Source organism: Salvia splendens, chromosome 20 (assembly GCF_004379255.2).
Source record: "Salvia splendens isolate huo1 chromosome 20, SspV2, whole genome shotgun sequence".
Taxonomy (NCBI): Eukaryota; Viridiplantae; Streptophyta; class Magnoliopsida; order Lamiales; family Lamiaceae; genus Salvia; species Salvia splendens.
Window position 1 is genome coordinate 5,822,472 of NC_056051.1, and position 71,555 is coordinate 5,894,026.

General features: G+C 39.4%; 6 protein-coding genes and 2 non-coding genes across 10 annotated transcripts; 7 read left to right on the forward strand and 1 right to left on the reverse strand.

Annotated features, from left to right (window-relative positions):
* Positions 1-213: 213 nt before the first annotated feature.
* Positions 214-286, reverse strand: TRNAR-UCU. Its single transcript has one exon. It is a non-coding gene; the product is annotated as a tRNA-Arg (tRNA).
* A 12,185-nt stretch (positions 287-12,471) lies between these two features.
* On the forward strand, positions 12,472-21,301 carry LOC121780620 (putative 1-phosphatidylinositol-3-phosphate 5-kinase FAB1D). Of its 2 annotated transcripts, XM_042178230.1 has the most exons (13): positions 12,472-12,608; positions 13,624-13,812; positions 14,011-14,044; positions 14,171-14,875; positions 15,493-15,637; positions 15,727-16,068; positions 16,296-17,099; positions 17,240-17,574; positions 17,784-17,910; positions 18,029-18,184; positions 18,711-20,141; positions 20,230-20,493; positions 20,582-21,301. In XM_042178230.1, exons 2-13 carry the CDS (start codon positions 13,698-13,700, stop codon positions 21,014-21,016), a joined length of 4,893 nt encoding a protein of 1,630 aa, XP_042034164.1. In that variant the 5' UTR covers positions 12,472-12,608; positions 13,624-13,697; the 3' UTR covers positions 21,017-21,301. The 2 variants fall into 2 exon arrangements, with proteins under 2 accessions (XP_042034164.1, XP_042034165.1); XM_042178231.1 differs by lacking the exon at positions 12,472-12,608 and having other exon boundaries at positions 13,681-13,904.
* Positions 21,302-23,302: 2,001 nt separating this feature from the next.
* LOC121781824 (protein DMP2-like) lies at positions 23,303-24,743 on the forward strand. Its single transcript, XM_042179525.1, has 2 exons — positions 23,303-24,121; positions 24,569-24,743. Exon 1 carries the CDS (start codon positions 23,311-23,313, stop codon positions 24,094-24,096), a length of 786 nt encoding a protein of 261 aa, XP_042035459.1. The 5' UTR covers positions 23,303-23,310; the 3' UTR covers positions 24,097-24,121; positions 24,569-24,743.
* Positions 24,744-31,298: 6,555 nt separating this feature from the next.
* Positions 31,299-34,125, forward strand: LOC121781298 (GDSL esterase/lipase At1g29670-like). The gene is made up of 4 exons (XM_042179040.1): positions 31,299-31,709; positions 32,801-33,037; positions 33,342-33,594; positions 33,796-34,125. Exons 1-4 carry the CDS (start codon positions 31,317-31,319, stop codon positions 34,026-34,028), a joined length of 1,116 nt encoding a protein of 371 aa, XP_042034974.1. The 5' UTR covers positions 31,299-31,316; the 3' UTR covers positions 34,029-34,125.
* A 339-nt stretch (positions 34,126-34,464) lies between these two features.
* On the forward strand, positions 34,465-34,537 carry TRNAK-CUU. The gene has a single exon. It is a non-coding gene; the product is annotated as a tRNA-Lys (tRNA).
* A 1,529-nt stretch (positions 34,538-36,066) lies between these two features.
* LOC121781111 (G-type lectin S-receptor-like serine/threonine-protein kinase At1g34300) lies at positions 36,067-37,684 on the forward strand. Of its 2 annotated transcripts, XM_042178810.1 has the most exons (3): positions 36,067-36,151; positions 36,243-36,513; positions 36,754-37,684. In XM_042178810.1, the coding sequence occupies exon 3, from the start codon at positions 36,879-36,881 to the stop codon at positions 37,569-37,571; it is 693 nt and encodes a 230-aa protein (XP_042034744.1). In that variant the 5' UTR covers positions 36,067-36,151; positions 36,243-36,513; positions 36,754-36,878; the 3' UTR covers positions 37,572-37,684. The 2 variants fall into 2 exon arrangements, with proteins under 2 accessions (XP_042034744.1, XP_042034743.1); XM_042178809.1 differs by having other exon boundaries at positions 36,243-37,684.
* Positions 37,685-46,859: 9,175 nt separating this feature from the next.
* On the forward strand, positions 46,860-49,834 carry LOC121782924 (G-type lectin S-receptor-like serine/threonine-protein kinase At1g34300). Its single transcript, XM_042180927.1, has one exon. It carries the CDS (start codon positions 47,048-47,050, stop codon positions 49,571-49,573), a length of 2,526 nt encoding a protein of 841 aa, XP_042036861.1. The 5' UTR covers positions 46,860-47,047; the 3' UTR covers positions 49,574-49,834.
* A 20,306-nt stretch (positions 49,835-70,140) lies between these two features.
* Positions 70,141-70,839, forward strand: LOC121781359 (F-box protein CPR1-like). The gene has a single exon (XM_042179103.1). It carries the CDS (start codon positions 70,141-70,143, stop codon positions 70,837-70,839), a length of 699 nt encoding a protein of 232 aa, XP_042035037.1.
* The last annotated feature ends 716 nt before the right edge of the window (positions 70,840-71,555 follow it).

Below are 71,555 nucleotides of genomic sequence, written 5' to 3' on the forward strand. Positions count from 1 at the left end.
AATTAAAGAAAGAAGCAGCGGTTCCACCAAAAAATCCCTTAACCCCTATCGTATTTCATCGTTTCCACTGCGTGCCCGCATGTAAAACGAGATGTATAAATTGAATTAGTGAATTACCATACTATTACTAATAAGTACTATAAGATAAAGCAAAATATTTTAATAATTCAATTTTATATTTATTGCCCATAGAATTAAAATTAATAAAAACAATACGCCCAGTGGGACTCGAACCCACAATCGCCTGATTAGAAGTCAGACGCCTTATCCATTAGGCCATGGGCGCCTTTTTTTTCATCGTATTTATAGTATCTATCATTTTGATAAATTCATTTATTGTATAAAAAATATATACGCTTAATACGAAGCATAAATTTAAAATAAGAATTAGATGAGATATGTAAATTTCAAACAAAAACACATCTAAAAAAAAATAAATAGACAAGTCATAAGAAGAGTAAAACGTGAAACAATTTAAGCACAAGAAGATTATGAAATGTGGACTATTAGTGAGGCGTAGAGGTGCACGTGTTTCTGAATTTTTAATCATCAACTAGAAAGAAATAAAGATCTAAAAAATTATAACGCATCTCTTTTTTAATATTTTTGAAAGATTTCATCAACCTTTTTTTGGTTTGAGACGGAACTTCTATCCACGAAAATGTAGACTTTTGAAACTTTACATAATACTAGTACAAAAGATTAAAAGAGAAAAGAAAAATCATCAATTATCCAATAACAATAAGTAGAGCTAATGACCATGCAAGCCCAAAACAAAAGCATGAGCTCATGCATTACTTCACTTACACTTTTCATTTAATCTTTAATTGATTTACTTACACTTGTAATATGCCCAATTTTGTCTTAAAAGTTTATTGGCCCAATAATAGACTTGCATATAAACCCAGGCCCAAAATTCAATTAGAATATCAGAGATATTACTAAGATGAAACACATTTTAATATTAGGCTATTAATATCTTTGAAAAGGTTAAAGACTAATTACAATTGTAATATCAGTAAAAATATACAAAAATTGCTAATGTTTCTGAAATATGTTAAAATATTTGAAGCAAGAGTATGATGGAAGGGCAATTTATATTACTAGTAATTAAAGAGGGTGTTCAGTTTGCAAAATTGTATTCGTGATTAAATATCTCACAACTTAATCCTAGATGGATAATTATGGGATAATTAGTCATAGCTAACCTCCTATGACTAAATTAATAGTACAATTCGATTCTAAATTATATCTTAGTATTATTTTATCTTGTAAACCGAACACTACTAAAAGAGACAAGAGGTGAAGACTATATCAGTGTGTATATATAGGGATGTATTCATTTCCTTTTTGTATCTTTTGTTCTATTATTCTTTTTAATCTCAGCCCCACGATTTTATCATCCGACGGTTAGATTGATGCCACGTGTCATTTAATAATGCAGATTTTTAGTTGAATAATGCACATCGACTAATAATGCACCATTATAGTGTAATAATGCAGATTTTCAGTTGAATAATGCACATCGACTAATAATGCATCATTATAGTGTAATAATGCAGATCATCACAACCATCCAATTCAAGGATCCAAGGGCTGTGATTAAAAATAAGCTTGGACTGAAAGCTGCGAAGGGCTGCTTGCTCGTCTGTTTGGTCTGAGCCTTTTCTTTGAATAAGAAATGGACTTATTATTTATGTGAATAAAAAAGGCAAAACATAAATAAGCACATTAAAAAGGGGTATGGAGAATCATGAAAGTGACAAGAAAGTAAATTATCCTTAATCTGGTTTAGATAATTTAGCTCAGTTAGCGATTGGACAAATTATGGGCAGTTTATGTTTTGTTTATATGCAAGTTGCAGTGCTGATGAACATATCAAGATTAGGCAGTTGGAACATAATATAAATAAATTAAATAAACGAATATTAATTGACCTTTGGCCTAATTAAATCTTTGAATACATCAACATGAAATGAAATATGTTTGAGATGGTCCATTTGTCAAATCCTATATTGGGGTTTGTTATGATTTATAAATTCTTTTTATCTTACTTTATTATACATATTTACATTTTTCTTTCACCTACTTTACTTTTTCACCACTTTAACTATTTATTTATCATTTTTCTAAAACGAGTGTAGAAAATAAAATGACTCAACTACCGCAGAATGAAGGGAATTTAAAATATTATGGCTAGGTGGTTGTGGTCATGGATAAATCTCTCAAAATATAGTTATGATTGTCATTGAGTTGGGATGATTAATATTGGTGATTTGGAAGAATTTTTTTTTTTTGACAAAATCAGATAGTTGTTGTTAAACATAGCCTAATTGAATGTAGTATCGAGTAAATGATACAAAGTACACACGTTTAAATATATAATTCAGATATACAAGAAACAAAATTATATTGTTTTCAATTTTATTTTCTAAAGCTACCCATCTAATTCACATTTTTACAATTCATATTTTAGATATAAAAGAGATAAAATTATTTTCAATATATTTTGTAAAGTTACATATCTAATCCAATTACTCAGATTCGTGAAAAGTGTGAAGTCTTGAAAACCCATTTATTGAAAGATTTTGATGTTTAATGGTTTAACATGACTTGTGGCATATGCATCATTAAGGTTGAATTTTGGGTTTACATCCTTGAATTAATATCTTCGTTGACAAAATGCTAAAAGAGTAACTAGTTTTCAATTTTTGTATCATTTTGTCGTAAATTTCATTTAATAAACATCAGACCATATTACTTGCCGGGTAGAACGGCCTGTCATGCCAATATTCAGCAATAAAATACTATAAATTATTAGGTATTTTCACTTTAATGAAATTTGTGTAGTCAGACACAGTGAAAAAGGTTGTTGTTGCATAGAAGGCGGAGGCAGTGATAGCCGTTACGGATGAAGAACCAAAGTAAATGATCGACAATGAGTCGAAAAACTGAATTTAATAGGACTTTTTGATCTATATGGACCGACGATAAGGTCAATCGACCCCGACCCCGACCCCGACCCCGACCCCGACCCCACTAGTATTCTCTTGACTAAATTCATAATATATTCTTATTATTCAGTGATTTAGTGTGTAACAGTTGACTTAGTTTTTTTATAATTACGTGATTTTCTAGATGATAACCAAATCCTTAATTGCCCTTCAAATAATTTATAAGATTAATATAATTAATTGAATAGTTTAATCTATAAAAAAAGAATATAGCATTTGATTATCCAAGATTCCAATATTACAAATTAATTTTTTCACGTTCCTTATCCCAAGACCACAAGATTAGATAATAACATGACAATGAGCCTGCAGGGGCGTAGCGCAGTTGGCAACGGAGGGGCAGATCTTGCTGCAATGAGCCTGGGTTCGAATCCCACTGCTGTCGTGTAGTTGCTTCCATCTCTCAGGCACAAGTGTGAGGCCTTGGGAGATGGGCTTCTGGCAGCCAGTGGGTTAGGGCCTCCCCCTTAACGGGCTACTGCGTACCCTGATTAAACCTCCTCACATGATGTCGGGCCGGAGTGTGGGGGCCGCCAAGGCGACGGAATCGCCTTTTGCTGCAACATGACAATGATCAATTTGTTTGAAAAATGATTACTTCAGTGTATAAACGATGATTTTATTACTCATTGAATAACTTAATAAAGTGGCCACTAGATCTTCCTAATGTGTGGGCTGATAATTGCTCCATCACACTAGCTAGTAAGTAATCTCATTTAAGAGGTTACAAATCAATACTAATGTGTATAGTGTTTATGTATTTTAGAATAAAAAACTATAATACAAATTAAATATTCACTATCAAATATTAATTCACTCTGAAATAACTCTAAATACAAGAGAACGGAACTCGAAGTAGCATGACGAAGTTTCTAAACTATTTAGAAAAATTTAGATGAGATTAAATTAAATTAAATAAAGTAAGGAAGAAAAGGAAAACAAATGCAATAATAAATAACAAAAGCAACAAGAATTACTCCCAACATATTTTGGATTTTCTTCAACATATATGACCAAATTAAATTCCAACTATATTTACTCAAATTAAAATTGTTCTACACTTATAATCACTACTCATAAATTGATGCCTAAATTAAATACTATGGAAAAATCGAAAAAAAATAATCAAAATCATAAATTTTATAGCCGATCTTTAAGTTACGGTCAATTGTACTGATTTTTTTTTGTATTTTATAAGTAATTTTTTTCAGAATTAGATTGTTGAGACAGAAAATGCCGTTCCTATCCAATAGTAAATTGGTGACAATAGGCTTCAAAATATATAGGGTCACATCCATTTAAAAATAGAAAAATGTTTTGGAGACATAATGTCTAAGACATAATGAGGTTAAAGTAGTCATTTTAGATTGTTTTATATTTTTATTTAAATAAATGTTTTGTACATATACCATACTACCCTTGTGCATATAAAACCATTTTTTTTATATTTAAGAATTACTTGTTTAGAAAAGTTGTGTGCATTTATATGGATGACATGATTTAAGCAAATATATACTCTAATCATCTCACCATAATTTTAATTAACTTAAAATGACTATAATATTCATAAAAATTTCAAGGCCACCGCATAGCTCCGCCACTGTGTGTGGTGAATGTTTCTTTGTTATGGACTATCCCAATTTCAAATATCAAATGCAATGGAATCTTCATACTATTAGTTAAATACTTAAATTAGTGGCATATAATTATATGCAATGATTTCATGCATTTAATTTTTTGTGATATTTTTACCTTCAGCTAGTTTTTGACTTAAAACATGAACTCAGGTTTTAAAACATTTATTCAAATTAAAACCATGAAATAAAATATCTGCAGACATACTTAATTCGCGTTCATTACTTGATTTTCATAAGTTCTAAATTTCTGAAATATTATAATTAAATCTCGATAAAAATTTGATATATGATAGTACTTCGTATATTATTATTAAGTTTAGAGCTTTTATTTAAGAATTTTATAATTTTAATCTTTATTTTCAAAATATTTAATTTCTTTTAAAATCTTAATTTTTGAAAGATTACATCAAATTTTAATAAAAAAATAATCACATATTCTTAACACATCTATTTAATTTTCTAAAAATATATAGTTAACATTTTCTTTTTTTCTTTATAAATTATTGGAGTTATAGGATCTTTACTATATTATGCAATAAATTAAAATTTGATACAAAGTATATAATAATCATACTGATTGAGTTTCTGGATATGATTTTAATTCTTACATTCAAAAATTTAATTTATTTAATTCTTAATATTTGAAACGCTACAATCGAACATCTAAAAAAATAATCACATGTTCTTAACTCGTTATATACGGAATATTTTGAGTTATGTTCTATCTTTTTTAGTACAAAATATTATAGTTCTTAGCTCGGTTCACTATATCATGCAACAAATTTGATATTTAATACTAATTTGATATATGATAGTATATTAATACTAGTTGAGTTCGCAATTTTGATTTAAAAGTTTCATAATTTAAATTTTAATATTTTTGCATTCCAAAGTTTTACATTCTTTAAATTCTTAATTTTTTGAATGTCACAGCTAGATCAATCAATCACATGTTCTTAAAATTTTTAAAACATGAGATTGTTTATATTCTTAATTTTTAATATCAATTAGTAGTTGATATACAATACACTAAAATGAATTAAAATGTGAATAGAAGTTTCATCAATTATTTTCATATTAAACAATTCCTAAAATTATGGAATCTAATAGTAATATATCCTGATATATACATGTGGCCATTTTCACAACTTAAAAATTTAATAAACCTTTAATAAATATATTACTTCGTTGAACGATAACACTAAGAAATTGAGTGCAAATACATGTAGTTGTTTCCATAACTTATCATTTAAATGATTATTTAAATCTAATAAAATAATTTTATGTGAATGACTATTTAACACTTAATATATATAATCGTTTATATGACTTAAAATTTAAATGTTGCTATTAAATGGAGTATCATTTTAATTTATTTTATATTAGACATCAAGTATTATAACTTGCAAATTTTATAAATATTTGATAATAAAATAATTAGAAGACAATGACTATTATAATTATAATTTACTTCTAATTTTTGTAAAATTAAATTTAGTTTTTTTATTTAGAATTTTAAGAATTATTTAATAATAAAATAATTGAATATAAATATTATTTTGTTGGATATCAATAAGAAACCAAGTAGTGAAAATAGTTGAAATTTTGTTAAAATTTTGCTAAAAACGTGAATCTTAATTGATACTACTATGTATTAATTAGTTATAGATAGTTAATTTGATTAGATTTGACTTTCCTTTCCTAATAATCAGTTATACATAACTACTAATTTTCCTTTTATCTAAAATAAGGGTATATTAGTACATATTTAAATTAAGGTTATGGCAAAGTGACATAGGGGCATTATGGCATAGAGACATTATGTCTCTAAATCACTACTCTTAAAAATATGTATCTAACTTTCGGTAATTTAGGTCCTATCATAATAAATTTGAAAACTTTGTACAAAAACGCGCACACACATACAAACGTGTCCCACTAATCACGATATTTTCTGTATTTAGACATACAACAATCCTTAATTTCAATGAATCTGACAGTTCAATTAATCTTTATTAAAAGCTTAATGTATTTTGGTAACGAATTGTATTGGATCATGCGTTAAAGTTTAGAATTACCGTTTAAAATAAATCTCTAGTTTTTCTCAAGCTTCACAATTTATTCTATGATTACACTTATGTTTCATACTATTAGTTTAGTGAACTCATTAAATTTAATTTCTCTTAAGATTCTTCAGTGTGGATATAAAAATGATTGTTATTATTATCAAGTGACAAATTGTATAAATCATATTTATGGAAAATGTATTGTTATAAATAAAGGTGATTCTTATATATGATAAATTAAAGCGACAACATGTTTCAAATTAAAAGGGACGCTTCATGTAATTAAAAATTACGAACTAGATTCTTCAAAATCTCTTTATACTAGTTTGTTTTGTCTCATTATTTTAACATTTTGAGTTTTTAACACAAAAATATCTTACCCTAAAAATAATTACGAAAAAACATCAAACGTAGTGTGCTATTTTAGAGTAAAAAAAATCATGACAATTTTTCCGAAAGAAATTGCCCCTGAATTTTGTAGGAGACATTGCAAACAGGCGTAGCTCAGTTGTAAAACAATTCTGCACCATTTAAGAAATCTACTATGAATACAAAGTGAATTTAATCGATCTAATTAAAGATTGTAGGAGACGTAGAAATACATCATGAGCAATTTTGTGCAATTTTTTTGTCAATGTCATTATTTAATCCAAAATTAAAATATCGAATACTTTTTTGCAATTGGTTGTAGGGTGAGACATTTTTCATAATATGCTAAGATAATCGAACAAAATTGAATAAGTAGTATTTAATTATTGGCTCTATGAGCATCTCCAATGGCGGCGAGCGGGACGGCTAGCCGATTTTCGACGCTCGCCGGTCCGCTAGCCGATTTCCGACGCTCGCCGGTCCGCTCGCCGAACCATTGCAAGCGGCGAGCGCCAAATCGGCGAAAAAATCAGCGTGCCCACGCCGATTCTCGGGCGCTGGCCGATGCGCTCGCCGATCGGCTGGCCGCCATTGTAGGCTCCCGATCGGCGAGCAATCGGCCAGCCGATTTTAATTTTTTTTATTTAATGTTTTTTTTTGTGGGATAAACTCATTCTTGGTTGTTTCTCTTTTATAGAGACATCCTTGAATGTTTTATGTTCCACTTTCGATGTGGGACAAACTCATTCTTGGTTGTTTCTCTTTTATAGAGACATCCTTGAAGGTTTTATGTTCCACTTTCGATGTGGGACAAACTCATTCTTGGTTGTTTCTCTTTTATAGAGACATCCTTGAAGGTTTTAAGTTCCACTTTCGATGTGGGACAAACTCATTCTTGGTTGTTTCTCTTTTATAGAGACATCCTTGAAGGTTTTATGTTCCACTTTCGATGTGGGACAAACTCATTCTTGGTTGTTTCTCTTTTATAGAGACATCCTTGAAGGTTTTAAGTTCTACTTTCGATGTGAGACAAACTCATTCTTAGTTGTTTCTCTTTTATAGAGACATTCTTGAAGGTTTTATGTTCCACTTTCGATGTTGGACAAACTCATTATTGGTTGTTTTAAGTTCCACTTTCGATGTGAGACAAACTCATTCTTGGTTGTTTCTCTTTTATAGAGACATCCTTGAATGTTTTATGTTCCACTTTCGATGTGGGACAAACTCATTCTTGGTTGTTTCTCTTTTATAGAGACATCATTGAATGTTTTATATTCCACTTTCAATGTGGGACAAACTCATTCTTGATTGTTTCTCTTTTATAGAGACATTCTTGAATGTTTTATGTTTCACTTTCGATGTGGGACAAACTCATTCTTAGTTGTGTTTTTTAATTAATGTACTTTTTTAAATTTTAATATTATTATTGAGTTTTCCCGTATCTGTGTCGTAAATTTAATTCCGTATTTTGTGTGATTGTCAATTATTATTTATTTCATATAATTAGGAGTGATGTGGCTAGGCTATTGCTGGTCTATTTGCTTGTTCTGATGATGTGGCATGATGATTTTTAGTGCTGATGATATGACATGATGAGTTTGTGGCTAGACTATGACCGGGCGAAAGCCATTGTGGATGCCCTAATATTACGTAATCTTTGAGCCGCACAAATAACGATAAAGATTCTAAAAGCAACGAAAATTGGGAAAGATATCTATATCCACTAATGACAAATAGTCAAAATTGAATAGAAGTATAGTAAATTTATATAAAATAAATTTAATTTTTAATTATCTCATTAATTTAAATTTAGAGGAAAATTGTTCATGAAATGATTGGATATGGAGTACGTGGAGTACAGTTTTAGTCAATAGCCAATCATACACAATTTGACTCAAAATGTGAAGTTATGAGATAATTGAAAAAGTTGTTAAAATTATGATATGAAAGTAATTAATATTTCTAAAAATATGCAATAGAATATAAATTGACTAAATTTCATAATTTTATAATCTTCGATAATTTACCCTTATTTGATATATGCATCGAAATACAACCAGAGGGCTATATGCAATAGTAACAGTAATATATACCCCTTTCGTCTCATTAGAATATTAATTTAAGATTTGAATTCGCTTATAATAAAACTTCTATTGATGACAAAAAATTGATTCATCTAAGGCCACCCGCAACGCGGGTGGCACGAGTCCAGTCCCTCCGTGACGAGACGGGCACGGAACGCGTTGCAACGTCCCGTCCCGTCACCATCCTGCCGGATCCCCCGTCACGCCGAGACACCGCGCAAGACGTCTCGCCAAGCGCTCCCGCGACGTGGCGCGCTCTGGGGCCATGTGTGACGCCCACTCGCCGGCCCGCGAGTGGGTTTCGTCACGCTGATACAATAATTCATTTTTTTAAAATTCGAATTTAATAAAAAATTAAAAATTTGAAAACGGTAATATTGCAGCCGCAAGGTTAGTCCGCGACTACTTCTGCGATAACCCGGTGTGGGGAGATACCTACTTCCGTCGCCGTTTCCGCATGCAGCGACCGCTATTTCTCCACATCTCAAATACATTGGCAGCCAGGGAAGAGTTCTTCCTAGAAAGGTTCGACGCCGTCGGCCGTCCCAGCCACACGACGCTGCAGAAATGTACTGCAGCAATCCGCCAGCTTGCGACTGGACAAACGGCGGATGTGTTCGACGAATACCTCCACATCGGAGAAAGCACTGGGAGAATGTGCTTGATCCAATTTTGCAAAGGCGTCCGGGCAGCCTTCACCGATGAATTTCTCCGAAGCTAAGCACGACAGATTGCCAGTTCCTGCTCCGCCTTCACGAAGAAGTGCACGGATTCCCCGGGATGCTTGGCAGCGTCGATTGCATGCACTGGCAATGGAATAATTGCCCGGTGGCGTGGAGGGGTCGTACACGAGCGGCCACAAAGGCACCCACCCTACCTTTATACTCGAGGTCGTCGCCGACTACCGGCTATGGATCTGACATGCGTACTTCGGGGTCCCCGGCTCGAACAACGATGACATAAACGTGCTCCACCAATCCGACCTCTTCGCCGAAGTTTTGGATAGTAAAGCGCCGACCATCAACTCTACCGCTAACAACCGGAGCTGTAAAATGGGGTACTATCTTGCCGACGGCGTGAAGACGTGCATCTGGCCTGTGAACGCAAAGCAGGCTCTTTTTGCGCAGAAGCAAGAGGCTGCTCGGAAGGATGCGGAACGGGCGTTCGGGGTTCTCCAAGCGCGCTTCAACATTATCAAAGCCCCGGCTCGTACGTGGTTCATGGAGAGCATGGTCGACATCATGTATACGTGCATAATCTTGCACAACATGATTGTCCAAGACGAAGGACCCGAGGCAGGAAATTGGTTCGACCCTGAAGCCCCCGGAAGCTCAACCGCAAGTAGTCCGCCTCGAAGTGGAGTGCATCCGTCTATACAAGAACGGTTGTCTATTCGGGCAAGGACACGTGACTCTACCGCCCACACCCAACTCCAAGATGATCTAATGGAGCACATTTGGGCAAAATTTGGCGGAAGAAATTAAATTATGTATTTTAATTTTTTTTAGGATTTTTAATTATGTTTTGTTTTATTGTTTTAAGAATGTAATGTTGTAATTTTATTTTATTTCATGAAATGTGTTTTTATTAATTGAATTTGTTGGAAGTAAAAATAAAAATGAAAATGAATTTAGAGCATCAAATTATACAGATTTGAATGATCTGACGTGAATTTAGAGAATCAAATTATACAGAGTTAAATTATGTCTTTTTTAATTTATTTTGCCACGAATTTAATTATATATTGTTTTTAAGTTGTAATTTTATTTAATTTAATGAAGTGTGTTTTTATTAATTGAATTTGTTGGAAATAAAAATAAAAAATGAAATTGAATGAATAGTAATTTAAGATACGGTTAAGGGACGGATAAGAGATGGAGGGTTGCAGGTTCCGTCCCTTAGTTAAGAGATGGAGTAAAAAGGTAAAGTGGAGCCCATGAATACTAATTTAAGGGACGGTTAAGGGACGAATAAGTGACAGCGTTGCGGATGGCCTAATCAGTAAACATTACGCTAACGACAGATTCTGTTCTGTAAGTAAGCTGCCGTTTAAAAATAGACGTGAAGACAACTTCAACGTTGAATTTTCGATAGCACATTTTTTCGCATGATAACATTTTTTGGTGGCAAAATAGCACATTTTCCCCTTCTAATCTTGGATACTATAGTCACCTTATATGTAAGATTTTTTTTTTCTTTTCAAGTTTGTATCTAAATTACAAACTAAACTACCCATAAATGGTGTAAAACTATTGTGCATCAACCATTTTTTCCCAAACTTCATCTACAACGAAAATATATAGAAATGTATCAAAACAACCGATTTAATAAACTAAACATATTATTGATGTCAATTATATGTAATCCTCCATCCTTGGTAATAAGTATTTCATATGAGCATATAAAATTAAATACAAATACACAATATGTTTATTTCTCTGTGTATATACATACACTATGCACAACTAATTATAATGAACGAAAATAATTTTCACCAAATCCAAGTATTTTTATACGTTTGATTTTTTCACTATAATATTAATACATCAAACATCAGATTTCTTGTTACGAGACGAAGCAACGCATCTCTTAACTGTCTCTTATCTCGTCTCTCCGAGACGAGACGGTTAAAAGACGCGTTGCAGCGTCCCGTCTCGCCGAGACGGCTGGCGCGCTAGCTCGCCACACGCCAGCGCCACGTGGCGCGCGCTGGCGCTAGGCGTGACGCCCACTAACCGGCCCGCGAGTGTGCGTCGTCACGCTGACGCAATAAATCATTTTTTTAAAAGTATATTTTAATAAAATTTTTTTTAAAATATGTCTTTTTTAAATTATGTCTTTTTTAAAATTATGTCTTATTTATTTATTTTTTTAAGTTGTAATTTTATTTTATTTAATGAAGTGTATTTTTATTAATTGAATTTGTTGGAAATAAAAATAAAAAATGAAATTGAATGAATAGTTAATGGATGAGATGGTTAAGAGATGTAAGAAATAGAGGGCTGCAAGTGCTGTCTCTTGGTTAAGAGATGAGGTGAAAAGTACAATGAGACCCATGAATAATTAAGAGATGAGACCGTAAAAGACAGTGTTGCGGATGAACTAAGTCCACCAACTAGATTGCTCTTTTCTCATTGGCTCTGTTAAGTCAAATAAGAAAAATATTTTTGAAAACAATTTAAATTATTTTTTTAGAGCATTAAGCACAAGGCAGCGTGGGCCCCAGTGTGAGAGAAATTTCTTGCTTGCTTTTTTATTATCTTTCTCTTCCTCCAAACTTCTTTGAATTCACTGCAAAATTCTTTGCTCTCTTCCCTCTCTCCCCCCTTTTTCTCTCTGAATGTCCTAGATTTCCAAATCTCGGTACCTGGAAGCGAGAGTTATCGTCTCTGCTCTGAAGATTTGCTGCGCAGATCAATTGATTTTTCTTCTTTGCTGGTGAGTATTGTTCAACAATTTCTGGAACCATCCTTTTTTTAAGAAAAAGTTAATTTGTTTGAGTTGTCTATTAATTTTTGCTCGAGCAGTAGTTTGGATTTCATGAAGGTAGAATGAGCTGCTATATGGATTTGTTCTGTAAATCAATCTCTGGATTAGGATAGATGATTAAGTAGGTATTTTGTTGACTTAAGTCAACAAATCAGCTCGCCGCGAATTATTGGAGGTTTTGGTGATTTATTCCGAGATTCAGAGTGATTTGGCTCATATGTAGAATTTTGCAGCCAGTTTAGTTTTTGGCGATTTCAAATGATCTTTGTGTTTCAATGCAATTTCCGATCAGAACTGTGCAATTGAGCTCCTAATTTGTTGATTTGTATTGCAATCAGTAATCAATTTGCTGATTTGCTAATCGGAATTTTTTCTCTCTGAAATCGCATTAGTTGTGCACAGGTGGTTGTTGAACAATAAATTTCTGTGGGCTGTGTCGTGTCACTTATTGAAATGGACACTGTTGCTCCGTACGAGGAGTCTGCATATTGTTATTAAATACTCGATTTCGTCCGTCCCATGTTACTTGAGTCGTTTCCTTGGGCACGAGTTTTAAGAAAGTTGTGTTTAATAGGTTAATCCGAGAAGAATTAAGTAGGAGATCTAAAGAGATTAAATTAGGAAAGAGAATAAATAAGAGAGAAGAGACATTAAACAATAAAGTGTTTGTTTTTTGCATAAAGGGAAATGGTCAATTAACGGAACGGCCTGAAATGTAATACGTATGACTCAATTAACATAGGACGGAGATAATATATTTTTATTAATCAATTTTTAAACACTGGAACAATTTCTGTTGAATTCCACTATCAAATGTTTGATTTGAAAGCAAAGCTCTACAGTCTGTTGCCTGGTGAATTTTGTACTATATAAATGGCAATTTGTAATGACTGCTATTCCTGATCCAATTTGTGTAGTTTTTCCACTCTTAGATGGTTGTTGATGTCCTTCCTTTCCATTTCAGAAGATCGTTTGTGGCACTTTCTACTTGAACTAGTATAATATGAATGTGCAGGCTGAAGTTGAATTGAATGTAATATGTGCCATTACTGTGGTGCAAAGCTTGCAAAATCAAGTGACTGCACAGAGCAGGAAAATGGGCATTCTCCAGAACTAGATAGTGGGCATTTGATCAAGTCCTGCAAGTTGTGTGGTAAGAAGATCACAAAGAAAGTCAAAATCGAGAAAATTTCAGTTCTTCCGTAATGCGATCAATCAGTGTGACTCCTCTAAAAAGCATCGAAAGTACCACAGCAAACTGCAGCACAGTCCCTCTTTATTTTTTTCCCTATCCAATTCTATTCTCCACTGCTTTATTTTTGTTCGTTCACTTATACCGTTGAATTTTCAGGTGATATTTCTGTTGATGCAAACTTATGTGAGAGGTAATATCCATTTTCTTCTGTTAATTGGTGTTAGAAAGAGCGTGATATGGGAAAATTGCTTCCCTTGTATCTTGAATATTTTCCCTGATTCCAACTTTAAAGCTTATTTTTAAAATCCACCATCAGGAGATACATAGAGGATAACGGCACTGCTAGTAGTCAAGAAGATTCTATATCCTTATTAAAGGGAAGCATGGATGACTCTGTTTCAGCAATTACTTTAAAAGGTTTTCGCCAAGCAGATGACACGGTGAAGCCTGAAAGTAGGAAAGCTAGTGATGTTGTAAGTTTGATGCCTAGCGAAAATATAGGAGATACAGAAAGTGCAGAAGTTCAGGCAGGGTCAGATAACAATGTGGAAATATCAAGTTCTTGTGTCGATGAGTCATCCGACATGTCTTCTTTGAACGATGAAATAAATGCTGAGTTTTGGCTTCCTCCAGAATCAGAAGACCAAGAAGACGATGTGTTAGGAAGCATATCAAACTATGATGATGATGATGATGAGTGTGGTTATGGTGCAGCATGGGCTCAACCTAGTTCTTTGAGCAGCTTTGAAGAAGGCAGTGGAAGTCAAAGGTTCAAAGAGGAAAAACTTAAAGCCATGCATGACGTTAAGCATGGTAAATTTAGGTCTCTTGTTAGTCAACTTGTGAAATCAGTGGGTGTCTGTTCTTCTGGAAACGATGGCGAGGATTGGGTTGATATAGTGACTTCTCTATCATGGGAGGCTGCTAATTTTGTGAGACCGGATGCACTCGAGGGTAAGGCAATGGATCCTGATGGATATGTAAAGATCAAATGTATTGCAACTGGTTCCCGCTCACAGAGGTAATAATTTGGCACTGTTCGAGTTGCATTTGGAAATTGGTTTAATGCATTGTATAGTGCCTCAACAATTGTATTTTTGTTTGTAAAGTTGATGTAGATTTCTTGTCTGCCAGTATCAAGGCAGTTTAAAAGGAATTGGAGTTTATATTTTATGATGGAAATTGGGGATGATTAGGGACTTCATTCCCTCAATTTTGGGGCCTGGAGGGATAGGTGGGTTTATAAGCATGCCTCACTCTGCTAACCAAAGGTGGCCAAGGGGAATGACTTCTCTAGACCAAACAATTGTGTTTAATTCGTTGTGCTACCCCTTATTGCAAACCCCATACTGAGCACCCCTTAATAACTTACTGTTTCTTGTTAGATTAACATTGAGAGAAATTTCTATGCCTACTAAATGATCCTAGCCTAATGCTTTTTCCCAAACTAGTCCGTATGTTCAGGTCTATAGGATCCCCTTTAAACCTTTTACTACTGATGATGCATGGGTGTATGTCGAACAACAATTAGTATGTGGCAGTATGTTTGTTACAGGTTTCATTTTACACGATAGCACTACTTATCCACTTCATGCTATTATCTCTTTAAAAATTTGTAATCTTATTTTGACTTTGCAGCCAACTGATAAAAGGTCTAGTCTTCAAAAAGCATGCTGCTCATAAACACATGCCAACAAAGTATAAAAGCCCAAGACTGCTGCTGATCCATGGTGCACTTGAACTTTCTTCTGGTGGTTTGTCATCATTTGAATCGATGCAGCAGGTGAAATTAAAATCCATGTCTTTCAACCTAATATGTGACACACTATATAAACATCCGTTTACCTTTTCTGATCATATTTTCCTTGACAGGAGAAAGACAATTTGAAAACTATCATTGAGATGATAGACATGTACCATCCTAATGTAATATTAGTTGAGAAATCAGTTTCCCGTGATATACAAGAGTCTATTCTAGCAAAAGGAATTACACTAGTATTTGATATGAAGCTCCACCGCTTGGAGAGAGTTGCCCGTTGTATTGGCTCGCCTATCTTGGCCTCGGAGGTTGGAATAGGTCAAAGACTAAGGCAGTGTGACTCCTTTCATATTGAAAAGTTTCTAGAAGAATATGCTCCTCCAAAGGAAGGTGGGAAAAAACAAAGCAAAACATTGATGTTCCTTGAGGGTGCTCCTACTCGGCTTGCTTGCACAGTAAGTTCACATTTCATATATAACAGTTATGACTGATAGTCTCGATTTTAACATTGAGTTTATGAGACTATATGATCCTATAATTCTTCAAAACTGTAATTGCTATTCCACAGTAATTTCTTCACTCTAGTCACCATCATAACTATAAAATCTGAGATATTTTCACTCAAATTCATTACGATGGTAATTGCTTGTTTTTGTGACCTTATTTGCTTTGTGATGCACAGATTCTGCTGATGGGAGCAAACAGTGATGAATTAAAAAGAATTAAATGTGTAATACGGTGTGCGGTTGTCATGGCATATCATTTGATGCTTGAGACTTCTTTCCTTTTGGATCAGACTGCAATGTTCTCCACGATTTCTCCCAATGAGGTGGTTGATTTAGCACTGACTGATATAAAGTCGGCATTGGTAGGGACATATGATTCGACCGCTGTTGCTGATACGCCATGTAATGCAGAAGTGAACAAGCCACTTGCACTTGATTTTAACATGTCTGATCAGTTCCATAACGACAAGTCGCAGTATCTAATCTCATCAGAAGGCAATTCTGCATTGTCATTCGAAGCATGCAATCCTGAAACATTTCCAGGTCTTTCTATTTCAACATCCATCCAAAGAGTTATGGATGACAGTTTTCCTTTTTTCTCCAACTCTCCTCAGAACAAGCAGAGTCAGCTTGATTTCGATAAAACAAATCAGGATGGCCAGGATGGGAAATACAATGTTCAGATCTCAAGTGTTCAAGAGGATAAACACGGCAGAGAAAATTTACTCAACAATCAGCAGCCCCATCTACTAAAATCTTCAGACACATTGGAAAACTGTTGTGATGGTACCGGAGACCAAGCACAAGGCAAGGATGAGATCAACTCAGTCTTAGATTCTGAGAGTATTTTGGTTCTGATGTCCAGCCGCAATGCCTCACTAGGAAGTATTTGTGAGCACCGTCATTTTTCCCATATTAAGTTTTACCGCAGTTTTGATGTTCCCCTTGGGAAGTTTTTGCAAGAGGAGTTACTCAATCAGGTTGGCTGAAGTTCATTATACTAATAATTACGATAATATTTATTTACTTTGTCCATTTGGTATGGCATATATTAGTTTGATTTTTAAAGCATTTTATATGCTTGTGCTACAGAACTAACATAAAGTGTTCCTCTGTGCAGAGACTCCGGTGTAAAGTTTGCGACGAACTGCCTGAGGTGCACTTCTATTACTATGCACATCACAATAAACAACTTACAATCCAAGTTCGACGTCTTCCTGCAAGAAAAAGTCTGCCAGGTGAAACTGATGGGAAGCTTTGGATGTGGAGTCGCTGTGGACGGTGTAAACTCCCTGATGGGAGCCCAAAATCCACAAAAAGAGTATTGATATCCACTGCCGCCCGCGGGTTGTCATTTGGAAAGTTTTTGGAACTGAGTTTTTCAAATCACTCTTCATTCAGTAGTCCATCCTGCTGTGGTAATTCTTACCATAAGGATTTCCTCTACTTCTTTGGGTATGTTTTATTTGAAATTTTTTGTTGGAGTGTAACATAAACACTAGGTCTTAAGTTTGGTGAGCGATAGCTAAGCTTGTGTATTCTGACAAACTGGATGGCTTTTAACAATAGCTTGCCTATTCTATTTCACTTCTCTATTTCCATTTACTTCTACACTGTGGAATCTTTCTCAAGTAAACTCTCGGAAATTTTGGGCGAATATGCAGATTGGGGCCCATGGTTGCAATGTTCAAGTACACTCCAGTTTCAACCTACTCAGTTTCGCTTCCACCTCAGATGATACAATTTAACTATTCAGGCGGAGGAGAGTTTCTTAAAAAAGATTCTGAGAATGTATGTTCTTTCATGAATTCTTTTGCTATTTTATTTTGCCTGGTAATTGGACCATCTAGCTAAAGGAGCATATCTTCCTTTCATCTTTTGACTCATATTGTTGTTATCTATCTTTAAGGTGTACTCGAAAGGGATTTCAATGTTCCTTGAGATCGAAAAATGCCTGATGGATCTCAGAAATCGTTATGTTGGGGTAACCCTGAACATTCAAGGTTCAAAGATGGAATTTTCTGATATTGTGGAGCTGTTGAGAGAGGAAAGGTCTCAATTTGAGGTTAGATTTCTAATCTTGCACATTTTTTATTCCATCTTTTAGCCTTAGTAAGGAATTAAGGATTAGATCTACTTCTTAGTTCTTTTCTTAATCTACCTTTAAAATCATTTATTGTACGAAAAAGGAACATTTATAATTTTTATACTTTAAATAGATTTCTCGATGGTTTCTTCTATACAATTGTGGAATGGTGTATAGGTTACTAAAGTATGTTGGAGTATACAGTCCTTGCATATCTAGAAGCAAGTATGACTACATTCTTTCTCTTTGTAATCTGTAAATTAATGTTGAAGAAGGTTAGCTCTACTAAATAGTCGATTGACTTCGTTGACTGTCTAAATAGGAAGAAACTGGAATTTGTTTTTGGATATACTGTTTGTCTCTTTGTCCATGAAGAATCTAGTATTGATAGAATAATAGTATGCTGTTTGGTTTCACATGGTTTTCAACTACAAAAAAATTTAAAGCTTTGTTTTGTACATGACGTAGTTACATTGCTCTTAATATTGTGATAACTTTTTATTAGGTTGAGGTTCAAAATGCAACCAATGGAAGTGAGGATGGTGCTGTTTGTAAAATTCTAAGCTTGAATAGAGTCCGATTGGATCTTATGCTGGAATCATGCATCTGGGATCGAAGACTACATGCATTGCTCTCTTCAGAATTTAAGGTGATTGATTCTGATTCAGTGAAGGAGGATGACATTTCTGGACAGCCATTAAGCGAGGATGATACTGCTGTTGAGGAAATTTTTGGATCTGAAATCAAACAAGATTTTGAAGAAAGTGATGATTATCCAGTAAAAGAAATACCAATTGATGAACATGTAGAAGGATCCACTGGAGATAAATCTACGCCAAATGTGGCAGAAAATGGTGTGGCACCACATGTTGGAAAAATAAATGAAAATGGTGCTGGAGCCCATGATTTTTTGGTGAAACCTACTCCAGAAGATCATTTTGATTCTGTTGAAGGAAATTCTGAACAGGGAAATCTTGATTCAGCTATGGAATTGCAGACAGGTCGTATAATATCGATATCTTCAGACATTGAAGGGGTTGGTTCTGATTCAAACAATTCATTGAGATTTAAGCATTATCTTTCTATGTTCTCTAACCTGGAAAATGGAAAAGGCTGGGTCTGGGCACCCTTTACAGATATCCGGCGTGAATACATTGAAGATCTCCAGAGAGGATACTTGCCAAAATTTGAATCTTGTAGTAGCTATGCTGCAGAGTCTACGGCTCAAAAATTGATTTCTGACGAGGGGTCCAGATTGCACATTCCTCTTGGTGTGGACGACTATATTGTATCGGACTATGAAGATGAATTCTCAAGCATTATAGCCTGTGCATTGACCCTGTTAAAGGACGATGCAGTAGCGACGGACGATCTAACAGATGATGTTCAAAGAGAAAGAGGAACTGATTCAAAATCCATTGAGGGTTCTCAGAGCCTACCACGAATGTTTTCTTTGGCAGCTCCTAATTGGTCCTCCTTTGGATCTTTCGATTCAGATAGCATGCATTCTCCTTCTACATCAATGGAAGATCTACATTCTTCAAGTTTTGATGGTTTGAATTTGTTAGAATCATTAGTCTCCTATGGTGCTAGCCATCCAGAAGTCTCTATGGGTTTGGGGAAATATCCAGGGAAGCGTAAATACTCTGTCGTATGTGTATACGCAAGCCAGTTCCGTCAATTGCGAGATCGATGTTGTCCTTCAGAAGTTAATTATATTGCTTCCCTAAGCCGCTGCAAGTATTGGAATGCCAAAGGTGGAAAGAGTAAATCTTTCTTTGCAAAAACTCTAGATGACAGGTTCATCATTAAGGAAATCAAGAGAACAGAGTTTGAGTCCTTCATGAAGTTCGCCACAAACTACTTCGACTACATGAATGAGTGCTATGAGAAAGGAAATCAGACATGTCTTGCTAAGATTCTTGGCATCTACCAGGTTACTCAATCTTGTTTTATCCTTACGTCTGGCTCGTTTTAAGGTGGCATAAACTGTCCTATGCTTATTCTTAATTAAACTTGTTTAGGTTGTGATAAGAGCAACAAAGAATGGGAAGGAAACAAGGCACGATCTCCTAGTGATGGAGAATCTTTCATTTGGTCGAGAGATTTCCAAACAGTATGATCTCAAGGGGGCTTTGCATGCTCGATTAACTGCTGAAAATGGTGCTGGAGATGTTCTTTTGGATCAAAATTTTGTGAATGATATGAATATATCACCTCTCTATGTCAGTAGGAAATCAAAGAGGAATCTGCAGCGGGCTGTGTATAACGATACTAATTTTCTCAATGTTAGTTTCTTTAAATTTAGAATAACAACTGACCACTTGCATGACACTTGATTTGCTACTAACTATTGTTTGTTTCATTGCTTATCAGTCGATCAACGTGATGGACTATTCTCTTCTAGTAGGAGTGGATACACAGCGTCATGAATTGGTGTGTGGTATCATAGACTATCTCAGGCAGTATACTTGGGACAAGCAGCTCGAGAACTGGGTCAAGTCTTCACTTGTTGTTCCCAAAAACCAGCTGCCAACTATCGTCTCTCCAAGAGAATATAAGAAGAGATTTAGGAAGTTCATAGATACATACTTTTTGAGTGTTCCAGATCACTGGTGTTCCCGGAGATCTTCCAACCCTTGCCAACTCTGCGGCCCTTCCTCGGGAAACAGTTCGTTTAATGCAACATCCTTGAAGCCAGGCAGTGAAGATGAAGATTCCTCCCATGGAGCATCTCAAGATCAAGGGACACGTGGAGCTGGTTCTTTAAAATCCCCAGACCACGATAAACAGGACGGCCCCTTTTCGTGAGGTCTGTCGATTCCATCATATTAATCCCTTTTCTAGAACTGATTACTCCTATTTTGTTTCATATATTGCTGTATAGCTGATTGCCGGTGTAAGTCCCCCTCTTACCCTGGTATTATTTTGTTCCAGCAAAGTTCTGAGGGTATTTTGGCATATATAGATCAGGAAATTTTAGGCTGCACATATTCGATATACGTATATCTTGAGCAAATGTGAAAAATCGCATTTTGCATTTCATACGACCTCGATTGATATATTCAACGATAGAAATATATTGCTGTTTACCAACTGCCTATGTTGTGAATTTATGTTTTATAGCTACAAGCAAAATCTAGTTCTTTCATAGAGATTGTGATGCATATTATCATTGTGCAACTAGGTGGCGAAGAAGGTGGAAATTCTATGCTACTAATAGGATAAACTCTAACTCCATTGATTTTTCGAGTACATGTCGTGTATTTTCACATGTTATGATACACGACTCGTCTCGGAATATCAGCGGTTTAGAGATCTACGACATGAGGTAGCTAAGATTTTTCGTTTCCCCGTTGTCGAAGAGTTAGTGTTTGGTTACATACCTGTTTCTTATTATGGCCTTTGCCCTTGAAACATCTTCTAGAAAGCCTTGCCTGCCTGTCTGTCTCTGTAGAGATGGAATTTGTGATGAAATAATTTTGTCATTAGGTTGAAGATATAATGAGATCTGAAAATCTTGGTCATGTGATCTTATGTTTGAATCTTCTTGTTGTCACGAGTTTCCTGTTTTTGCTTTTAAGGCTGTTATCTTTCCTGTGTTATGCCCTTTTTGAGACGTTTGCAACTTTTTTTAAATAGAGAAATCATAATGGTTTTTTGTTTAATTAGAGAAAATATTTTACTAAGTTGTGAAAATACAATCAAAATAAAAGAAACACCTTCGCAGAAGGCCATTTTTATGGAAAATCTTGGCAATACTGTTGAATACTCCTCTATCCACCAAATGTTGTCCACATTTTACTCAGTGCGGTTTTTAAGAAATGTGAAGAAAAGAGAGATCTGCTTATCGAAAATGGGAAAAAACAAAGTGAACAATATTTATAGACGGATTGAAATGATAGATGTTGACAACATGCACGGAGGGTGTACAATATTCCCATCCCCCTCACATCTGAAATGAAAACTATATACTATATAAGAGGGAACATCTTTTTAGGTCCATGAACTTTGTCGAAGTATCATTTTAGGTCCGTGAATTTTGAAAATATCATTTTAGGTACGTCAACTATAAGTTAATATCAATTGAGGTATTTTGAACTTTTTTCGGACGAAAATGCCCTTAAGGCCTTCAAAGGGCAATTGAACAATTCTTTCGCCACTCATCTTGCGTCAAACACCTAGAGTCCAACAATTTTTATATTTAAATTTAATTTGGATGATAATTGATCTCATTCTGACATTCATATAAATAATACTCCGAATGACAATCTAAATTAATAGCTATCCAATTTCAAAACAAATAAACTAAATATAATTCACAAATCACCTATAGTAAGTTCTTAGAATGCAGTTTATATTAAAAAAAAAATAAATAAAGTATCTAAATCCCAATTCACTATCCCTATATAATTGGTCATCTAATAATTGAAAAAGTTTACGGTAAATTTTAATTATATTTAAATTCAATTTGGATGGTAATTGAATTAAACAGTAGTAATAAAATTGTTGGACTCTAGGTGTTTGACGCAAGATGAGTGGCGAAAGAATTGTTCAAATTGCCCTTTGAAGGCCTTAAGGGCATTTTCGTCTGAAAATAGTTCCTAAAATGATATTTTCAATGTTCACGGACTTAAAATGATACTTCGGCAAAGTTCGTGGACCTAAAAAGATGTTCTCTATATATAATATCATCTCATATGTGTGTGATCAAATACTAAATTTTTAAAGTAATAACTAATAATTAAATATCAATTTTGTATGTTAAAAATATCACTATAATCGGTTGATATCTATCTTATGACTATAATCAATTGATATCTATAATCAGTTGATATCTATCATATTACTATAATCAGTTGATATCTATCTTAAATTGATAATTGACAACTATACAGCAATTTACATTATCAATATGGAGACATTTGTATGTTATGTAGCTGACATACGTATCTCTTTTTATTACATTATCAATATGGAGACATTTGTATGTTATGTAGCTGACATACGTATCTCTTTTTATTGACATCTATATTGGAGAAATCAAGTGTAAAACTGCAATCAAAAGGATACCTTTCCCTGCAGAAGATCAAAGAAAGAAAGCCATGACAAAAAGCAAGGAATTCCTTCTCTCCCTTCATCTCATCAAGGAATCTCCTTTCCACAAAACTCACCTATATCACCACCAAAACATCACATCATTACAATCAACCATGTCAAGTAACATCACTGAACACCTCAGGGGAGCCACGCACCCCGAGGGCGACTACCACAGTGCGGACGACCTCGAAAACTCCTTCGACAACGAAGCCTCTGATCAAGAAGACGACGTCGACAACTCCAACTACATATACGTCGTCAACACAATCCTGAGCGGCACTGCCCGTCTCAACGTCCTGCTTCCCACGGCCACCATCCTCGCCTTCTCCATCTTCGCCCCGCTGCTGACCAACGACGGCAAATGCACCACGTTGAACCGGTGGCTGATGGGCTGCTTCCTGGCCGTGTCGGCCAGCTCGTGCGTGTTCTTCTCGTTAACGGACAGTTTCAGGACGAGCAGCGGCCGGCTGTATTATGGGGTGGCCACGCTCCGCGGGATAAGGAACTTTGGGGGAGGGCGGGCTCGGCCACGCCTCCCCGGGGAGTATAGGCTGCGGTGGAGCGACGCGTACCATGCGTTGCTCTCGTTGGTTGCGTTCCTTACCTTTGCTTTGCTGCATAGTGATGTGCTGAGCTGCTATGATCTGGTTTTGGCAAGGAAATTCACTAATACTTTTCCACTTGTGGTTGGTTTTGTGATTAGTCTTCTCTTTGTGTTGTTTCCTTCGAAGAGGAGAGGCATTGGGTATCCTTTCCTGCTGCAGATTGATAATTTCCACAACAGAAAATGATGATCAAATAATCACACACAAACAAGTAATGTCTTTTTCCGTAATGAAGAAGCAATTTTCTTGATTGTATTTGTGAGATGTATAGATCATTTAAACAGGGTGTAAACTCATATTGATGAAAAACAACATTAAAAAAATGGGAGTAAGAAGACAGACATGTGATATGGAATGCTAACTTTGATTTAAGTTGGCATAAAAAGTGTGTGTGTGTGTGTGTGTGTGTGAAATTCTTCTTTGGGCTACATATAAAAATTAGGTTCCCAAATTCGAAAGCTTTTTATTTACTGAATTTGTGCATCTCCAATTACTAAAACGCATAATCCTGATGCGAATCAGACGTCTCGTAGGATTTGCAACAATTTCCTTCGAGGATGATTTGTAGGTGTAGTCTTCCTCTTATAGGTGACACATTAACTTTCATGTGTCTCCAATTATGCGTCTCCAATTAATGAAACGTCTCTCACTTTTGCAGAATATAGAAAAAAAGCTTTTTCTAATTTGGGAAGCTTATTTCCATAATAAACCGAAAGAAGAAATTTTTCCGCGTGTGTGAGAGAGAGTGAGAGACGGGGTTGGCTGCAAACGACACTGAGGGAAAATAAACCGCGAAATTTCTAATGGTTTTTACTGAGGTTGCATGCACACGATCTCTGAAAATAAAGTTGCTGCATTACAAGACCGGAGGGGGCGGTGACGCCTAAGGTACGCACCGTGTTTCAGGTGATGCGAAGCCTGGCTCGTAGTGTGGTCCCCAGCAATGTGAGGCAGTTGTGCCAATGGATGGTTAGTTTTGATTCAATTTTTTTCTATAAATACAACACCAACACTTATCTTCATTTCTAAAATTCTCTACACAAACTTTCAATATTCAATGGACCCCACAAAAGAAATGACAATTTTGAAAAAAACTACTTTTTTCAATAGAACAAGAGAATCCGCTGTATCAAAACCAAAGATGTAAAAGAAGAGCTATAAACAGAATCTTCGAAGGTATGGTTACAAATGCTTAGATACTCACTACATGTGAATATATATCATCAACTAGGAAACAACATAGAGAGAATGAAGGAGGCGGGAGGCCGACCTCCGATTCCTGAGCAGTTCCGCGTTCTTGAGCTTTGGCCTAACGCTCCTCGTCAAAGTTCCAGTCCCTCACGATGTCCCTCCTCACAGCATGGCTCCGGACCAGCCTTGGAGGGCCGGCAACGCCGGTGCTTGGAATGGGCTGGGGCATCACCTTAGAAGATGCGAACCCGTGATTGGCTCTTGAATGTGGGAGTGCGGTTTTTCTGGCCAAGCAGCTTGCGATAGCCGAGCATCTCCCTTCGTTGTCAGAGCTTGACACGGAATAGCTTCGGAAGGAATGTGATGGACTCTCTACGCCATGGCATACGAGACATGCCAGACTCATACTGTCAGCGAGAGATGTCAGTCAGATCAGACGCGGTCTTCCCTTTGCAGGGCTGCGCATGGAAATTGAAACGGAAAACTCGATGGATGAATCATTTTTTATGCTAAAAAGACATTGATATCATGTAGTCACTGTTCGCCCAATCTTGGCACGAAAAGGGGCGAATATGTAACAGAAACAGACCCCGTCATTTTTCCCAATTACAATTTCCTATCCATTTCATCGACAGGCAAGAAACGAGAAATAGAGGCCGATCTCACTAAAGGATTCTCAAGACAAGACTAAAGATAAGGGAAAAATACACAAATATATACATGTGTAGACAAAACACCGAATTCTCTGAACTTCTACTTCACGATAAGCAAAACCCGCTAAATGTCTTAAAGAGGCAAAACATACATACAGGTTGAAAGAGCAATCAAAGCATAAATTCACCTTCGTCCCACTTAAGCGGATTGCCATAAGTTCCCTATCCCACCATAGGTAATCAAGAAACAAGTTTTAGAAACTAAAGGCCTAGACATGACTTAAAGATCACTCTTCTGCCACTTATTACAAGAAAGATTGCATCTTTAGACTTCGAGTTTCAACGAGATTTTTCAACTGATTTATTTAACGTAAAATCGGATCCATTTGATACAAAAATATCGTCTTTCCAAATCAAAAACGGCAAAAAGCAACGGAAAATCAGCATCCGTGTACCAAATTATCATAAGAAGCAGGAAATTTTATTATCCAAATGATTCTTGAATTTAATCTTCAATACATTGCAAATTAACCAAACCATACCACAAAAGCAGCAGTAAACACATTTAGCAAGCATTCTAAATTTCTACTTATAGCTCATTCACCAACAACTCCAATAACACAATGCAACAACTGATTAACAATCAATGGATGATAATCCACCCAACATTAAAATAAATGAATCTTGCTAGCTCAACAAATCCAAACCAAAACAGCATAACAAAACAAGAAAGAAATAATCTTGAATCAATTCACACAAAAAGTAACACTCCCAAAATCAAATCTGCCGTTTCTATTTTCAATTGAGCACAAAATCTCAAAATAACAATCAATAAATTACATAAAGCAAAAAACCCCAAATCAGCAAATAAACCCTAATGGAAATTCAAACCGAATCCTAATGAATAACTGAATCAATGCGATGCCAATTTTGTTTTTAAAAATCCACAAAACTAATTAAAAACGGTGAAGATAGCAAAATCAGAAGAGATCTGAGGGGCAAACCTGAGGAATAGTGAAAACAGTAGCTAATTCTTCAATCAATTCAGCTTTAGACTTAGGGTTGAAGATTTTTGTGGGTGCGTTGAATCTTGAAATGAAGCAAGTGATGTTCAACTCAGTGCGTTTATATATCGTCTGTTTCTACATAATTGTTTTTACAGTTGGGGTGATTGTACCTTGTTTGTTTCTTCTTGTTTAATTGATGGCTTACCTTTTCTTTTTACCTGTATTTGTGTAATTCTTGAAAAAGTGATTATTGCAGGAATCATCATGAAATGTTGTGGTGATGTATAATAAAAGTTGCATAATAACGGAGCTATATTTACCTAATCATTATTGATAATAAAGTTACTTTAATCAATAAACTCAATATATAAGTAAATTCAATGAGTTATGTCAAATTTAGAGATTCTAGACTTCATATCGTGTTGTGTTGTGTATTATCTTAACGGTTTGTTATCGTGTCCTTATTATATCATTAATGTGTCCGTATTGTGCGGATCTTGTTTGTGTTGAATAAACTGTCAAAAGTTTTTTTTGAATAAATTATGTTTAAGTTTAAGCTTGTTAGTTTGTGTCGTTATCCTGCTGGCACAATAACACGATGATTCACGCGATTTTGTGTGGCTAGTCAATATTGGAAAATCAAATTGAGATCTAAGAGTGTTGGCAAACAAAAGTTTATCTCATTATTATTTTGAAGGGAAAGTTCATTTAATTACTACTAAATATTGGGAAATCTAGTTGAGATCTAAGAGACTAGGCAAGCAAAAGTTCATCCAATTATGAATTACACTTTTGAAAGTAAAGTTCATCTAGTTATTAATTAAGTATGATATTACTAATATGTATAGTTTGCACAGTTAATGATGGAGTTTTGTGATGGTTGACATAAATTCATTGCCTTAATTGAGCGTTTCTCTAGTTAGAATTCATGTACTTAGTTTAGGTTAAAATTAAAATTATGTATCATCCAACTATAGTGATGAATCTATAACGTAATTTTGGGAGAGGGAGGCATACTTGCAATCAGAAGTGACGAACTATAAAATCGTACGTTTAAAAAGAAAGCAAAATGATTGTATAATAAACTTTTATTAATAAAATATTAATAATTTCGGGACTTCTAAAGTTGCATTGATAACAATGTAATGGTCTATGCGCCGCCATTAAAGTTAGATTCAAATTAAAGTAATCAAATGGTATAATGAAACAAAATTTCTAAATTTTGTAGTTATGTCATAATTTCGTGTTCTAACACAGATAGGGATAGATATTTGGGCCTTTTGTTTTTCTTTTTTGAGGAAATTTTGGGCCTTTGTTGGCATTGATAGAATTGACCTAATAGAGTTTTGAACTCTCTACAAGTTAATTTTGTACTAAGATAAGATAAGCTAATTAGATTTTTTTTATAGAAAGGACTCGAACCATTTCAAAAATGGTGCGTAAAGGAGTACAAAAGCTAAAACAATTTAAAAACTTCCAAAAATCAAAGAAACACCCAAAAAAAACTAATACATTAAGCACAATATAGCGATCATATCTAGAAAATTAAGTCCAAGAGGAACACTCTCAAACCAAAATACCAACACCAAAAGGAACAGACAGTTCACAGCAAAGTTGAAGATCGATAACTTATCAAGTATATTGAGCCGGAAGGTCATCTTCGCGTTAACCAATAGGATGGGAATTGGAGTATGAAACAAAATTTATAAATTTTGTAGTTAGGTCATAATTTCGTACTATTCTAAAATAGACAGGGACAAATATTTGGGCCTCCTGTTTTTTAAGGAAATTTGGGCCTTTTGTTGGTAGGGATAGAATTAGCCCAATAGAATTAACTCTCTACAACGTTAATTTTGCACTAAGATAAACTAATCAGACATATAATAATGTCTAAGCTCAGAATATAACATTAAATTGAGTAACTATGAAAACAACATAAGTTTTAAAACACAACAGGATTGTGACATTAAAGTACAAGAAGATGATAGTGAAGCATGAAGGCCAACAAAATTCATGCCATGTTTGCTGAATTAAAAACACTAAAAATACAAAAAAAAATTGTTAAGGAATTAATGTCTCTATAGTTAGCTAGTATTCCAAGAGGCATAAGGAAGCATAGAGTTTCATCATTCCAATTTACCATTTTTCTGAAGTGTCAGAATGTTTGAATTGACTTGTGACTCAATTTATTGCATTCTGCATTGAAATAAATTTAGGTACCAAAACATATCTACTTTTTTTTAAATTAAAATTTAGGTAATCAATTAGTAATAGCTCAAACAATCCATTACAAAAATCTCAAAAATATATGATCACTACTTATTTATTCTAATCAAATTTACAATTAAAATTAGCTCGAAGTGATGTTAGACGCTAGTGCAGTCATAATATCTAGTATTTTTTTTTAAAAATTTCGGGCGAAATTATTTTTGCCCCAACTCTAACTTACCTGGTTTTAGGCCAAAATAATAATAAAGAAATTTAATCACACCTATTGGCTAAGAATAACTATATAATCAGTATCGTTTATACTTGAAGGGCTACACTATAATTAAATGCTTCCTAATAAAGGAAGTGGTGACTACTTACTGCTTACTAGGAAATCTATTACAATAATTGTAATACTACTAAATATAATAACGTAGTAACATGAGAGTAGGAAAATCAAAGTTCTAGCTTGTTAAATTGTTTAGGTCTAGTATTGTATCAACTAGACCTGCCAAAGGTTTATCGAACCGACGGTTCCGAACCGAAACTGTAACCGCCGGTTACGGTTCCGAACCGAAACCGTGAGAATTTACCCGAACCGAAACCGTGAGAATTTATCCGAACCGAAACCATCGATTTTTGAACCATGGTTCGGTTCAGGTTCAAAAAATTTCGAACCGGAACCGCGAAAAACCACCTGAAAACCGTGAAACCAAGCCGGAACCGCAAAAAACCGTAAATAACCACCGGAAAACGCCGGTTCGGAACCGAAACCGAAACTGAAACTGACGGTTTTGGAACCGGAACTGTAACCGCGAAACACCCTCGCGGTTCGATTCCGGTTCGACAATTTCCAAAATCGGAACCGGCGGTTCCGAACCGTAACCGCCGGTTACGGAACTGTGGACACCTCTAGTATCAACTAGACTTGTAGCCAAAATCAAACAATAAATGTAAAAGTTGACTTGTATTAGGATTTCACAAGAGTGTCGTGATTCGTGAATACATAAATTGGAGTACAATATTGGTATGGTTGACCAATATGATTGTCATAAAGATTTTTGGTTTTTTCATTGAAAAATTTGGCGACCGGTTTATATTATATAATAATTTTTTTATTTATAAAAATCACATTAGAATAATGAGGATTCATTTTCAGCTAATTTTGAAGGCCCATTAATTCTTCTGCAATTATTCTTTTAACAAAAATATTATGCGTTCCTTTTTTTCTGTTGCAAATTTTATTTCTCGAGTAATTATAGTGAAAAATGGAAATGGACTTGCAAATATAAATAGTTCTAGGTGATTACTTGTTATTAGATGCATTGCATCTGACTTAAAATTAATTTAGTAGATACGAATTAACGATCATAGTAAATAATATACATATGATATAAGTATCTAGTATTTATCTTCATCTACCTTTGGTCCTCTACTGAGCACAAATTCATTTTTTATAGCACGAAATAGCCTAGAGTTTTAAAAATTATAAAAAATTTATTTTAAAGAATTAGTCCAAGTTACGAATAACTACCAAGTGTTATTTTTGCCGAAATATATTAATAACGTGAAAGAATGGATTACGATCCACCCACATCACCAGCAAAGGTGGAGCCAAGAATTCAATTCAGAAGGGGCAAAAATATATATACAAAGATTTTTTTAGAGTTTGAGGGAGGGCATTTACGAAGAAAATTAAAGATTTTGCAAAAAATGAAGAAGAAAATAGTAAAAAAAAAATATTTTGAGGGGGAGCATTTGCACCCTACCCTCCTCAAGTGGCAAGAAATGTATCAATTCCTGTGAAAAAATTCTAATTCTAGACTGTCAAAAAACATAAGAAATCTATATTTATCTGTTGAGAGGTCTTTCTCACCATGAAACTCATGAAAGAATTATTGTTCTTCGAGTGTTAAAAGTAATTAACTGTTAGGATTAAGAGGAGTACTATTTTACTAAGAATGATAATCAAATTGGATCCCTAGAAATTTGAATATGTACCTTAGATCCCTTAGCTAAACGGCTAAAACTTGAAAGAATATCACCATAGGTATGCTAAAATTTGTTAATCTATGCCAATTTTAACTTTTTCTTTCTCATTTTACTCCACGGCGAAAATAATGTCATCGTTGGGTCCTCGGAAAGTTACTATTTTAAAAAATCAGGTTGAACCAGAGTCGGGTTTGACCCGCGCGCAAGAGTACCACTCTAAGGAAATAAATTTACAAAAATTAGTTTTCTATGACTAATCAATTGAGGTCCCTTTCCTATCATCCTCTATAAATACACATTAAAAGTTATACTATATCCCATGTCCATACTAAGAAAGGCCACCACACTGCAAATCATGACAATGTCTCAAAATCTCTCCCTCCTTTGTGTCTTTCTCATTTTTAGCTTCACCACTCCATCAACTTGTCAAAACACAGCAAACCATGATTGCAAAACCAAAGGCATGTTTGTATTTGGGAGTTCATTAGTTGACAATGGCAACAACAATTTCCTCACAAACTCCTTAGCCAAGGCAGACTTCTCCCCCTATGGAGTGGACTTCCCCCTTGGCCCTTCTGGAAGGTTCACCAATGGAGAAAATGTGATTGACATTTTGGGGAAGAAGCTGCAACTCTCAGACTACATCCCATCTTTCACTGATCCCTCAACATGGGGTGGCAAGATAGTTAATGGTGTGAACTTTGCTTCTGGTGGTTCTGGGATTCTTGATGATACTGGTGCTCTTGCTGTTAGTCTTTCTCTCCCTCTTGATGCTTTGGATATGTCATGTTATGTTATATTTATGTCATGGTTTTCTTGATTTTGTTGGGACTAGGCTGTACTCCCTCCTTACCTGAAATTTTGCCATATTTTTCTATTTCCGCATGTCCCACACCGAATTTATCACATTTCACTTTTTATCATTTTGTATTGAACCCCACATTCCACTAACTTATTTCGCTCACATTTTATTATAAAACTAATGCTTTAAAAGTAGGACCCCATCACACCAACTTTTTCAATCTACTTTCCATTACATTTCTTAAAACCCGTGTCTAGTTAAACTGTGACAAAATTTGGGGGACGGAGGGAGTAATTTGTAAATACCTAGTTGGTACTTGCTAGACTGTTCGTTTTAGGGGTGAGCAAAATATCTGGAATCTTGAATTTGGTTCGGGTTCGGGCTTGTTTTTTTATTCTAAAATATTGGATTTTTTTGAACAATTTTGTTTCGGTACTGGTTCTTTTCAAAAAAATATTACAAATTCAGCCCGGTTTGGTTATAGCAAAAACCCGAACCGAAAGTGGCTCGCCTCTAGTTTTGAGAGTTAAACAAGAATGTGATGTAATAAAGTGTAAATGATTTAATACACAACCACACTAGACTAAGTGACACCAGAAGTTGAATTTTCTTGTGAAAGGAAAAGATTGAATTTTTAGCTGAACACATAAAATATCTCGAATCTTGAATTTGGGTTCGGTTTCTGATTTTTCGGTTAATTTGGTTTGGTCCGGTTCGGATTTTTTAAGAAAAAATACGAATTTGGTCCGGTTTGGTCCAAATCCGAATGTTCACCTCTATGCATTGATACTTGGTGGTGAAGTTCATGTGATTCAGTCACATGGTAACATAATGTGTCAAAATATGTTAGGAATGTTGGTTGAAGACTTAATGAAGAATGTGCATGATGTAATAAAGTCTTATTGATTTAATGCACAACCACACAAGTGATCATGTTCACCCAGAAGTTGAATTTTCTTGTGAAGAGAAAAAGATTGAATTTTTAGCCAAACCCATAAAATTTAAAGCCTCTTAAAAATCCAATTTTATGAATTCAGGGAAATGTAACCAGTTTGAATCGGCAAATCAGCAATTTTGAGAAGGTGACTCTACCAGAATTGGAGCAGCAGTTTGGGAACAATAATAGCAAAGAAATTCTGTCTGATTTCTTGTTTGTAGTTGGAAGTGGAGGAAATGACTATTCACTTCATTACTTTCTTGGATTGGCCAACTCTAATGTCAGTCTTGAAGCATTTACTGACTCTGTCACAGCCATTCTCTCTGCCCAACTCAAGGTATATATCTACATTTCTTTATTGCACTATTTAATGTGGTTCAATTTTATTTAATTTGGGTGTTTAAGTTATTAAATTAGCTTTGATGGATCGATCTCATCTCATGCATGTTTAAGGAGTACTATATTGTTAGGTAATCAATATCGTCACTATCATCAATTATCCATAAATTTTTTAAAAAATAACGTTACGAAAGAAACGTAGGAGTTTGTCGCTAGGTATCTTACCTAATAGGATCGTCCAATTCCTACAGAACCTATCGCTAAAATCCCCTCTTGGTTGGTCGGTGTTTTGTGTTATGCAGAGGTTGCACGAGCTTGGGGCGCGGAAGTTTGTGCTGATGGCGATCAATCCGAATGGCTGCAGCCCGATGGCCTTGGCCAGGGTCCCGACACAAGAGGGGTGTGTTGAGAATTTGAACAGAGCATCAACTATGTTCAATTCCAACTTGAAGAGCTTGGTAGATGATATTCGGCCTCAAATGCCCGGTTCGAATCTTGTTTTCGTCAATGCTTACAAGATTTTGAGTGATGTAATCAGTTCTCCTAGATCTTATGGTATATATTTTCTACTTTATTTGGACTTTTGAGCATAAGAAGGCATTTGCTGATTTGGGCCGATATTATTTTTCTGGCTCCGTCACTGTATATGATACTATGTTGAGAGAAAATGCTTAATTTGCATCTACTTAAATATCTTCTAACTTTGGTTTTATATACTCTAAAAAAGGCTTAATTTTGGATCTTTTTTTTATTGAGGTTTCCGGGATGCAAGCAATTCTTGCTGCGAAGTAAGGCAGGTGAGCGAAGGAGGGACGGGGATCTTGTGCAAGCGAGGGGGCTCGATTTGCAGCAACAGAAGTGAATATGTGTTTTTTGATGGCTTGCATCCAACACAATCTGTAAATGATGTTATTGCAACCAAGGCTTTCTCTTCTCTAATAGGAGATGAGGTTTACCCTTTCAATGTCGACGAGCTCTCTCAAATTTAACCATTTAAATTTGATTTTGCATGTAATCTCGCACTTCATCGTCTTGTATGAGGCGTCTCATCTTAATCAGAAGCTACTTCAATGTTAGTTTTTGAGACGAACAAGTATCCACGACCCTTGAGCATTACACTATTCATGTTCTTCTGGGCACTATACACAATTTTGAGCACTATGAAATTAAGCAATTAAGTATTTAACCACACACTTTTCCTATTCCGCAGTTATTATTATTTTTAATTTTAGTTCCTTCGAATTTATAATTTTTAATTAAATAGATTAAGTCACTTACTATAATGAAAGGTACATCAATTACTAATCCAATCGTGCTCAAAGATTTGAAAGAATTCTATACACTTACTCCAATTGTGATTCGACTACACATTTTATATAATAAATAAATATTAACTTTATAATTAGCCTTTAATCAAACAACAAAGCCCGTCTAGCTCAGTTGGTAGAGCGCAAGGCTCTTAACCTTGTGGTCGTGGGTTCGAGCCCCACGGTGGGCGATGTTTTATTTTTTTAAAACTATTATTTTATTTGAACAAAATATTCTTTTATTTGAACAATTTTTTGAATAATTAATTATGTTTCTTTTATTTGAACAAAATATTCTTTTATTTGAACAATTTTTTGAATAATTAATTATGTTATTTAATTATGGTAGACAAATGCTCGTATATATTGTTAATTTTAGCTTACCCAGAATCCAGATCAATTTATTTTTTAAAAACTATTCTTTTATTTGAACAATTTTATTGAATAATTAATTATGTTATTTAATTATGATAGACAAATGCTCGTATATATTGTTAATTTTAGCTTACCCAGAATCCAGATCAAGTCATAATTACTCTAAAGAATTATGATATTCGAGATTAAGTAGATTTAATTGAACCTTTTTACGAAAAGGCTACTTCAAACTCGTCTTATATGGCAATAAATTAATTATAATTAAAATTGTATAATTTCATTGAAAAAGAAAATTATACTCCACTATAATTGAAACAAAACAAATATTACTATAAAAAGTTACATAATTGAAATAAATGGAACATTATTTAATTGAACTATTTAATAAAATATTTATTCAACTATTTCTGTTATTTGCCCAATTTTTTAAATAAATTATGCAATTTAATTATGATAACAAATAAATAATCGTATATATTTGTGAATCTCGATACATAGAAAGTAGTTGAAGCACGATTAATAAATAAGGATCGAGAAGATCAAGAATTGAGAGTTGTTATAAGTCATCAAGGAAATCTACACATTTTTGGTTTAATTTTATACCACATTTTAGTACTTGCTTAGTTCTGTAATGTCATGAACATGAACCATTATGTGTTTAAAGTCTAGTTCTGTCAAATAAATATTTGCTTACTTCATTTTTGCTACATTGAATATTCATCAACCAAGAAAATGAAGTACTTAAAACATAGACTGGATTAATTAACACCAAGTAAAGGTAGACTTGATCACAGTTTAAGACCATTGGAGAATGACATTGATGTTAAGCAAACAATGAGGCTAGCTGCTGTAGGTGAGTTTCTATTGCAACCAAGAACACCCGTCGTTTAGGCCTACGAGGGGGAAGGTTGTGCAGATGCTTGAAGGGATTGCTGATGTGAAGAAACCACCTCCACCTTCGTCCATCGTTGAAGGCCGATCAGCAACAGACCCCTGTAGCAGAAACGCCACTAGTTTCGTCGTTAAGTATAGAATGATGATGGATCAACATATTTCTTATAAAAGTATGGATCACTTATGTCCCACCTTGCCTAAATATCTTGTAAATTCCATGTAGAAAGACTTCATTTACGCGTCTATTGAAGAGTCAACCGCTGAAAAACAAAGAGGGAGTGTTTGATTTACTAACCATTCAATGCAAGATGAATTTTCTTTAACAATTGATTGCATTACTAAATTTACAGCACTGAACTGAACCATCATTACTTGAAAGCTATGTTTAACAGATTCTTAAAATCAAGCCATAACACACTTGGTCTTAGTAGACTATTCTCCATCTAATGCAGACTTGGTTCACAGTTTACTTTTAGCAATCTCGGACAAGCTCCCTTTCCTGATGCAGACATATGATCTCTCGTCCTTTTATCGAGGTGAGGATGAAGTTTTCATTCCTGAACATGGTGTGGCTCCTTTTCATCTTCATCTCAGCTGCTCTCGTTAAAGCTCGGGATATTTTGCCAGGTTCAAAACTAAATGTTTCGAACACAAGTGATTCGTGGAGATTGCCTAACAAACTCTTCTCGCTTTCCTTCATTCAAGAATCTACACACATATTTTGCTGCCATCACATGCAATGGTGTTCCCATCTGGAAAGCAGGTGGCGCTGTCGACTCCTCTGCCTGGCTCGAGTTTACTTTCTACGGAAACCTCCTGCTCTATAAAGGCTATTCAGTTGTGTGGCGGTCCAACACTTACGACCAAGGCATCACCTCTGCCTCACTCGAAAACTCAGGTAACTTTGTGCTTAAAAATGGAAGTGTTTCTAAGTGGTCAACCTTTGAAAATCCAACTGATACAATAGTTCCTATGCAACGTTTCACTGCTGATGATTTCTTGCAATGTGAGTTGTACTCTTTTCATCTTTCGAGCTCAGGAGAGATATCTCTCCGGTGGAACAGATCCGTAGAGTATTATAGTACTACTAATGTTAGCTACTCAAACATGACTTCACCGAGTTTAAGGCTGGATTCAGAAGGGATTCTTTCGCTGAACGATCAGTCATCATCACGTGTAATTATGGCATGAGGTAGTGACTATGGTGAAGTGAGTGATCAAAGTCTGATATTCCTGAAGTTGGATTTTGATGGGAATTTGAGGATGTATAGTTCTTCAATAAATGGAAGAGGAAGTAAGAATGTGACATGGGCTGCTGTCACAGATCAGTGCAAGGTTTTCGGTTATTGTGGAGATTTTGGTGTTTGCAGATATGATGAGATCAGTGGGAATCCCTTCTGTGGATGCCCATCTCAGGATTTCTTTCTGAATAAGTCGAACGAGGGAAGGAATGCAGGTTGTGAGAGGAAAATGGATATTCAGAAGTGTCAAACGACAATGCTGTCTATGGATAATACCTTGTTCTTGACATATCCTCCAGAAACTGATGAAGATTCCTCCATAGCAACTGCTGCAGCCTGCAGGTCGAACTGTCTAAACGATTCTTCATGTGTAGCTTCGACTTTCTTGGCAAACGGAACAGGCACTTGCTACATGAAAAGATCAAGTTTCATCAGAGGTTATGATACGAGACCCCCGCCACCAGACGCACCAGCAGAGCGGCATGCCGAGCTGGAGGCGACAACAGCCGAGCAGCACGGCGCAGCAGAGCGGCATGCCGAGCTGGAGGCGACAACAGCCGAGCAGCACGACGCAGCGCTTCCGGAGCCGAGCAGCACGACGCAGCCGAGCAGCACGACGCAGTGCGTGAATGACCGAAGTGAAGAATTGATTGTGTCGAAGAGATCCTTGAGGCCGAGAGACAAGCTCAAGGCGCCGAACAAGTTCAAGAATTAGCCGATTCGTTTTGTTTCTTTTTTATTTCTTTCCTTTTATGTTTTAGTATTTTTGAAACATTAATTTACTTATTGTTGAGTCGGGCCTGATGTATAAGCCCCGTTCGGGTTTTCTTTGCGGTTCTTTCCCGGATGAATTAGGATACGTCGAACCGCCCTAGGGTTTCTAGTATAAAATAGGGTATTTCATCAACACATTATTTTTATGAATGAAATATTTTCCCTAAACCTATCTTGCATTCCAAGAAACCCGAATTATCGTAACTTTGTTGCTGAGTGGAGAACGTCCACAACTCAACAAAACCCGTGATCTTCCTCCGAGATTGTCGACAGGTTGATTGCTAGTTCCCACGAGAAGGAAGATAACTAATTGTTACGGAGCACGTCTGTAACAACTGGTGCTTTCATCCCGTAACTCAACATCTATAACAACGGCGAAATCAGATGGCTTCGGATTACCCGAGAGCCGAGACGTCGTCGGCACTACATCTAGGGCCGGCGCCACAGCGCCAGGTAGCCGAGTCAGGGGGTCGGTCCCAATCAACGGATCCGATCACGCTAGGGTTCGCGCAGTTAAATGAACGCTTTGATAAGATGGACCGTCGGGTCGAAACCTTGGAGCGCCGACCGCATCCACAAGCGGCTGATCACACCCAAGTTTGGGACGATGCCGAACACGAATGGGAGGAGTATCGAGGGCACGGGCGGCCAGTACGTGAGGATCTTGACCGTTCATACCGACACCAGGATCGAGGTCGGGGACACCCGTCTCGGGGTGGTCGCGGTGATCGGGGTGGAGGAGGCCGTTTTTCGCAGCGGCGCGATGTGACGGAGTATCGAACGGGTCGCCGTCGGGACAATTGGGATCCACCTCAGAGGCACGACGATTGGGACGAGGATCCGCATGAGGATCGCGGTGTCTCCTGCTGGGACCCGCCTCAGCGCCGAGAGCGTTTTCCCCACCAGGGAACCGATTACTCTTCCGGCTTGAAGATGGACGCGCCCCACTTTAACGGGGCGGATGCGCCAAATTGGATATCCCGCGTACAATATTATTTCGATCACAAACGGATCCCGGAGTCTGAGCGTCTGCATTATGTAGTGATGCTGTTTGACCCCCCCGCTTCGGAATGGATATTCAATTATAGGGAGACCAATGGTTTTGTAACGTGGCCGGAGTTCCTGGACGACGTCAGACATCGCTTTGACCCACAGAGCTTCAAAAATTACACGGGTCTGATCGCCAAGCTGGTTCAGACGTCTACCGTAGCAGACTACCACGCAACGTTCGAACGGTACCTCAATCGGGTGACCGATTTATCGGAGTCATCTCTGATTCCTATTTTTATCCAAGGGCTCAAGCAACCCTTGCAAGAGAAGATCGAATTGCAGAACCCGGTTTCATTAGCGGAGGCAATGGCATTGGCATTGCGCTTGGCTGCAACACAAGACGAGCGACCGCACCAACCGTCGCCATATCCGCGACGCCAGTGGTCAGGGAAGGAGCAGAGGGCCCCCCCGATCCCCGGTTCGACCCCAATTTCTGGACCACAGCCGCAAGAACTTCAGGGACGTGACGCGGACAAGGCACGGGTATACCCAATCAGGGTGTCTAACGCCGAGAAATCGGAGCGGGCACGCCGAGGGCTTTGTTACCATTGCCCTGAAAAATGGGTCGCAGGCCACGTCTGTAAGGTCAAACTTCTTTGCTATATGGATGACGATGCTGACAACCTGCAGGAGGATACCGCGGGAGATCAAGTGCCGGAGGACGAACTAATTACGGCTGATCTATCGCACCTTCACGCCTTGGATGGCCGAGGGAGCTCGAAACCGTTCATTGTACAGGGCACGTTGGGCGTAACCAACGTGCGGGTTTTGATCGACACAGGCGCGCCATTGGATTTCCTCCAGCCACGCATCGCCGAAATACTCCAGTTGGACCTAACACCCATCAGACCATTCCGGGTGTTGGTAGGTAACGGAGCATCCCTGCTCTGCACCCACATAGCGCGGGGCACCAAGCTGACGCTGCAGGGCAACGTATTTGTGGTGGATCTCCATATTCTCGCTCACCATGGGCCAGATGTGATTTTGGGAATGCGTTGGTTGGAATCGCTGGGGAAGGTGTCGGCGGATTTCGTCAGAAAAACGTTGGAATTTACTCACGGGGAGCGACCGGTTTTCTTACAAGGCTTGATGCCGGGGCCAAAACAAATATCCCTTCACTCGTTATACACATTAACGACGCAACCAACGGACCACGAGTTCTATGAGATTGTACCGATTGACAGCGGCACTGAGGCAGTGGAGGGAAGCAGCAGGGAGGACTTTCCTCCGGGCTTGCCGAACGGAATTCTCGCGGTATTAAACACACACCGAGCGGTGTTTGAACAGCCTCGTGGCATGCCCCCGCCGCGGCAGTTTGATCACCGCATTCATCTCCTACCCGGTACACGGCCGATTAATGTTAGACCGTACAGGTACCCCTACTTCCAGAAGACGGAAATCGAAAGGCAGGTTCGCGATATGCTGGAACAGGGTATCATTCGCCATAGTCACAGCCCGTTCTCGTCCCCGGTATTGCTGATCCGAAAAAAGGATGGCACTTTTCGGTTTTGCATTGATTACCGAGCCCTCAATAAGGCCACCGTGCCGGATCATTTCCCCATTCCTACGGCAGAAGAACTATTTGACGAGTTGGGAGGTGCTAGGTACTTCACTAAGTTGGATCTTCGCTCGGGGTATCACCAAATTCGAATGAACGGGGACGACATTTTCAAAAACCGCTTTTAGAACTCATGATGGGCATTTCGAGTTTCTCGTGATGCCTTTCGGGTTGACAAACGCACCGTCCACCTTCCAGGCGGCGATGAATGCTATTTTCCAGCCACTTCTCAGAAAATGTGTTATCGTTTTCTTCGATGACATTTTGATTTATAGCCCGACCATTGAGCTGCATAGTAGCCACCTGGAAGCCGTTCTGGAACTGCTCCATGCTAATAACTTCTTCGTGAAGCTTTCGAAGTGTTCATTTTGTAGTATGTCGGTGGAGTATTTAGGGCACATCATTGACGAAGGCCATCTCAAGGCTGACCCGACCAAAATACAGGCGATGACGGCGTGGCCTAAGCCGGGAACGGTACGGCAACTGCGAGGTTTTTTAGGGTTGACAGGCTACTACCGCCGTTTCGTCGCCCACTACGCGATGATCGCGGCGCCCTTAACAGATTTACTTAAAAAAGAGGCTTTTCGATGGAGCCCCGAAGCCGAGAAGGCGTTCGCAGCTCTGAAGCAGGCGATGACATCAGCTCCGGTCCTCCAATTGCCAAATTTCGACTTGCCATTTTGCGTGGAGACTGACGCGTGCGACGTGGGCATTGGCGCGGTGCTAATGCAACGGGATCACCCCATTGCGTTTTTCAGTAAGAAACTGGGACCTCGCAGGAGGGTGGCATCTACGTATCATAAGGAATTATATGCTATTGTGGAGGCCGTGCAAAAATGGCGACAGTATCTATTGGGGCGTGAGTTCATCATTAGAACGGATCAGAGGAGTTTGAAAGAGCTGTTACAACAAGTGGTCCAGACCCCAGACCAACAACTCTATGTTAGAAAGTTGATGGGATATAAGTTTGTGATCGAGTACAAGAGAGGCAGCATGAACAAGGCGGCAGATGCCTTGTCCCGGCAGCACGACGTGCCGAGCCCGCATCCCGATTTGCCTGCGACAGACGACGCTCCCGTCGAAGTCACGACGGATGTGGACGCGGTCCAGCTCCTACCAGTCGTCGCTAAGCCTGTACCTGATATATTGCGCGTGTTGCGCGAGGAGGCGGCCTCCCTACCCGAACTGGTGGAACTCTCGGCCAAAATCAAATCAGGCGACGCGCCCTCGCACTTATCATGGGCCGATGGCCTGATATATTACCATCGCAGGGTGTTGGTGAGCGCGGAGTCCAAGGCAAAACGGACGTTACTAAAGGAACACCATTGCTCGCCGATGGCGGGTCATCCGGGACACGAGAGAACATTCCGCCTATTGGCGGCGGGGTTTTATTGGCCAAACATGCGCAAAGATGTAGTGACGTTTGTGAACGAGTGTGTGGTGTGCCAGTCCACGAAGTATTCAACGCGAAAGCCGGCGGGGCTATTGCAGCCGCTACCCATCCCGTCGCAAGTATGGGAGGATGTGTCAATGGACTTCATCACCGGGCTGCCCCAGTCCCGAGGGTATACAACCATTATGGTGGTGGTGGATAGGCTTTCAAAATATGCTCATTTCGCCCCCCTACCTCCTAAATTTGACGCCTCCCGAGTGGCGCAGTTGTTTGTGAATACGGTGGTCCGGCACCACGGGTTCCCTAAAACCTTGGTGTCAGATAGAGATTCGGTGTTCCTCAACGCAACATGGGAGGAGATGATGCGTCTGAGCGGCACCAAGCTTCACTTTTCCACCGCCTACCATCCGCAGTCGGATGGCCAGACGGAAGTCCGTAATCGGGGTTTGGAGCAGTATCTGCGAGCATTTGCTTCCGATAAACCTTCAAGATGGACGAATTTTTTACCATGGGCGGAGTTAGCTCTAAACTGTTCCCATCACTCTGCGCTGGGCATGACACCTTATAAAGCATTGTATGGGCGTGAGCCGCCCACGTTAGTGGCGTCCCCGCCGTCAGCAAAAACGCCGCCTAATGTGGCAGATATTATCAAAGAGCGTGGGGAGCTGCTGGTCACGTTACGGCGAAACCTCTTGCGGGCCCATCAGCGAATGACGGATGTGGCAAACAGACACCGCAGGCACGTGGAGTTTGACGTGGGCGATGTCGTATGGCTGAAACTGCAACCGTACCGGCAGCACTCGGTTGCGAAACCGTTGTCGGCAAAGCTGGCGCCACGGTTCTATGGCCCCTTCGAAATTTTGGAGAGGGTGGGCCCGGTGGCATACAAATTACGTCTTCCGGCGGGTAGTAGAGTCCACAATGTGTTCCACGTGAGCTTGTTGCGTGAATTTGTGGCGGGCGACGGGGATGTGGACGGAGTGAAATTGCCTCCCGTGTTTGTGGGGGATAGGCCAGTGGTGCGTCCCGTGGCAGTGTTGGAGGAGCGCGTCAGCTGGCGGGGCGACCGACCGGAGCGACAGTGCTTGGTGCAGTGGGAAGATGATGCTTCCACACCTACTTGGGAGCCGGTCGAGGCGATTGGTAGGCAGTTCCCGGAGGTTCGCCTTGTGGACAAGGCGATTGTTAACGGAGGGGGGGTTGATACGAGACCCCCGCCACCAGACGCATCAGCAGAGCGGCATGCCGAGCTGGAGGCGACAACAGCCGAGCAGCACGGCGCAGCAGAGCGGCATGCCGAGCTGGAGGCGACAACAGCCGAGCAGCACGACGCAGCGCTTCCGGAGCCGAGCAGCACGACGCAGCCGAGCAGCACGACGCAGTGCGTGAATGACCGAAGTGAAGAATTGATTGTGTCGAAGAGATCCTTGAGGCCGAGAGACAAGCTCAAGGCGCCGAACAAGTTCAAGAATTAGCCGATTCGTTTTGTTTCTTTTTTATTTCTTTCCTTTTATGTTTTAGTATTTTTGAAACATTAATTTACTTATTGTTGAGTCGGGCCTGATGTATAAGCCCCGTTCGGGTTTTCTTTGCGGTTCTTTCCCGGATGAATTAGGATACGTCGAACCGCCCTAGGGTTTCTAGTATAAAATAGGGTATTTCATCAACACATTATTTTTATGAATGAAATATTTTCCCTAAACCTATCTTGCATTCCAAGAAACCCGAATTATCGTAACTTTGTTGCTGAGTGGAGAACGTCCACAACTCAACAAAACCCGTGATCTTCCTCCGAGATTGTCGACAGGTTGATTGCTAGTTCCCACGAGAAGGAAGATAACTAATTGTTACGGAGCACGTCTGTAACAGGTTACCAGTCACCAACAATTGCTAGTATATCGTACGTTAAGGTGTGTGAGCTCGCCACGCCAAAAGAAGTCGAGAATAGAACAGTAGCACTACTTAAGATTGCTGTTGTAGTTTTGGGAAGCAGTTTGGTAATGGTCATTTTTGGCAGCTGTTTGATGTGGTTTTTTTGTATGTCTAAACCAAGATACCGTAGTTTAGCGTATGAGTACACATGTTCAGACTATGCATCGAGTGCTCCTGTCCAGTTCACATACAAGGAGCTCCAACAGGAGACGAAAGGGTTCAAGGAGAAGATCGGAGAGGGAGGATTAGGGTCGGTTTATAAGGGAGTCTTGGCCAACAAAATGGCTGTTGCTGTGGAGAGAAGCAGTTCAGAATGGAGGTTGCAACAATTAGTAGCACTCATCACTTGAATCTTGTGAGATTGATTGGTTTTTGCAACAACAGAAGGTATCGTTGTGGGAGCTTACGAGGAGTTTGAGAAAGGCAATGTGGGAGCAGATCTTGACAGGAGACTAGTGGAGGATGACATTGATGCTGTGCAAGCAATGAGGCTGCTAAAGGTGAGCTTCTGGTGCATCCAAGAACACGCGTCGTTTAGGCCTACAATGGGGAAGGTTGTGCAGATGATTGAAGGGATTGCTGATGTGAAGAAACCACCTCCACCTTTGTTCACTGGCTGATGGATCAGCTCAGTCTTCTGTTGTGATTTCATCAGTTTCGTCGTCCCAAATTTCGGTTGCTTCGTCGTTAGCTTGTCTTGAAGGATCTTGGATGTTCATCTTTGGCTTGGAAGGTGTAGAAACATGATCATCTTTTGATTGAAGATCTTGGTTTAGTTTCAATCTTTGTAGTATTTGTTTTAGTTCAGTCTTGGAATAGTGATTCCAATTATTGGCTAGTTTCCAGATGTTAAATAGTGTGAATTCTTGATTTGTTGATTAGAAGATCAAGAATTAAGAATATTTTTAAGGTTTCAAAGAAAAGGATGTGTGACCTTATTTTTCTTTTAGTCAATTGTATACCTTAATTTTGTTGACCTCTTCAAACTAAATTTTTAGTAGGTCATGTTTTCTTCCTTACATTAACTATTCAAAAAAACTTAAAGTAAACAAAAATATAGTTATAATTACGATTATATAACTTTTTGTTGATTATTTAAAAGTTTTACTTGATCAAATGGTTGACTTGAAAAAATCTGAGTGGAGAAAGAAAAATCTTATCCCAATCTTCCTCACTTGACCAATTCAAAGTCTATTAATAACAAGGACCACTAATAATAAGACTAAATTATATACTTTTCCATTGATATTATAACTTATGAAAGGAATAATTATAATTTATAACTAATTTATATTATTGGTCATTGAATAAATATATTCTGAACTACTGATTATTTACACAAAGTATATGATTTATATGAAAATAACAAAACTATCCTAACTTATTTATTATAATACAATACACCATATTATTGAAAATTAACAAATATAGTATATTGTTCAATTGAGGCTTTTCAAAACTGGTCCTGAACATATGTCCATTTTATAATTTTTGTCCCGCCAAGAATGTGAAGATCGAACTATCTACGTAAAAGTGGTAGATTCGAAATCAATAAACCTTATCAATATATCACATGCCATAGACAAATACATGAACATAACATAACAATAATGATACTAAAATATATTGATGAAACTTCACTTTCAAATTAATTGTACACCAAACTCATACTAATCTTAAACTTCTCGTGCCTATAGCCACAAAAACATAACTAGTCACTAAGTCACATATGTTGGCTAAGAATGATGCATTAAGGCTATGAATTGACTTAGTGGCAGAACGGTTAATACTCTAATCTAAAGTTTTTAGTTCAAGCCTATTGTGATTTAAATTATCTAAAGTTTTTAGTTCGCCTATTGTGATGTTATTTAAATTTCTACTTTTTACCTATAGCTGTAACTATAAATTGTGTATACTATAATAACCACTCATATCGATCAACAATACGGAGAGTCTTAGCTTAATTTTGATATATCTAAAATCATGAACCTTAACTTAGGTCCCTTGTAGTGAATTTCTCACGAATTCAATATTTCCTATTGAAACCTGACTCAGTGAAAAATTTACCGCAAACCTAAGTTTATTATTTGTGTCCAAATTTTAAATTCGAAAATATACTTACTAAATTTCGGTAAAAAAAATGTGATTACATCGATTTCTAAAATACAAACCATAGCTTAAATTTGATATTTCTTACTATCTCTAAATTACGAACCATATCTTATGTCTCGTAATGAATTTTCCATAAATTCGAATTTTTTTCCTAAAGTTAAACTTAGGACCCTCCGTCCCACTTTCAGAGTCCCATTTAAGTTCAACACGAGATTTGAGAAATATAAAGAAAAGTTGGTGAAACGATAATGAAATCTCTGTCTTACTTTTATATACTTTCTCCGTCCCATAAAAATATGTGCATTCCATTTTTGGAAAGTTAAATCAATTTAATAATATAGGCTCCATTCTCCACTAACTCTACTTTAACTATCATTCTCCTCCTTTCTCTTACTTTACCATATCTTTCTCATCCTCTCTCTTACTTTACCAATTTTATCTTAATTCTCGTGCCATCTCATCCGCCTATATTTTTATGGGACGGAGGGAATATTAGTTTTATAATGGAATGTGAGACCTATTACCATTTATAGAATATTTCAACTAAAACTTCTAAAGTGGGACATCCAAAAGTGGTAAATCGAAACTCTAAAGTCGGATAGAGGGAGTATAACTTATGTGTTGCAGTAAGAGTAGTAAATTTTTCCAACTTATGTCTCTAAAATTCACCGGAAAATCCAAGTTCATAATTACGTGACTAAATTTTAAATTCTTGTGAAATACAGCAAACAAATCTGATTTTAGAACCAATATTCCAATATAGAATTGAGGAGTGTGATAGTTATATAATTCGAGGAATATAAAATTTAGGCGTGTTATGATTTAAGAGAATACTCCATCTCTTCTACAAACATTGTCCCCTTTTTTTATTTTCATTCGTCCGACAAAGTTTGTCTAATTTCACTTTTACCATTTTTAGTAGGGGATCTCATATTCCACTAACTCATTTATACTCACGTTTTATTATAAAACTAATACATAAAAGTAGGATCCACATTCCACTAACTTTTTCAATTTATTATATTTCTTAAAATCCATGCCGATTAAATTGAGACCATCTTTACAAGACAGGAGTAATATATATGGTGGTCAGACAAATAATTAAATACTAAGCAGTATAAATAAAAAATTATTCACATTTTAACAGTTGTAAAGAAATGAATCCAACCGTGTTAATAGACCTGCAAATAATGGAGGAATATGCAAATCGGAAAACAAACCTCCACCAAAGGTCAAACCCTCTCTCTCTCACACACACAGAGACACAAACACACACATTGACTCTATCTATGTGAAGCTCCAATCAGCTTCCAATGCTTCAATGGGTTGTGTTTTTCCGCCGTAAAGCTCCGATCTTTACCACTAAAACGAAATGGGCCTCCCTCATTCCCCTCCGCCGCCGCTTCTCCCACTCCTCCTCCTCTCCTTCCTCCTCGTCTCCGCCGCCGACATCCCTCTAAACTCCACCCTCTACGCCTCCGACCCCAATTCAAAATGGACCTCCCCCAACAACACCTTCACCCTCTCCTTTCTCCCCTCCCCCTCCGCCGCCGGCTCCCTCATCGCCGCCGTCTCCTTCAACTCCATCCCCATCTGGCAAGCCGGCCCCCCCGCCCCCTCCTCCGCCGTCCTCCGCCTCCTCCCCTCCGGCGACCTCCACCTCCTCCCCTCCCCCTCCTCCTCCTCCCCCCTCTGGTCCTCCTCCACCGCCTCCCTCAACGTCTCCGCCGCGGAGCTTCTTGATTCCGGCAATTTCATCCTCAAAAACTCCTCCGGCGCCGCCGTCTGGGCCTCCTTCGACCGCCCCACCGACACCCTCCTCCCCAATCAGCCATTCAACGCCAATCACACCCTCAAATCAGGTCTTTACACATTCCAAATTATGCAAAATGGGAACTTGACGCTTCAATGGAACAACTCCGTCACTTATTACAACTCAGGTTTGAATTCCACCGCCAATTCAACTTTACTAAACCCAATTCTTGAAATTCAGCCAACTGGGATCTTAACCCTCTCTGATATTTCACTCTCTACCGATCTTGATTTGGCCTACAGTAGTGATTATGCTGAGGAAAGCAATGTGATTAGGATTGTTAGATTAGATAATGATGGGAATTTGAGGATTCATAGCTTTGTTCAAGGGAGTAGTATTGGGGCTTTAGCTACTGGTTGGGCTGCTGTGAGTGATCAATGTCAGGTTTATGGATTCTGTGGGAATAATGGGATTTGTAGCTACAATGAAACTTCCCCAATTTGTGGATGCCCTTCACTTAATTTTGAGCTAATTGATGCTAGTGATAGTAGGAGTGGTTGTAGGAGGAAGGTTGAGCTTCAAGATTGCTCTGGTCAGGTGGCTATGCTGCCGTTGGATCATACCGAGTTCTTAACCTTCGATCCCGAGCTGGAATCGCAGGTTTTCTACATGGGAAACCAGCCTTGCAACCTGAATTGTTTGAATGGGGCATCTTGTGTTGCTTCCACCTCTTTATCTGATGGATCAGGGCAGTGTTTCTTGAAGACGAGTAGCTTCGTGAGTGGCTTTCGCACCCCGGCTATTCCAAGCACTTCGTATGTCAAGGTCTGCGCGCCTCTGCTGCCTAATCCCTCGGCTGCTTCAGGGGGCGGTGGGGTGAGGAGTAAGTGGAGGCTGAGGGCGTGGGTGGTTGTGGCCGCGGTGCTGGCCACGTTGTTCGTGTTGGGACTTGTTGAAGGTGGTTTGTGGTGGTGGTGTGTTCGGAACAGCACTAAGTTTAGTGCATTGTCGTCTCAGTACGCGCTCCTTGAGTATGCATCGGGTGCACCGGTGCAGTTCTCGTACAGGGAGTTGCAGAAGGCGACCAAGGGGTTCAAGGAGAAGCTCGGGGCGGGAGGGTTTGGGGCTGTGTATAAAGGGGTTCTTGCCAACCGGACCGTGGCTGCGGTGAAGCAGCTGGAGGGGATCGAGCAAGGTGAGAAACAGTTCCGGATGGAGGTGGCCACCATCAGCAGCACTCACCACTTGAATCTAGTAAGATTGATTGGATTTTGCTCGGAAGGGAAGCATCGGTTGCTGGTGTACGAGTTCATGAAAAACGGCTCTCTCGATAGCTTCCTCTTCGCCTCGTCTGAGGAGCAGTCGGGGAAGCATCTGAACTGGGAGAATCGGTACAACATAGCCCTGGGTACGGCGAGAGGGATCACGTACCTCCACGAGGAATGCCGGGATTGCATCGTTCACTGCGATATCAAGCCAGAGAACATCCTCTTAGACGAGAACTACTGCGCGAAGGTTTCTGATTTCGGCCTTGCAAAGCTCGTTAACCCGAAGGATCACCGGTATAGAACCCTAACTAGCGTGAGAGGCACTCGAGGCTACTTGGCACCGGAGTGGCTTGCCAATCTCCCCATCACCTCCAAATCCGACGTGTACAGCTACGGAATGGTGTTGCTCGAGATCGTGAGCGGGAAGAGGAACTTCGAAGTCTCTGCAGAGACGAACCACAAGAAGTTCTCTTTATGGGCTTACGAGGAGTTCGAGAAGGGCAACGTCGAGGCAGTCGTGGACAAGCGACTCTTGGATCATGAGATCGACATGGAACAGGCGAGGAGGGTGGTTGTCGTGAGTTTCTGGTGCATCCAAGAACAGCCATCGCAGCGGCCGATGATGGGGAAAGTCGTGCAGATGTTGGAAGGGATCATGGAGATCGAACGGCCCCCGGCACCTAAGGCTGCTTCGGAGGGATCCGTTGGTGGCACCAGTGTCACAGCGAGCAGCGTTAGTGCGTTCTCTACTTTTGCAGCTTCAATACCGGTCCCCTCTTCGTCCTCGTCGATGCGGACCCCGGGAGTGTCGTCCTTCGCCTCCGGGAAGAACGGCGAACGGTGGACTTCGTCGTTGTTGACGTCGGAGACGAAGTGAACTATTTGCCTAGAGAGGAAAACAGAGAAAACAGAGAGATGATGTTTTTCCTTTGTTTAGGTTAAAACAGAGTACAAAATTGTATGTGCTTTTTCTCTCTCTTCTATTGAGATAAGTTCTTGATTTTATTGTGTTTGAAATGGAATAGGGCTGGAACAATTAAATGGGAAAAGGAATTGTAATTATTGATATACAGCTATATATGTGTAGCTCATTGAATCGTTTTCTCTTGAATTATTATTATTATTATTATTATTATTATTATTATTATTATTATTATTATTATTATTATTATTATTATTATTAATCAAGTTCTCATCATATAAGTGCATATCCAAGGGAGAGCGTAAATGAATAGGTAAAGAGAAATAACTATCATATTTACTTTTTGTTTGTTTTTTTAATTTACCTTCTTTCTTTAGAGTCTATTACTCCTTCCGTCCCATTCAAAATGTCTCATTTTCCTTTTTAGTTGTCCCAATTAAGATGACCCATTACTAAAAATGAAAACACCATTTGGAGTAAATATAGTTTCTATTATAGCAATTTCCTCCTCCATTGCTTGCTTTACTTTGTTGGTGAAATGAGACTTTAATGTTGGTTTTTTGCTAAATACGCACTTTTTTCTGTCACTTTGTTACAATATTACTATAATAAATTACTACTCCATCCGTTCTTGAAAAATATGTACTATTTCCTTTTTTCGTCCGTCCCCAAAGTGTATGGACATTCCAATTTTGGAAACTCTCTGAGACCCATTTTTCATTAAGACCCGTGCCGAATCTAAAGTTCATCTTCTATGGAGACGGATAGAATAAAAATAAGTTAAATAAGAATATAAAGTTATAGGGAAAGTTTGTGACATCCATGACCCAAAACATGAATAGTTTGCATATTTTCATATTTTATTTGCACATTATATTGTCATCTGAATAATAAATATATTAAACGGATATCATCCAATTCGATATTTTATTTTCCTTGGGAGGTATCGGGAAGGAATTGGAATGGAATAAGATCGATTCATACAGAAGAAAAGGTTCTCTCTTGATTCTGTACCTATGGGATAGGGATAGAGGAAGAGGAAAAACCGAAGATTTCACATAGTACTTTTGATCGAAAAATCAATCAGATTTATTTAAGTTTATATTTATAAATTCTAGCAATTCAATATATGCATATATAATTAGGATTTTTTTAATATAAAAAGTAACAAAGTTATACTACAAAAAATTATATGTTGTTTTCAATATTAAATAGTGATTTCAAGAATGAATGTATAATATCGTGTGTCTGTGCATGATATTAAATATATACCTACTTGTACATAAGTATGTGTATGTATGTGTGTTTGCTGATTTAAAGTCAGTATAACATAATGTGTAAAGAAAGAAGGAATCGAAGTTGTTGGGAAAATAAGTTAAACATTTATACACCTTGCTTTGGAATTCAATTGCATGTATATCTAATGGAGAGGATATAAGGGTGTTATAAAAATATATTATTATTATTATTATTATTATTATTATTAATGAATGGATAATTTAAAACTACAGCATGATAATTTCCATGCAATGACATTATACTAAATAGTTGTGCAACGAACACGTGTTAAATTAAAATAGTTAAGTGTCATTCTGATAAATATTTTGGAAAAAGATAATAGAAGCTTTTCACACTAAGTCGGTTGACTTCTTACTTCAATCGATGGCCGTACTTTGTGAATAAACGATGGGTTTGGATCCCCTGCTGTGGCTGTTAGCACAGCAGGGGATGCTGTTCCATACATAGAATTTTTAATTGTTAAATTATAATATTAAAATATTAAGTTTGTTTATTATAAAACAAATAAATGTGTGTGTATGTGTGGCACAGCCCCTGCTGTGCACAGCAGGGGATCTTGGCCCATAAACGATACGTTGCGAAAGGAATCAGGGGGATACATTAAAAGTAGAGAGAGAGAGAGCAAAAAAATAAATTACGAAGAGAGAGAGAGAGAGAGTGAGTTCTACCGGAGGAACATTAATTTGGATTAAAGATTGTAGATGAAGTTTTAAGGAATCAAGGAATCCGATTAGATCATCCGTAGTAATCAGGTGTGTATAAATCATACTTTTAGTTTTACATGTGTTTTGTGGTTGATTGTTCTATGTTCAATTGGAGTGAATTATTGGATTATATGGTATGAAATTGATATGATTTTGAATTATTTGATTTTGATGGTCGAATATGATAATATTTGATTGCTAAAATGGACATGTTTGTTTAGATATATTGGATAATTTGATGGAATATGATATGGATATGTTATTGGTGCAAAGGATATGTTTATGATACCGATTATGTGAATCATTGGATTAAAGAGGATCTGTGACAGCCTTGTACTGAATCTGAAAATTTAGAGGGACCTATGAGTCCAATTACAGAGAGGCCTTCGGGTCAAATACAGAGGACCTATGAGTCCAATTACAGAGGGACCTTCGGGTCAAATACAGAGGGACCTATGAGTCCAATTACAGAGAGACCTTCGGGTCATAGAGGAATCCCGGGCAGATACCAGGCTTGACTGTTACAGAATAATAAACTGAATAGAGTGGCATATGCATATGAATATGAAATGGTTTGTTTTTAAATTATGTTATATATTGTTTCTGATTATATGTATTGATAAAAGAATATATTTGATGTTTTGTATCATGTGAGATTAAAGGTGGAAATTTATATATACTGAGTTGTGGCTCATATAAACCACTAAATTTTTCAGGAATAAGATAGGAGTAAAGTTTTGACTGACGTGGGTCATAGGAACTCCACGTGTTATCAGGTTCGGCGGCTGACGCATATTGGCAACCTTCTCCTCCTCATCATTTTGCATGTAGATAAATGTAAAGTATATAGAGTGGTGAGAGGGTTCCACTACTGTGTAGAATGTTTTTAAATATGTACTTGATAAATGTTGAATTTTAAAATTATATAATATGTGTATTGATTACTTTTATGATAAGGGATTTATTTATAGTAAGTGCATGCGTCAGAGGGGTTGAGGTGTGACAAAGTTCATCGTTGCCCTAATTCTCAATCACAAAATACAAAATTATTTAACTTTAAAAATACGCCTTTGCTGCTGCTGCTGCTTCTTCAATGCGTTTTGAAATGCAGAATCGCTTTCAATTCCTACCATCATAAATCACCCCCGAAATCTGGTGCATGAAAAGGAACTCAATAAGCGCATGTACACGTGGAGAAATAGAGGATCAAATCACTGTGAGAGCGAAGCATGAGATTATAGAGTTAGTTAGACAGTTACACCGTGTTGTTAGCTCATATGTACAACTATATAAGCTGCTTCATTCTATTATATTGGATCATGAATGACGAATTAATGGAATTTCCTTCTCCCTTATCTCTCTTGTCTTTTCTCAACGGCTCATTGTGTATAGGTGAGATTCCGGTCGCCGTTCCTATCCCCGGTGACCCCAATTTTGCACCAAGTGGTATCAGACTACCTGATCCGGGTCCTGCGATGGTGGAAACTCGCTCCGGCGATCTGCGCCGACTGGAGGAGCTTTTCACGACTGCCATGGCTGAGTTCTCCGCCAATAACGCCGATTCTGATCGTCGGCAGGAGGAGATCGATAAATTGCGGGATACATCTGATGGCGCTCGCGATCCGACTATGAAGATGTCGATCCAAAATCCATCGGCAGATCTGCTACAGATGGAGGAGACAATTCGCAAGGCCATGGGAGATTTGTTCTCGAGGCTCGCCGAGTCCAATCAGAGGCTCGACGAGTCCAATCGGAGGAGTGATCAAGCTGATCGCACTTACGATCAAACCTTGAAGGAGCTGCGGGATGGTTTCGTTGCTCTTAAAGTTCAAAACTCTGAGTTGATGGTGAAGCTTATGGCTGATAATGGAGGCAATTCTTCGGCAGCTTCGACCAGATCAAACACGCGTGCTCAATGCTTCTCGACACGCCAATCTAAGGTTGATTCTCCGATAGTCTTTGTCAATGATTTGAACGGTTCTGGTACTTGTATTAATGCTCCAAAATTGCTGCAATCTCCAGCATCAACGACCCCTAAAATCTGCAACCGAGGGATAAATCGGTGGAGGAATGTATCCCACGTTTTCCGGCAGAAATCAGTAACTTCATCGTAAGTAACTTCTCCAATCCTATGGCTGAATTAAGAAGCCTAAAACAATTAGGTATGGTCTCTGACTATCTCAATCAATTCAAAACATTGCTAGGAAAGCTTGAGTTAACTGAATCGTATGCTGTGCATCTTTTTGTGAGTGGATTGAATTATCATGTACAAAAATCAGTTAAAATGTTCGAGCCTAAATCACTTGTTCACGCATTTGCTTTGGCTAGACTACAAGAATTAGCTTTGAATTTTAGATGAAATTATTGTAAGAATGAGGATAGAAATGAGGATAATGAGAGAGAATCTATCCTCACTAGCCTTGAATTTGATAAGGAATGGAGTTCAGGAAATGAAGTGAGTGTGGAGAATGGAGGAAAGGATCTGGCTAAGCGCAATGCTCTGTTGGCTGATGCGCGTGATCTGCGTTTCAAGGAACTCCGCGCAGAATTTCTGGCGCTGCAGATGCAGCAAAATGAGCTAATGAATCGGTTTGTGGCTACTCGGGGTGGTGGTGCACCGGGGGGTGGACCGCCGAGAGCGCCTTACTTCGCTACGCACCAACCCAAGGTGGGATTTCCGATCTTCTCGGGGGAGGATCTGGCCGGCTGGGTTATCAGATGCGATCACTTCTTCGCGGTAAATCTGACACCGGAGGATTCGAAGGTGCTACACAAGTGGATTGAGGAACCAAGACATCGCACGCCACGATTACTTCAAGTTGCAAGGGAGCACTTCTATAAAACAGAGAGGTGTCTGTTGTATTCGTTGAGAATGTTTGTGAATGATATTGAATCTCTCCGTATTGCTTTTTGTACTATCTTGAGTGAGGTAGTTGGTTGGGAATTCATTTGTCAGAATGTGGACATATATAATAGAAGTCTCAAGATCCATGGGAAGGAGATTAGCTTGATCATGTCATCGATCAAGCCTTTGATGCATGAGAAGAGAAGAAGATTGGCTTGATCAAGCCATCGGCCGATGACTTGATCAAGTGGGTTGAAGGAGATGGCTTGCTCAATCAAGTCGGAATGACAATTGTTAGGAGTGAGTGGAAAATAGGAATCAAATTTACTTTTACGTGGCCAGTGGAAAAAGACAGACCTCTCCTAAGAATTTACTGGTGCAAATTGCCAGAAGCTAAGATCTTCTTCACTACTGATCCTGAGTATGTTTCATGCCTTGGGAAGAGAATAATGTGTTTGGATGTAGAGATGCCCACCGGTTCCGGTTCCGGCGGTTAACCGGCGAACCGGAACCGGAACCGTGGCAAATTTTCCGAACCGGAACCGTCGCAATTCGGGTTGCGGTCCGGTTCAGGTTCATGATTTTTCGAACCGGAACCGTCACCGAACCGGCGGTTCGGGACGGTTCGGAACCGCCGGTTAACCGGTGGAACCGCCGGTTCGGGCGCGTAAATCAAGGCGTCAGAGATGGGGCTGACGGCGGCAGCTTTTCAGCGGCAAAACCGGCCAGTTCCGGCGGTTTTTGGACCGGAAACCGGCGGTTCCGGCGGTTTAGGCGGTTCAGGTTCGGAACCGGTGGTTTCGCGGTTCGGTTGTATTTTTTTTTTAATTTGAAATTTGGATTTATACAACAAATTGGAACAAGACAATGTATAATTCAAATAGAAATACGGCGAATAAGGAAGAAATGATATCTATTTTATTGAGTTTGAGTTGTAAGTTGTAACGGACAACGATACATTACAATTTACAATATGTATACAAGTATACAACATACAATAATGTAATATAAATTTGAAATTTGGACTTATACAATAAATTGGAACAAGATAATGGATAATTTAAATTGAAATAAGACGAATATGATGAAAATGATATCAATTTTATTGAATTTGAGTTGTAACGGACAACGATACATTACAATTTACAATACATATACAAGTATACAACATACAATAATGTAATATAAATTTGAAATTAAATTCTTCCATTTCCCCCCATTTTTTAATCTATAAATACCCCCCTCTATTCTCATTTACATTCACCACACTCTTATGTTAATAAGAGTTTCTCTCTTCAATCTCCCAATTCTCTCTCTTTGTCTCCAATTTCTCATTTGTGCTATTGTGCTTCCATTTAATTACTCAAGTGCTACTCTTATTACGCATTGTTATACACTTATACTTGTTCCCGTAGTTCTTCCATTTTTCCCTCCATTTCATGTTTTTTATTTGTAAATTATATTACATTGTTGTATGTTGTATACTTGTATATGTATTGTAAATTGTAATGTATCGTTGTCCGTTACAACTCAAATTCAATAAAATTGATATCATTTTCACCTTCTTCGTCTTATTTCAATTTAAATTATCCATTGTCTTGTACTCTTGTTCCAATTTATTGTATAAGTCCAAATTTCAAATTTATATTACATTATTGTATGTTGTATACTTGTATATGTATTGTAAATTGTAATGTATCGTTGTCCGTTACAACTCAAATTTAATAAAATTGATATCATTTTCATCATATTCGTCTTATTTCAATTTAAATTATCCATTATCTTGTTCCAATTTATTGTATAAGTCCAAATTTCAAATTTATATTACATTATTGTATGTTGTATACTTGTATACATATTGTAAATTGTAATGTATCGTTGTCCGTTACAACTCAAACTCAATAAAATAGATATCATTTCTTCCTTATTCGCCATATTTCTATTTGAAGTATACATTGTCTTGTTCCAATTTGTTGTATAAATCCAAATTTCAAAAAAAAAAAAAAAATACAACCGAACCGCGAAACCGCCGGTTCCGAACCGGAACCGCCTAAACCGCCGGAAAAACCGGCGGTTCCGAACCGGAACCGGAACCGCCGGTTTTCGAACCGGAACCGGAACCGTGAAATAGCCTCACGGTTCGGTTCCGGTTCCGCCTTCGACCGAACCGGAACCGACGGTTCCGAACCGGAACCGCCGGTTCGTGAACCGTGGGCAACACTATTTGGATGCTTCATTTGATGAAGAGTCGAGGCTCTATGTTGGCAAGCTTCATGAAGAGATGCCAATGCTACAAGAAACATTCGATGTATTAGTGGCAGGTTGTTCAAAGTTACTCCACAGAAGACCATTCTTCAAGCTCTCGGAGGTCGTTCTCGAATTCGGGAATCGTATGAATGGGGGAATCGAACAAGCTCTGCATAAGATTGAAGAACCAAACCATCGTACTGAGCACGTCTTTCGGGTTTTCAAAGGAATGTTTCAACCTTCTGTTGTAGGAAATATTCAGATACCAAACCTTGAGGACAAGGTTATTTGAAGGAGGGGAGATTTGGTGCATGAAAAGAACTCAATAAGCGCATGAGAAATAGAGGATCAAATCACTGTGAGAGCGAAGCATGAGATTATAGAGTTAGTTAGACGGTTACACCGTGTTTGTTAGCTCATATGTACAGCTATATAAGCTGCTTCATTCTATTGTATTGGATCATGAATGACGAATTAATGAAATTTCCTTCTCCCTTATTTCTCTTGTCTTCTCTCAATGGCTCATTGTGTATAGATGAGATTCCGGTCGCCGTTTCTATCCTCGGTGACCCCAATTCTGTACCAAAATCCTCTCACGGATCCCTCTCCAAAGCGTCGCAATCAGCAAATGCGTTTGCAAATCATGGCTGAATGTGCTGGAGTCGCGCGATTTCGTCAAATCTCATCTTCCCCATATCAAAACGCCATCCGCCCTAGCTCGATTGACGCCGGCAGAGAGCAACTCAACTCGGTGCATGATTTTTGAAATCGAAGACGAATCCGAATATGAATCCGATCCGGAGAGACACGACGATCTTCACTACATTCCGCTCACAGATCTGAAGATCCCTCAGGAAAAATGTGATCTTGTTGCAATGGATCACCATGCCTATGTCAAGATTTTCACTCCTAGCCTTTTCTCACTCAAGAGTTTTGGAATCGAAAATGTGATCTCGTTTTAGTTCTACATTTTTGTTTTCCCTTAAAGTTTCTTTTTCATGTAGTGATCGGGTTCTAAGGTTTATTTGTGTTAAGGACCTAAATCCCTAACGTTCGGTAGAACGGAGAACAAGATAAATCCGGCGCCCATGAGAGTCGGTGGAGGAAGAATCTGGGTGGCTGTGCGCGGGTTCCAACCCGTCGGGCAGCGACTGTAGATCAGATATATGTCCCGGCTGTGCGCGGTGAGATTCCGTCGGGCAGCAGGTGGCGTAGGGATTAAGGATTCAACGTAATATGCAAGAGACTTGGCCAAAATAATATATTCATTGAATGAATAAGAAAGATAACAGTCTATCCTATTTATAATGCTACAAAGATATAGAAAGAGAAATGCTAAATGCCTATAATATCTAAACTAAATAATAAAAATATCTAAACTAAATAATAATAATATAGGTTCGTATCAACTCTCCCACGGTTAAAATCCACCTTGTCCTCAAGGTGGGAACCACGAAGCAAAAAAGAGAGTTGAAAGCAGAAGCTTCGGCGAGGCAACTCCTCCTGGATCAAACACGCACCGAACAGATGAGTCTTCACTTCCATAAAAAATCAACAAAGGAGACCCAACTTTGTCGAAAAATTCCTTGCCAAATCGAAAAGCTTGTCCACGCCTCCCAGAATGCCCAAGCATGGCATGTCTTTACTCGGTGGGATCAACCTTGCATCTTTGTCGAGCGATGTTGATCGATGATTCATACTTGGAAGATCACCGACATTCAAATCCCCATAGACACAAGCAATTACAGGCAAATCGGTGTAAGCACCATCTCCTTTCTTGCCCCAACAATTTCCAACAACATTTTGGGATGACACTTGAACAACATTGAGTGAGGCGATTATCTTCTCCATTTCACTAATAGAACCATCCTCCTCTTTATCTTCTAGCAATGTCTCCTCCTTTTCACCAATCTTCTCATCAGATACCCCAACGAGCACTTGCGGTGGCTCATTGTCGTTCTTGACAATCCCTTGTTCTTGAGGAACTCTCCAGGGGACTCGTTGTTTGGAACATCAAGAGGAGCGCCATCATTGTGAACATCGGTAATGTCATTAGGAACATCATCACCGAATACTATCGTGGGAGTATTATCAGTTTTCTCTTCGGCTAAATTCTCATCTTGAATGTTCTCCTCAAACTCATCCCCATCATCCTCATAACAGAGAATGCGTTGTTTACACACATGTCCCATCACCCATTTCTCGGGACAGTCCCAGCAGAGACCCAACCTGGACCGTTCTGACTTCTCCGCCTGGGAGACCCGTATTAGAGGCAGGCGTGGCTGCTCCGGAGTTTGACTGGTCACACGTGTGGGCTGGCTGTACAGGTTCCACGTTGGCTTTTCGGTGGAGTAGCGAGGCTGGTGGGAGGCGGACTGGACTCGCTCTCTCACCTCCTCCCGAGGGCGAGGTCAGTCCCAGCACGTCTCCGAGCTTCGGGGCCGGTCAAAGGGCAGGTAGTCGCGGTCCTGCTATTGCGCCGGTGGACAGCGGCGATTGGTTCGATGTCTGGGCGGATCCCAGCAACTAGGTGGACGCGGCGGTGGCTGATCATAATCCGAGTATCCCTGCGATGCCTGGTGTGGCGGTGGTTCCCAACAAGAGGGCTGTCGCGTCGGTGGAGGGTCATAGGGATCGAAATCCTGGAGTTGGTATCTCGGTCGTGGGCGACGATTAGGTGGATCCAAGTAGTGTGAGACGTAGGGTGATTCTGGATTAGGCCACGACGGTGAACGTAGTACTTCCACTCGGCTGCTCGGAAGGTCCCAACAGGTTACACGGTGAGGTTGGGCCGGCTGGTAGGGACGGAATGGCTGTGTGGCCTGAGGGACGTCGTACTGACGACGGCGATAGCCGAAGTAGTCGTATGACATGTCGACGGACTGAAGCATGACTGTGGTGGATGATGATCGTCTGACTTCGACGCGGCATGCGGGAATCCTTCCCGTCTGGCGTTGCAGAAGGAGAGTTGTCCGGCGGCTAGAGCTCGACGGACAGGCGGGACTCGGCAACCAAAGCAGTTGCTGTGCGCGGAATGTTTTCCGTCGGGCAGCGGTGTAGCTTCGGTTTGAGATGGTGGGAGGGTGAGATCACGATGAAAGCACCAGATGTGAAGGACCTAAATCCCTAACGTTCGGTAGAACGGAGAACAAGATAAATCCGGCGCCCATGAGAGTCGGTGGAGGAAGAATCTGGGTGGCTGTGCGCGGGTTCCAACCCGTCGGGCAGCGACTGTAGATCAGATATATGTCCCGGCTGTGCGCGGTGAGATTCCGTCGGGCAGCAGGTGGCGTAGGGATTAAGGATTCAACGTAATATGCAAGAGACTTGGCCAAAATAATATATTCATTGAATGAATAAGAAAGATAACAGTCTATCCTATTTATAATGCTACAAATATATAGAAAGAGAAATGCTAAATGCCTATAATATCGAAACTAAATAATAAAAATATCTAAACTAAATAATAATAATATAGGTTCGTATCAACTCTCCCACGGTTAAAATCCACCTTGTTCTCAAGGTGGGAACCACGAAGCAAAAAAGAGAGTTGAAAGCAGAAGCTTCGGCGAGGCAACTCCTCCTGGATCAAACACGCACCGAACAGATGAGTCTTCACTTCCATAAAAAATCAACAAAGGAGACCCAACTTTGTCGAAAAATTCCTTGCCAAATCGAAAAGCTTGTCCACGCCTCCCAGAATGCCCAAGCATGGCATGTCTTTACTCGGTGGGATCAACCTTGCATCTTTGTCGAGCGATGTTGATCGATGATTCATACTTGGAAGATCACCGACATTCAAATCCCCATAGACACAAGCAATTACAGGCAAATCGGTGTAAGCACCATCTCCTTTCTTGCCCCAACAATTTCCAACAACATTTTGGGATGACACTTGAACAACATTGAGTGAGGCGATTATCTTCTCCATTTCACTAATAGAACCATCCTCCTCTTTATCTTCTAGCAATGTCTCCTCCTTTTCACCAATCTTCTCATCAGATACCCCAACGAGCACTTGCGGTGGCTCATTGTCGTTCTTGACAATCCCTTGTTCTTGAGGAACTCTCCAGGGGACTCGTTGTTTGGAACATCAAGAGGAGCGCCATCATTGTGAACATCGGTAATGTCATTAGGAACATCATCACCGAATACTATCGTGGGAGTATTATCAGTTTTCTCTTCGGCTAAATTCTCATCTTGAATGTTCTCCTCAAACTCATCCCCATCATCCTCATAACAGAGAATGCGTTGTTTACACACATGTCCCATCACCCATTTCTCGGGACAGTCCCAGCAGAGACCCAACCTGGACCGTTCTGACTTCTCCGCCTGGGAGACCCGTATTAGAGGCAGGCGTGGCTGCTCCGGAGTTTGACTGGTCACACGTGTGGGCTGGCTGTACAGGTTCCACGTTGGCTTTTCGGTGGAGTAGCGAGGCTGGTGGGAGGCGGACTGGACTCGCTCTCTCACCTCCTCCCGAGGGCGAGGTCAGTCCCAGCACGTCTCCGAGCTTCGGGGCCGGTCAAAGGGCAGGTAGTCGCGGTCCTGCTGTTGCGCCGGTGGACAGCGGCGATTGGTTCGATGTCTGGGCGGATCCCAACAACTAGGTGGACGCGGCGGTGGCTGATCATAATCCGAGTATCCCTGCGATGCCTGGTGTGGCGGTGGTTCCCAACAAGAGGGCTGTCGCGTCGGTGGAGGATCATAGGGATCGAAATCCTGGAGTTGGTATCTCGGTCGTGGGCGACGATTAGGTGGATCCAAGTAGTGTGAGACGTAGGGTGATTCTGGATTAGGCCACGACGGTGAACGTAGTACTTCCACTCGGCTGCTCGGAAGGTCCCAACAGGTTACACGGTGAGGTTGGGCCGGCTGGTAGGGACGGAATGGCTGTGTGGCCTGAGGGACGTCGTACTGACGACGGCGATAGCCGAAGTAGTCGTATGACATGTCGACGGACTGAAGCGTGGCTGTGGTGGATGATGATCGTCTGACTTCGACGCGGCATGCGGGAATCCTTCCCGTCTGGCGTTGCAGAAGGAGAGTTGTCCGGCGGCTAGAGCTCGACGGACAGGCGGGACTCGGCAACCAAAGCAGTTGCTGTGCGCGGAATGTTTTCCGTCGGGCAGCGGTGTAGCTTCGGTTTGAGATGGTGGGAGGGTGAGATCACGATGAAAGCACCAGATGTGAAGGACCTAAATCCCTAACGTTCGGTAGAACGGAGAACAAGATAAATCCGACGCCCATGAGAGTCGGTGGAGGAAGAATCTGGGTGGCTGTGCGCGGGTTCCAACCCGTCGGGCAGCGACTGTAGATCAGATATATGTCCCGGCTGTGCGCGGTGAGATTCCGTCGGGCAGCAGGTGGCGTATCGATTAAGGATTCAACGTAATATGCAAGAGACTTGGCCAAAATAATATATTCATTGAATGAATAAGAAAGATAACAGTCTATCCTATTTATAATGCTACAAAGATATAGAAAGAGAAATGCTAAATGCCTATAATATCTAAACTAAATAATAAAAATATCTAAACTAAATAATAATAATATAGGTTCGTATCAACTTGCTTTGTAGTGTTCACGTTTGGCCTTATCACGTCAACCAGGTGCACGCTATATGTCGGGTGATAAGGCTAATTTCATGCATAGGTCTAGGGTTTTAATTCGTAAAATTTCTGGGTCTAATGCATGTTTTAATCCAGGTGTGTGAAGATTTTCGCCAGGTCCAGCAAAGGAGGAGGACAGTTGCGTGGACCTAGGAAGAAGGCGAATGAGTGGACATTATGCGGAAAACTGCTTGACGGAGGAAGCCTCAGAGTTGAAGGGTAGAATAGAGATTTTTACGAAGACTCTAGAAGGCTATGTCCGCGTCTATAAAAGGGAGAAGCATGCACGCTGGAGGGATCTTCTCGGTTGGAGACCTCGCTAACAGCCTGTAGCTTAGTTCACTTTTTCACACACTTGGGTTCTTTTTCGGTGGGAGATTCAGGGTGACACACTGGGGGTTCACATCTAGCTTTCATACATTTCGATTTGGTTGTAACACCGTCATTCTGTGGGGCGAAGAAAAAATTTAATTTCCGCTTCGTACTTTGCTGATTTCTCCGAGCTTCGCTGTTCGAAGCTCGGACCTCTGGTTGTTTTCACCGTCTATTCCGTATTTTATGCAAGTTTTATTTTCCGTTATGTCGATGATGTTGATTTCTGGTTTTGCTGCTATGATCTTCTGGAATTTGGGTTAGTTTACTTGTTTTGGATGCGTTTCGCAATTGTTTGTTGAAACTGAGCAGAGTAAAGGGAGATCAGAGTGGTCGGAGTATGTTTGTGGTTGAATCGGAGGATTTGAATTCGGAGTTAATCTGAGCAGATCTGTGAAAACTGGAGTTATGGAGTCGATTGTGTTTGTTGTTGGGTTCGGATCGCTTGGATCCGGAGTGGATTAAGCGTCCGACGTGAATCCGAGCAAGATTGATTTAACTTTATGCCTAGTTTATGTGTTTTCATTTCGTTTTGCCTAGTTTACGTAGATCTGATGTATTTCCGGTTCATGGTAAGTTTCTAGCATCCACATCTTTATATTCTGTTCGAATCTAGATATATGCTCTGTTTTTTCCATTTTTGTGCTTGAATCGGTTATGAAGTTTCATGTCGTTGTTAGTTGGAGCATGAGTTTGTTATTTGCAGCTTTAGCCGTACTTACTATTTTTGGAGTCATGGTCCCCGCTGTTTTATTCTCCCTGTCTAGTCTTATTTAGTTAGTTTTTTACTCAATCTAGGAAGTAAAATGTGTCTCTCAGTAATGAGGTTTGGTTCTATTTCCTTTTCCGTGTCCTAGGTCTAGCATTTACATTTCGTGCCTAGGTCTAGAGGTAGTTAAAATTCTCAACCCTTTTGCGTGGCAGCAGCCGCTTGTTTCCAGAGTCTCTAACCACTACTTCACGAATCCATTTTCGTGGGATCGCCCCCACTTCCCTATACTAATTTATGGTATTCGGGTTGAGGGATTTATTTTTTGAAGGGGAGTCGAGTGTGTCCAACGACAAAAACACTGTTGTCCTCTTGAGTTCCTGGACCTGGTGATCCAGTGGATTTAAGGAGCGTGGTGTCTTGACCGAACACTTGCATTAGTTTTCTCTGTGCACACTTGCCTTACATAACACTTGTCATTACAAGCTGCTTCAAATGACGCCTTTGCCGGGGATGGATGGCGTGCTTTGTGTTAGTGTTCAGAGTCTGTGGTGTAAATAGTTTTAATTTGTTTTCTTTCTCTTTTGTTTGTAGTTTATGAGCAGAGGCTCAGGATCTACCTACTGGAGCAACTCATCTGGGTGGAAGCACGACCACTTTAATTGGCGGGTTAAGGATACAGTCTCTACTGTGACCACCAGATCAGGGTTCACCACGGGAGATCCGTTTCCGAGTGAATTTACTAGCGACGAATCTTGGACGTCGTCAGGACACGAAGATCCAGAGTCACCACCCGAATCAGAAACATAGTCAGAAATAGGGGAAGCAGAGGAAGTAGTCATGGCGCATGTAGTAGATCCAGATCCAGAGATCGGTTCGCTCACTGCCCATTTAGATGGAGAACCAGCTTAAGCTATAGTGATGAATCCACGCCAGAGGACTATTGAGATCAAGACAAACGTACTCGGCATATTGCCAACGTTCTCTGGGCGTAGAAATGAGTGTCGGTTAAATGAATTCAGTAAGTTGTGTGGTATTCAGAAGAGGCCGAATGATGCAACAGAGGAGGATTATCGCCTACGTGCAATTACGTTTACCTTGAAGGGGGAAGCTAATACGTGGTTGTTGAGGTTGCCTCCGGATTCTATCCGCACGTGGAGGGACTTCAAGTTGGAATTCTTAGATTATTTCTTTCCATCCAACAAGACGAATGCACTGAAAAAAGAAATACTAGAGTGTAAGCAGGATTACGATGAATCTTTGAGTCAGTATTGGTCAAGATTTAAGGGGTTGTTGGATGCATGCCCGAATCACCGAATGATAGAGGCAGAGACCTACTCTCTGTTTTACGAAGGGGCAACTCCTGAGTCAAAGGACTTAATGAATTCCTCGAGTGGGGGGAATTTCACAAAAAAAAGGGGAAGTGAGGCAAGAGAAATCCTGGGGAAGTTGATCGACGCTAAGAAAGCGTACGATAACCCTAGGAATGCAGTGAGAAGAGGATCGGTGCATGCTGTAAGAGAACAAGAAAATGACAAAGTGGAAGCAAGGATTGATAAGCTCGAGAAGGCTCTTTTGAACGCGATTGAAAAGACAATTCCACTGACTTCACAAAGGAAGGAGAAATCTCCTGGTCCAGGAGATAATCAAATTCAGCAATATTATGGGACCCAGGAAGGAGATTATCAGGTCCAGGTAAATGCAATGGGAAGTTGGAATCCCGATGAGAGCTGGAATCCAGGGAGACAGAGAGATGCGCCCTGGAGGAACCATCCCAATTTCAGATGGACTGACAATGAGCAGAATCAGCCAACACCACAACAAAGTCAGCAGTTTGCACCTCAGCCCGAAAGACAAGGTAACTGGTCAGGAAGAAATCAAGAGGGGCAGGGCAGCTGGATCAATCGGAATCAAGGAGACCACTCGAGCTGGGGAAACAGAAATCAGAACAATCAAGGGAACTCTTATGTACCACCGCACCAAAGGAATTTTCAGAATAATTACCAAGGTCAAGGAAATCAGTACAACAATTCTTCAGGAGGTCAAGGAAACGCTCGTCAGAATCAAGTGAGTGGACCGACCCTAAGTATAGGGCCAGGAACCAATCAGCCACCAAAGCCACCAAAGAGTACCGATGATATGGTGCACGACCTCGTTAGTTCTCAGCAACATATGCAAAATAACCTGCAATCGAACATTGACGTAGTGCACAAGCTTCAAGATGCTCAACAGGAGCAAAAGGCAGCCATGGATATGCTGGCTAAGCAATTGTCCTAGATAGCCACTTCTTTGAGCGATATGAGGGGAAATGAAGGGAAGATTCCCGCCTCCGTAAGGCCACCGGATAGAGCGAATATAAGTCAGATTACCTTGAGATCCGGGAAGGGATATGATGGGCCAGTGGTAAGAACGAAAGAAGCGACAGACCCCAAGGAAGGCAAGGAAGAGGACACAATTCCTAGGTCTAGGAACTTGGAGGAAGAAAGTTCCTTGGTCAAGGATGACCTTAGAACAGGAGATTTAGAGAAACCTTTGCCTAAGTCAATTGACCCGTTCTTCCTCAATCCAGAGCCGGAGTTGGAAAACGAGGCAGTAAGGGAGGAAGCTGAAGAATTCTCACCTGAAAGCTCTACGGGAGCAGGGAAGCGACTTAAGCCTTTCCCAAGCCGGGGGGAAGCCAAGAAGAAGAAGGAAGAGCCGGTGGATTTCATGGATATTTTTGGGAAATTAGAGATTAATCTACCATTCTTGCAGGCTTTGAAATTGCCGGTGTTCAGCAAGTTCATCAAGGAATTTATAGCTGGGAAGGCTAGACCCAGTGGGAAAATTTTGATAGGCGAGAACGTCTCTGCAGTGATTCAAAAGCGGAGGATGCCTTCGAAATGCAATGATCCAGGTATGTTTACTTTACCCATCTCTATTGGTGATGTAAAAATCGAGCATGCTATATGTGATTTAGGTGCGTCGATAAATGTGTTACCACTGTCTATATACAAGAAGTTAGTAGGAGTAGGCATAGTGGACACGGAAGTTGTGATACAATTGGCAGATAGGTCATGCATTTGTCCTGAAGGAGTGCTTGAGAATGTGATAGTAAAGGTACATGACTTCTTGTACCCAGCTGATTTCCATGTGATTAGAATGAGTGATAATGAGTCTGCAGAGTCTGGCGGAGTACTTTTAGGGAGACCTTTCCTACGTACCGCTAAGACTATCATTGATGTTTTTGATGGTACCATCTGCCTTAATTATAATGGGGAGAAATATACCTTTAGCATAGATGAGGCAATGAAAAAACCTCTTGACGTTGAAAATTTGCATGCTATAGATGTTATTAACCCCTTGGTCCAGGAACATCTTGAGACATAGTAGATGCAGGAACAGATCGAGAATTCCGAGATGAGTCATGCCATTGATAGAGAAGTAGCTAGTTGGTGTCAAGCAATGAACACGAGTGAGTTATCAGATGATGAGCTAGCTGAAGCGATTCTGGAATTCTGTGCGAACCCGGAGCTAGCTAGATCAAGGAAGACACCTCATGTGGCAAGCATGGACGGTTCTACTGAGTCTAAGAAGGGAATAGCAGCTGAGTCGACGGAGAAAAATCCCTTGCCCCAGGAAAAAGATGTCCCCAAGAAAGAATTGAAAACTCTTCCACCTGGGCTCAAGTATGCGTATCTAGAGGAGAATGAAAATTTCCCGGTGATTATTAACATCAGCTTGACCGAGGGACAAGAAGAGGAATTGTTGAGTGTAATCAGGAGAAACAAGAAGGCTATTGGGTGGACGCTCTCTGACTTGGTTGGAATCAGTCCAGATATGTGCATGCATCACATTCGTCTAGAAGAAGGAGCAAAAGCCTGTAGGGACCCGCAATGCAAGTTGAATCCGAACATGAGGGAAGAAGTGCTGAAGGAAGTATTGAAGCTGCTGTCCCTAGGAATCATATATTCCATACCAGACAGTGAATGGGTTAGTCCAGTACATATGGTACCAAAGAAGTCAGGAATACAGGTGGTTAAGAATGATAAAAATGAGTTGGTCCCCACTCGACTTGTTACTGGGTGGAGGATGTGTATTGACTACCGGAAGCTGAACGAAGCTACTAAGAAGGATCACTTCCCGTTACCTTTCATTGACCAGATGTTGGAGAGGTTGGCGGGCAAGCAATATTTCTGTTTCCTGGACGGATATAGTGGGTATTTTCAAATCTATGTGGATCCCGAGGACCAGGAGAAGACAACTTTCACGTGTCCCTTTGGAACGTATGCTTATAGAAGGATGCCGTTTGGTCTGTGCAATGTGCCAGACACTTTTCAGCGGTGTATGATGAGTATCTTCTCAGATCTCCTGGAGGATTGCATCGAGATTTTTATGGATGACTTCACTGTGTATGAGAATTCATTTGACTCGTGTTTGGCAAGTTTGGATATAGTGCTGAGGAGGTGCCAGGAGAAGCATTTGGTTTTGAATTTTGAGAAATGCCACTTTATGGTCCCTGAGGGAATTGTCCTAGGGCACGTGGTATCCGAAAGAGGCATACATGTAGATCAAGCAAAAATCGATGTTATCTCAAAACTGCCTTACCCGACGAATCAGAAAGAAGTGAGAGGATTCCTAGGGCATGCAGGATTTTATAGGAGGTTCATAAAGGATTTCGCAAGAATTGCTCAACCGTTCACTCACTTATTGCATAACGATGTGGAGTTTGTGTTCGATGAGGAGTGCAAAAAAGCGTTTCAGTTGTTGAAGGATAGATTGGTTTCTGCTCCCATTATTAGAGCGCCCGACTGGAGTCTACCTTTTGAAATCATGTGTGACGCAAGCGATTATGCGGTAGGGGCGGTGCTAGGTCAAAGAGTTGATGGGAAAAGCTACGTGATTTTTTATGCATCCAAGATACTGAATCAAGCTCAGAAGAATTATGACACCACCGAAAAAGAAATGCTGGCGGTGGTATACTCATTCGAGAAATTTCGCCCATACTTGCTGGGGTCGAAGGTGATCGTTTTCACAGACCACGCGGCTATTAAGTACCTGCTGGCAAAGAAGGAGTCCAAACCAAGATTAATCCGTTGGGTGTTACTTTTACAAGAATTTGATTGGGAGGTTAAGGACAAGAAAGGAACTGAGAACAAGGTGGCTGACCACCTGAGTCGTATTTTTCAAGGGGAGACCGAGGAAGTAATACCAGATGCATTCTCCGAGGAACCTCTCATGGAACTTGCTTTGTAGTGTTCACGTTTGGCCTTATCACGTCGACCAGGTGCACGCTATATGTCGGGCGTAGCTAGTATATATATTGACGGATGCTATCCATAATCACGTTATAGCTCTTAATGTTTATTGTCATCTGGTTGTGTTTGTGACGATGGTTTTATTATGTGATGTTCAAGATTTCTACCTTATTGTGTCAGACGACACACACACACACACACCATATATTGAGCCAGTGTATGCTCATACTCAGAGTTCCAATGCAATTTAAAATGCTCAACTGATGGGGATGATGTCCCTTAGGTGTGTCTCCGGCAATGAATAGAAGGGCACGGGATTGCCATGCTAAGGCCACTTTAGATGTAGCCCGAATAGACGACTCACCTTTTGTTCCCATACAGATGGCCCAAGTTGACCGTCTAATTGCGCTTGTTGTTTTTGACGTTTATGGCATTGAACTCGGCGTTGATCTCTTCGAATGCCTTGTTTTCACCTCGATGCAATCCACGTTCATCATATCAATTGATATAGAGTAAATCTTATGTTTTCTAAGAAAACTAGCTCTTGGGCTGAGGAATTGTTTATAGGACACATACAACTAACTGTATACTAGGAAAGTTAATCAACGTAAAATAAACAATGAAACAAATCCTCAAACATGGAAAGTAACTGTATAGGCAATCTTTAGGCAATCTTTAGGCAATCTTCATCACTATCATATTGTGTTGTTATCGTTTCGGCTAGCTAGTTCATCTTTTGGTATTCCCCCCGTACCCAATGCCTTAAAATTGGACCAAACCACCACATTGTACAGTTTGATTTGGACATAAAATCGACATATAATTATTCGGCATCTTGAATTGAAAACCTAGCATGCTCGATCGTGAATGGTTGAATCGAAAACCTAGCAAGTTATGGCCGTTTTATGAAACTTGCGCAGTCCAGTCAAGAGAGTGACGCGATTTTGGCGAAAATTTAGGATTTTAAGAGACATACATTTTGAAGCCTCATCTCTTACCCACTCTAAATAGACTTCAATTCACATTTATAAAAGGGCGTTTATTGTTTGTTTGTGATTATCTGTACTTATATATTATAGCCTTTTGCGTAGTCTTCAGTGTTTTACGCTGAATATATTCAGTCCAAATCTGTTTCCATTAATGGAGCTTGACTACCTCACAAATCTACCAACAGAAATCACCACCGAAATCCTGTCACGCCTCTCTATCCGAAGCCTTGTAATCAGCAAATCTGTTTGCAAAGCATGGCGCGATCTGTTCGATTTCGTCAAATCCAAAATCAAAACCCCACCCGCCCTAGTTCGATTTAATTCATGGGGGAATAACTCAACTCGGTGAAAGATTATTGAAATTGAAGACGAAGACGAAGCCGATCTTGAGAGCCACGATGTTCAATGATATGTATCACTGCTAATGCATTGCTTCTTCTCTACTCACTATCAATGAAAGGTGTTTACATATGCAATCTGATCACTCGTGAATATACAAAGCTCAGTTATGCTGAGGACTGACTACATTTCGAATCAGTCGTTGCAATTTGGATTAGGTGTGAGCAAAGTAAGTGGGCAATATAAGGTGCTCTGCATCAATGAGGGTGTTTGGTCCGACTCTCATCGTGTATACACCCTCGGAACAGGAACATGGAGGCGCGTTAAAGCCGGGGCTGCTTCTAGTTTCAGATTCTGGGGTGTACCCATTATATGTAATGACAACCTCCATTGGAGAGCATATGATTCGAGGAATCGCATATGGGTAGTTTGTGGTTTTGACGTTGAATGTTTTAGCGTCTTCTATCTGCTTCCTGCTGGGATTGGAAATGGGAAATTGTCCGTTTTGAGGGACTGCGTGTGTTATTCGAACTACACACGCAGCAACGGTGAAATTTTCATCTGGATGATGAAGGAATACCAAGTCAATGAATCTTGGACCATAGGGTACAAGATGAGTACTACTGATTCTGATTTATCTTTTCGTAGGCTATATATACATGTCGAAGCAATTAAACATTTTAAAGATGGTGATGTTTTGATGTTGCTGGACCATTCTATTCTAGTGTACTCCTCCAACTACACAAGGACTCTTCAACAAGTTAATATGTTGAATGATACAGATGCAAAGAAGTGTTATGCCCTGATTTTCAATCCTAGCCTTCTCTCACTTGAGAGTTTTGGATTCGAGAATGTGATCTCGTTTTAGTCTATTATCTTAGTCTACATTTATGTGTTCGTGTCAAATGTTTGTTTGTCTTTATAACTAGTTTAAAGTTTTCGTTCGAATGGATTTATTGCGACAGTATACATAGAGTTGTTACAATAGTGGAATTATGAGATTTCTAATTCCAATTGAAATCACCACCGAAATCCTCTCACGCCTCCCTCTCCGAAGCATTGCATTGAGCAAGTGCGTTTGCAAACCATGGCTCAATCTGCTCTATTCCGACTATTTCCAATTCTAAACCCCACCCGCCCTAGCTCTCTTGCAGCAGATGAACTCAACTCGGTGCTCAATTTTCGAAATTGAAGACGAAGACGAAGCCGATGAGTAGAAGAGCCATGATCTTCACTACATTCTGCTCACACATTTCGATATCCCTAACGAAAACATAGATCCACTGGCAGGTATGGCTGCAAATGGATTGGTTATTCTACACTCAAAGTTTGGGCATTCTAAAATTCCTCTTATAATATGCAATCCGATCACTCGTCAGTATATCGAGCTCTGGGGCCCTGAGGGATACATCTATGATGATGATGTTGATGATGGTGGTGCGGTGTTTAGCATTGGATTTGGAATTAGCAAAATAAGTGGGCAATATAAGGTGGTATGTATCAATGTAGACGTGGGATCCGACTCTCGTCGTCATGTATACACCCTTGGAACAGGAGGAGCATGAAGGCGTGTTGAAGCCGGGG

What these genes read in the sequence shown, in the direction of transcription:
- LOC121780620 (XM_042178230.1), top strand. Translation starts at nt 13,698, where the DNA reads ATGTGCCATTACTGTGGTGCAAAGCTTGCAAAATCAAGTGACTGCACA. An exon ending in ACTGGTTCCCGCTCACAGAG is followed by an intron (nt 14,876 to 15,492) that starts GTAATAATTTGG and finishes TTGACTTTGCAG; the next exon opens with CCAACTGATAAAAGGTCTAG. An exon ending in AAGAGGAGTTACTCAATCAG is followed by an intron (nt 17,100 to 17,239) that starts GTTGGCTGAAGT and finishes TCCTCTGTGCAG; the next exon opens with AGACTCCGGTGTAAAGTTTG.
- LOC121781824 (XM_042179525.1), top strand. Translation starts at nt 23,311, where the DNA reads ATGACAAAAAGCAAGGAATTCCTTCTCTCCCTTCATCTCATCAAGGAA.
- LOC121781298 (XM_042179040.1), top strand. Translation starts at nt 31,317, where the DNA reads ATGACAATGTCTCAAAATCTCTCCCTCCTTTGTGTCTTTCTCATTTTT. An exon ending in ATGATACTGGTGCTCTTGCT is followed by an intron (nt 31,710 to 32,800) that starts GTTAGTCTTTCT and finishes TTATGAATTCAG; the next exon opens with GGAAATGTAACCAGTTTGAA. An exon ending in TTCTCTCTGCCCAACTCAAG is followed by an intron (nt 33,038 to 33,341) that starts GTATATATCTAC and finishes TGTGTTATGCAG; the next exon opens with AGGTTGCACGAGCTTGGGGC.
- LOC121781111 (XM_042178809.1), top strand. Translation starts at nt 36,879, where the DNA reads ATGTATAGTTCTTCAATAAATGGAAGAGGAAGTAAGAATGTGACATGG.
- LOC121782924 (XM_042180927.1), top strand. Translation starts at nt 47,048, where the DNA reads ATGGGCCTCCCTCATTCCCCTCCGCCGCCGCTTCTCCCACTCCTCCTC.
- LOC121781359 (XM_042179103.1), top strand. Translation starts at nt 70,141, where the DNA reads ATGCTGAGGACTGACTACATTTCGAATCAGTCGTTGCAATTTGGATTA.